Source organism: Prunus persica, chromosome G1 (genome assembly GCF_000346465.2).
Source record: "Prunus persica cultivar Lovell chromosome G1, Prunus_persica_NCBIv2, whole genome shotgun sequence".
Classification (NCBI taxonomy): Eukaryota; Viridiplantae; Streptophyta; class Magnoliopsida; order Rosales; family Rosaceae; genus Prunus; species Prunus persica.
The window spans coordinates 44601205-44672538 of record NC_034009.1 but is presented as its reverse complement, the minus strand read 5'-3'; the positions used below and the strand labels follow the sequence as shown (position 1 = coordinate 44672538).

Sequence of the window (71334 nt, the reverse complement as noted above, 5' to 3'; positions counted from 1 at the left end):
GGTCATTGTCCCTTTGATTTGTTACCAAACACAGTTTTTCTCAGAACTAAACTCTGTTGGGTTTAAATATAAAAATGTATGGATAAAATGGAGTCTTCTGTGTCTAGAGATCCTAAGCTGGCGGGTCTTGAATTAGTCCTGGAACCAGAGTGAGGTAGTTGGAGCTCAGCAGTGTATTCGAGAAAATAAAGGAAAAACCAGATAAGCCTTATCTGTAATTCTGTAATATAAAACAACTATAATTAATTAATCTACAAAGAAACTAACGTGTTTCCTATTTGGTACCAATTTGTCCATGATTTTTGCCTTTGAATATGATCATATTTTAAAGATTTGTTGAATTTCCAAAATTCAACTAAGACAAAGCTAATTTTTCTTTTTTAATAAGAAAAAGACAAAGCTAATGGTCTTCAACATTGAAAAAGAAAACCCTAGAAAAAAAAAAAAAATTTGTGGATTTTCTTTGTACTAGGAGTTCAGGAGCTTCCAATGTTTTAGCCACGTGTTTAGAGATAACAAGAGGATAATGTTTTAGCCACGTGTTTAGACTTATGGCTTAGATGTTGGAATATCTAGGCGATTCTGACGTTATGGGACTTGAACCAGTCATGAAATCTCTCAGCCATGCACCAGCTGCACGTAATAAAAGACGTAGATAATTTGACCTCGCAAATAATTATATTTATTATTTACACAATAAACATATAAAGACATAATCAAGTGGTGTTATACATGATTCTAACTAATATGACAAATACAACACAAGGCATTTCTTAGATTCCCTCATAACATAATAAGGAATGTTGTAACTATGAGAGGTGTACAAAGAATAATCTACCAAACAAATAGCAACTGTGGGTTAGACAATTAGTCAAGGAAGTGTGCCCGCCTCTTGCACTCGATAAACAACTGAATAACGAAATAATCTTATGTGACTAGGAACCCCGATTTGTCTCAATACCCCCTCAAGCTGATCACGGTGTACACAACTAAGCAAAAGAAACCGTTGGTTATCTAAGAAGTAGAAGGCATAAACTATACCAAAATAGTTATACTGGTGATCAGTTTTATGGTTTATTTGAGGATGGAAGACAGAGTTAGAACCCAAAATTAATGGCATTTTTATTGTCACACCATGACACTGAGTTATCATGGAGATAGAAGGGAAGATCCTTGGGAAATTTGCATACCAAAATGACTTATGTAGAAGCTTGTGCTAAGGCTATATGTTATGCCTTTGCACAGCTTCTATCTACCATTGGTTACATCTAAGTCCAACAAATCAAATTTGCACTAAAAAAAGACACAAAAACCAAAAGTTGATGTTCCGTCAAAATGACAACCACCCGAGTCGTTTCCTACATAGATATCTGCTTTCATACCATGCTTCCTTATGTAGTGGTGGACAGAGTCTCCCACATCAAGTGACAAGTAGAAAGCACACTTGCCACCGTTATATTTTATCTAGTCTCACATTAGCTCCCGTCATTTCTTGAAAAATGCTCACCGCCTCGGCATGATGGTTAGTTTGAGAGTAACCAGTGGTCATGGAAGTCCATGAGACTATGTTTCTTTCGTGCATATCCGATCAAATACTTCCAGGGCCAAATTCGCCAAACCATGTTGCCATACATATCTATCGCAGTGTCACTACTACAAAAAGTGAAAAAGACGACCAGAAAACAACGACGGTCTAAGTGAAAACTGTCGTGGTTTTTAAAAAGACGACGGTTCTAAAAACACCGTCGTGTAATACAACCTTAGACAACTAAAAAATGGAGATTCAAATGGCTATTCAAAAACAACGACGTACCTAATTAAACAACCGACGTCTATTTGAAACAGATTTTCGCAGTGTAAAATCAATGCCAACAAAGAACGGCAGAAGTTATGAATCGACCGACGTAGAAAGTAAAGACGACGATTTCAATAAAAACCGCCGTTTTTACTCATAAAATAACACGACGAGGTTTTCGTACAAGACGCCGTATAATTACAAACAAATCCACGGCTTTAAAATACAAAATATCGCCGTATTAAATTAATGTACAACGACGGAAAATATAAATATATCGACGTCATTCTCGTATAGTTCTACGACGTTATCTTTAAATCATACAATAAAATTTAACGTCGTATTTATTCATTTTATATGTCGTACCTTTAATTTAAACCGTCGTCTTAATAAGAATTTTTGTTAACAATTTTTTTCTTTGATTTTCTTATCCTACGTCGGTAGATCTACTTAATGACAAGAATTGAAATAACCACGACGGTTTATATAGAAGACCGCCGACATAATCAGATTTGTCTGAGATCCCAAGGGTTACGAAATCTTACCAGATGGAACTCTGTTCCACATCATAATCTTAACAGATGACACAGATTTGCAATCAGAGAGACAATTTTTTGGAAGTTGATGATGTGTGTGCGTTTGTGTATCTACAAATATTATACCTAACGTCGTTGTAAATTTGCAATCAGAGAGACAATTTTCAACGACGGTTATATTATACCTAACGACGTTTAAAAAACAAATCAACGTCGCTCAACAAATATATTACGTCGTCTTAGTCTTACTTAAGACGACGAAAAACGACGACAGTAATACAAAAACAGTCGTTGTTTTTATATTCTTTCTTTATTTAAATCTGTCATCCAAAAAAGAAACTTTACATATTCCAGAACATTAATTTCCTTCATTTTAAATTTCCTCCGGAAAAAAAAAACTCTATTTATAACGCACTGTAATTGAAAAATAAACTGAAAGGTCACGGGAAAAAAAATTCTATTCATAATTTAAAAATTCAAATCCACGTCGGTTATATTAAACCTAACGACGTTAAATGAAAAGATTCCACGTCGCAAAACAAATATTGCGTCGTGTTAGTTAAAAACGACGGCATAACAAAAAACTGTCGTTGTTTCAAACTGAATTAATTTAAAATTTCTTCGGGAAAGCAAAATCTATTTATAATTTCCTCGGGTTAGTAATATTGCGTCGTGTTAGTTTACAAATTCTAGAACATTAATTTCCCTCATTTTAAATTTCCTCGGGAAAGAAAAATCTATTTATCACGCTTTGTAATTGAAAACTAAAACTGAAAGAATTCGGGAAAAAAAACTCTATTTATAATTTAAAAATAAAATCCACGTCGGTTGTAGTACACTTAACGACGTTTAACAAAATAATCTACGTCGGTAATTATAAATCTACCGCCATCTTACCTTAATATAGACGACGAGAAAAGACGACGGTAGAACAGAAAACCACCGTTGTTTCAGTTTCTTTAACAGTTTGGTCCTTCATCTTTCTGCAGGACTTGTATAGTTCAAAGCATTGACAATGTCTTCATCATATCTCCCAGCAACTACTGATTCAATTGCTCATGCTTTAGAGGCCATCTGAAGCCATTTCTATTCTTTATCGCATTCTTGAAACCCATCTTCTTCTTCTGAAGCTCTACGGATAAAGGAAGAGGCTATCACAAATCTGACGGATCTTCTTAGTCAAAAAAATCAAGCAGAGGATCAGGCACATCTGATCTTCAGATTTCCCTGAGAAGCGAACTTTCCTTCGACAGCGAGTGGAGGCCAGGCTTGCATCTCTTTTGATGGAAAGCAAGGAGTATTCAGAAGCACTAAGTGTCCTATCAGGCTTGATCAAGGAAGTGAGAAGGCTAGTTGACAAGCTTCTTCTTGTCAACTAGCCTAAATGTAAGCTCAATTTCTCTTTGAGAAAGACATCCAAATTATTGTCTTTGAGATGTGAGAGACAGTGTCTCTGAGAGAGGAAGAACTTGGAACCCTAAACGTAAACCGCGAAAATGAATGAAAGCAACAAATTTATAGAATAAATTTTTAAAACCAACGGCGGTCCTTACCAAAAAACCGCCGTTTAAATTGTAAAATCAACGTCGGTATTACTGACGTATATTACAGAACTCCACGTCGGTACATTAATAATCACGACGTCTTAAATAATCTACCATGACGCGAGTTATTACTTATGTACTTTAATTTTTGAGTTTACTACGACGGTACCTACAACACTACTGTCGTATTTATTTACCACGTCCGAAGTTAAATTTACCGTCGTATTTTGTACTTTATACGTCGTAGTTATATGTAACCGCCGTATTATTTTTTTGAAATGGTTTTATATGTAAGCAACTTTTCGTCTACTTGACTTACACATTCGTTGTTTTTATATTCTTATTTTATTTAAATCTGTCATCCAAAAAAGAAACTTTACATATTGCAGAATATTAATTTCCTTCGTTTTAAATTTCCTCCGAAAAAAAAACTCTATTTATAACGCACTGTAATTGAAAAATAAACTGAAAGGTCACGGGAAAAAAAATTCTATTCATAATTTAAAAATTAAAATCCACGTCGGTTATATTAAACCTAACGACGTTAAATTAAATGATTCCACGTCGAACGAAAAATATTGCGTCATGTTAGTTAAAAACGACATAGTTAAATGTAACCGCCGTATTATTTTTTTGAAATGGTTTTATATGTAAGCAACTTTTCGACTTACACATGCACTGTTTCCAAACCCGATTAAAAATTTCAATCTCCCAGAGAAACCTTTTCGTCTTTTTTCTTTGTCAGAGCATTGTCAGAGTTTCTCATCGTCTTCCTCTCGTCTTCTTCGTCGTCTCTGAACTTAAACATCGATCATCTTCCTCTTGCTTTCATTGCACGCAAAAGGTAAGCTTTCATTTTCACTATTTTGGTTACTGTTTTGCATGCTTATACGTTTTTTGTTTGAAAAATCTTTTTACCTTTTTTCTGGCCAAAATCATTTTACTTCTTTCCAAGTTTGATAAAATATACAGACAAAGAGGGAAAGTTTCCAACTTTGAAGACAACTACCTCAACTAAATAAGACGACGGTAGACCACGACGGTTCGTCAGTTGTTCTAGCGTCGTCTGAAAATTGACAAAGTTGTTTTTAAAATAATAGTCTTTTTTTATATGCTTGTTTAATTGCAGGTTTGATTTCTCTGAACAATGGTTTTTGTTTTTCCCTTATTTGATAAAATATAAAGAAAAAGAAACTAGGGTTGGTATCTAATATAGACGACAAAATATCTTATTGTTTTACGTCGTGTGAATGTTAATACCACGACGGTGTATTACTATTGACGTCGTATGAACATAAATACCACGACGTTATATAAATAATAGTTTTACCACGACGGTGTATTACTATTGACGTCGTGTGAACATATATACCACGACGTTATATAAATAATGGTTTTAAACATTTATTACGTCTGAGATTATTTCATTGCGTCGTCTAAAATCATATCATACGTCGTATTTTTTTAATACCGTCGTTTGTGTTCTTAATGTTTTCCTGAAATATTTTCACTTGCAGTTTTGTCTGTTAAAATGGTTTCTTAACAACAAACTAAGGATTCTGGCTCCAAGAAGCTTGGAATGGTAGCTCCTCAAGACAAGTCTTTGAAGGAGATGAAGTCTTCGAAGAAGATGAAGTTTGCTTCATCATCTGCTGAGACAGAACCAACCAGCCAGACAACAATCTCTGATGATTCAAAGACTGGTCGAGGTATGAGCACAATGCCTCGTGTTGTGAAGAGAAAGCTTCAGAAACTGAGGCCAATTGTTGAGTACAATAAAAGGGGGAAAGGTGTTGGCCAAGCACATATTGAGATGCAGTCGTATATTGGTGTGTTGGCACGCTCCAGGATCCCACTTGTGGATAAGAAATGGTCCCAAATCCCCAAGGATATAAAGGAGCAGATTTGGGAAGCAGTTGACATGGCTTTTGTCGTAGGCCAAGGGGGCAAGACCTCTGTTTTAGCTTCTGCTGCCAAGAAATGGAAGGATTTCAAGTCTACACTAACGAGGCATTATATCCTTCCATACACCAATGACAGGGAGAAATTAAGCCAACCCCCTGAAACATATAAATTCATAGAGAAAGCACAATGGGATGCCTTTGTAGCTTCAAGGCTATCCAAAGATTTTGAGTCTGTGTATTCTCAACATGCACAGATTAGGGAGAAACTCGAGTACAATCATCGATTGTCTCGAAAAGGATATGCTGGATTGGAGGATCAATTGGAGGAAACCATGCCTGGGGTAGAAATTGATCGATCTACCTTATGGAAGAGAGCTAGACAGGACAAACATGGTAACATCCCTGATCCAAAGGTGGCAGAGAAAGCAAAATTAATTGTAAGCCTACTATCACTCTGTTTTAAATTTTTATTAAACTGTGAATTATTCTTATTACGTCGTATGTTATATTTTTCGTCGTGTGAATGATATTACCACGTCGAAAAGTTTTTAAAAACGTCGTTAAAGGTCTAAATAGGAATCACTACTATGTTTTCTGTAATTATAGCATAAGACGTCGGTGGTTCATTTTCGCGTCGTGTGAATGATATTACCACGTCGAAACTTTTTTAAAAACGTCGTTAACGGTCTAAATAGAAATCACTACTCTGTTTTCTTTAATTATAGCATAAGACGTCGGTTGTTTATTCATTTCGTCGTTTTAAATAAATAACCACGTCGGTATAACTACCGTCGTGATAAGTTATAATAACGTCGGTTTATACGTTATTGCGTCGTGTGAAATTATATAATACGTCGTTTGTACATAAATAACCGTCGTGTGTTTTTTTGTTTATCTTTGTTTTAGGATGAATTGCAGAAACAAGTCTCGGAAGGCAAAGTCAGAGTAGATGGCAGCAATGATGTGCTGACCATGGCTTTGGGCCCCGAGCATCCAAGCAGAGTGAGGGGAGTTGGTGCTGGTGTTTCCCCAAGGCAATATTTCAATTTGCCCCACCACAGAGGGTGAGCTTTGACGACCGTTTGAAGGACAGTTTAAGAGTTCTCCTTCAAGAAGAGACTAAAAAGATGGAGGCTAAGGCAAGGGAAGAGGCCTTAAGGATGGAGGCTAGGACAAAACAATTGGTAGAGGCTGAGAGGGAGCATTTCCTGAGTCAGCTTTCCCAATTAATTCCCAATTTTGATCCAAGCATGCTTAAACCAAGAATTAGCCAAAGCCCCAAAAATCCAATGTCTGACAAAGCTAGCTGCTCTGGAGGTGATGTGAGATCCCTACATTTGGAGGATGATACTGCCAAAATGGGGAAACATCAGCCAGATGAAGAGAAGGAAGAAGAAAAAAGAGATGAAGAGAAGGAAGAAGAAAAGGAGAAAGAAGATGAAGAAAAACATGACGACAAGGTATGTTCACATAACTTTGCCTTTTTTATTTGTTTTTCAAAATTTCAGACGTTGATATTTTTATTTAATCCGTCGTTTGTTTACAACTTAGACGGCGGAATTTTTTTAAGACGTAATAAAATATTTAAACGACGGTTTTTGCACCGTCGTTTAAATGGTTTCAGACGACGCTTTATTCATAAAACCGTCGTCTTTATTGAATTACCACGACAGTTTTTTCACCGTCGTTTAAATACTTTTAAGACGACGTTTTATTCCTTAAACCGTCGTCTTTATTGAATTACCACGTCATTTTTTTTATTTCTTTAAACAGGTTATTGAAGTTGGTGATTATTCAAATATGGAGGTGCCATCTTCTTTAAAAACCCTTTGTCGTTTTGTGGAAACGACACTCCTGCCTGAGGATAAGACACTCCAATTTACAATTGATAAGGAGGTGTTTGGTGGTGAGCGCGATACCTTCCTCCTGCCTGAAGATATTACACAATTTGCAGGCATGGAAGAAATTGGAGCTACTGTATTGGCTGTATATATGAGGTTTGTACTTCTAAAATAATACCTCGTTGGTTTATATATTGAGTCGTCTTAACTAACTAACCACGTCGTCTTAACTAACTACCGTCGTGATAAATATATTATAACGTCCTCATCTATTTCAGTACGTCGTGTGAAATATTATAATACGTCGTTTTTTTATACATAACCATCGTGTTTTTTTGTGCTGACTTGTTTATATTATTTTATGTATTTAGGTACTTACACGATGTTTTGAAACAAGCCAATATGTGCAGCATGGTTGGCTTTATCGACCCTGCTACAATTAGTGCCAACTCTGGCACAATAACTGAAAGATCACGACTGGTAGCAGCTCGACTTCAGAAGACAGACGGTGAACAGATTTTCATGATGCCTTACAATCCAGGGTTAGTCTCCTTAGGATTTTGTTTTTATGATTTTCAATAAATGACAGCTTATAAACTAACCACGTCGGTGTTTTATTTTATTTAGTCGTTTGAAACTACTAACCACGTCGGTATTTATTTATCGTCGTGATAAATATATAATGTCGTCGTTATCTACTTTATTTCGTCGTGTGAAATACTATAATACGTCGTTTTTGTAAATAACTGTCGTTTTTATATTAATTTCGTGCAGCCGTCATTGGATCTTGCTGATTGTAAGAGCAAAGAAGGAGACCGTCTATTTTCTGGATCCTCTGCCAGGTCATCGTGTGGTCGACGAAGAGGCGAAAAACATCGTGAACAGTGCTTTAAAAATATATAATACCCACATAGCCCGAGCAGGACGTAAAAATGTAATTTGAAAAACTCTCTCAGGCACACCAAAGCAACCCAGCAATGTCGAATGCGGGTATTATGTGATGCGCTTCATGAGGGACATCATCATGGATCCTTCCTTGGGGTTTGAGTATAAGGTAAGAAGAAATTACCTTCATACATTTCACGTCGGTTTTTGTATTATCAACGACGGTCATGTAAAATTAACGTCGTTGAATGGATATACTACGTCGGTTATGAAAAATATCGTCGTCTGTGATTGAATTTCTTTTTATTTATAAACCCTAATAGTCATTGTTTATGCAGTATGCCAAGGGAAACCAGGAAGCTTCATACCCCCAAGAAGCCATTGATGAAGTCCGGAATGAATGGGCAGAGTTTGTTTTCCAAATTATTAAACAGGGCAATTATTGAACACTTGATATTTATGTATAATGTACAAATTTTCTCTATAATATGTAATGTAAAAATTTGTTGAGGTTTTCTTAAATTAAAAAAAAACAAATATACAAATTGCTTAACCGACGTGTAATACTTTTCCAACGACCTAATAAAGTCAAAAACCGTCGTATTTTGTTGTTTCGTGTTTTAAACAAATACGACGTAAAAATATAGTTAGACGACGTTCTTTGAACAATTGAGTCGTTTATGGTTTACAACATCTTAAATTTCTTAAGGGTTCAGGGTATCATCGACGACGTTTATGTAACGACAGCGGTTAAGTCGTGGAATATATATTTTACGTCGTATAGTTAAATAGCCGCCATGGTTTCTCATTTTAACGACGTCATTTTAACGACTTAGTAGTCTATTACAATTTACAACGTCTACAATTTATTAACACCGACGTGGTTTGTTGTTGTGGTAAGAATATTTTATTATTTTTATATCAAAATATTCAAAATAAATTTAAAATAAATCAGAAAATTGAAAAGTCAACTCCTATGAAGTCATTGATATATTTTCTTCCACATAAACCTTGAAAAAATTCATTTTGAATAACAAAAATTTAAAATGACCATCCAAAATAAAATTGTTTTGATGAGTCATAAAATCACTTCTAGTTTTATGGTTTAGGGTTTAGAGTCTAGGGTTTAGAGATTAGGGTTGTTATTTATTGGGGTTTATTTTTAAAGTATAATTTTTGGGTAGTGTAGGGTATATGTTAGGCTTTAAAACCATAAAACCTTTTATAAACTTAATTTTTTAAATTGTATAATTTAGTTTTATGGGTTTAGGGTATTAATTTTTAACGACGGTGGTTGCGTCGTGGAATACAAATTTTACGTCGTACAGTAAAACATACGACATGGTTTACGCTTTAAACGACGTCATTTTAATATGTAAGTCGGTTTATATAATTTACAACGTCTTTAATTTCTTAACACCGACGTGGTTTTTCAGTCGTCGTTATATAAAAAATTCAAAATAAATTTAAAATTAATCCGAAAAATGAAGCTTCAAAATGAACGGCCTTACGTTCTTAATCCGAAAAATGAAGTTTCCGTCGTGGAATATTAAATTTACGTCGGTACTTGTAGAACTTTCGCCTTGGTTTTTCTTTCGACGTTTTAAAACGCGCGAGCTCTAAAAATTTTCGCGCGACCTAAATTTTTTTAGATTTGGCTCTTATTCTTATACTTGGAACCCTGAAACCTAAAATTTTCAGATTTCGCGCGACATAACATTTCGCTCTCTCACTTCTGCTCTAATTAAAAGTTGCACTCTCCAGGCTCCGTCGAATCTGTGAGCTCGTCCAACCTGTAAGTACAAACCCTATCTTCCCCTTGTAAATTCATTGAATGATATTAGGTTGTTTTGTTAAAGGGTTTTATGTGTATGCTTTGCGATCTGTTAATAATGTGCTTATAGGTATGGGTTCATGGATTTTCTGTTTAATGGGTTCATGGATTACATTATCTGTTATGTTGAATTGGGAATGGATTTAATTTTGTCGTATCTTTTAATCACCCTATGTTATGTTGAATTGGGAATGGATTTATTGTTTTCATGCTTTGTTTCATGTATATGTTGGTTTCTTGCTTGGTTTCATATATATGTTGTGTTCTTAATGGGTTTTGTGTTCTTGAAAATAAACTGAGACACGACGAATTTTAAGGCATACGACGACGATTACACGACGGTTTTTTTAAACTACCGTCGTTGTATTACTTATACACGACGGTTTTTTCATAAACCGTCGTTTGTATTACTTATAATAGACGACGTCTGTTGAAAATCCGTCGTCTATATATGCCAAATACGTCTGTTTTTGTTTAAAACCCGTCGTCTCTGTTGTGTATTACTTGCGATTAGATCATTGTATAATCTGCTATAGTGATGGTCATTGCCTGTATTTTCACTTTATTATAGATAATAGGTTATAGTGTCGGAGATGGATAAGTCATGGATGCACTCGGATAGAAGATCGAAGGCATATGAATTTGGGGTGGAAGCATTTTTGAACTTTGCTGTAGAAAATCTTCTAACTACAACACATATCCGTTGTCCATGTGTTAAATGTGTTAATTTGAAGTTGTTTGGGGTTGGAATTATAAGGGATCACTTATACTTTAATGGAATTGACCAAAGCTATAAGAATTGGACATTTCACGGAGAACCTTGGGAAGCAACTACTAATGCTAGTAGAAATGTTGAAGAAGATGATGGCCATAGTAGGTACAGTTTTGTGTCTGAAGAAATTGATATGGATGATAATGATTTTGGTGATTTTGGTTCGGATCCGTATGAGTTTGCCAATGTGATTGGGGATGGAGATCAACCAGTGTACCCTGGTTGTAGAAAGTACACGAAGTTATCGGCATTAGTGAAGTTGTATAATTTGAAGGCAAAACATGGGATGAGTGATGTTTGTTTTACAGAATTATTGATACTTCAAGGCGATTTGCTTCCAGAAGGAAATACAATACCAACCTCCATGTATGAGGCTAAAAAGACTTTGTGTGCATTGGGGCTGAGTTATGAGAAAATGCACTCATGCCCCAATGATTGCATCTTGTATAGGAAGGAGTATGAGGATTCAACTAATTGTCCTACTTGTGGTATCTCAAGGTGGAAGGAAGGCAAAGATTCAATCTTGAAAGAGGGTGTGCCAGCGAAGGTGGTGTGGTATTTTCCCCCAATTCCAAGGTTTAAAAGGATGTTTCAATCACATGAGACAGCTAAGAGTTTGACTTGGTGGCATGCTGCTAGAAAATCAATTGACGGTCAGATGTCTCATCCGGCGGATTCCCTGTCTTGGAAACTTCTTGATGATAAATGGCCTGAGTTTGGTAATGAGCCGAGAAACTTGAGATTGGCTCTTTCATCTGATGGATTCAATCCCCACAGTTCTCTAAGTAGCAGATATAGTTGTTGGCCGGTTATCTTAGTTACATATAATCTCCCTCCATGGCTGTGCATGAAACGAAAGTTCATGATGTTAACCTTATTGATTTCCGGTCCTAAACAACCCGGAAATGATATAGACGTCTACTTGGAGCCTTTGATTGATGATTTAAAATCCTTGTGGGTTGGGATTAGAGGAGTGTATGATGCACATAATGGAGAATACTTTACACTCAGAGCTGCATTAATGTGGACAATTAATGATTTCTCCGCCTATGGAAACTTATCTGGTTGTGTTGTTAAAGGATATAAAGCTTGTCCAATATGCGGCGATGATACACCTAGTCACAGGTTGAAAAATGGCCACAAAATTTGTTACATTGGGCATAGAAAATGGTTACCAATCAATCATCCATATAGGAGGCAACGTGCAGCTTTTAATGGGAAACCTGAATATGGCATACCTCCCGAGCCATTAACCGGAGAAGAAGTGCTGCATATGGTTGAAAATGGTGACAGAGTTTGTTGGAAGAAGAAATCAATATTCTTTGATCTCGAGTATTGGAAATACCTTCCTGTGAGGCATGCCCTAGATGTTATGCACATTGAGAAGAATGTTTGCGATAGTATCATTGGTACATTGCTGGAGATCCCTGGAAAAAATAAAGATGGGATTGCTGCTCGATTAGATTTATTGAACATGGGGGTCAAAACTGATTTGCAACCCGAGTATGGAGAAAGACGTACTCGTTTGCCTCCTGGGCCTTGGAATTTGTCAAGAGCAGAGAAGAGAGAGGTTTGCAATTCTTTCTATGGTATGAAGGTCCCTGAAGGTTATTCTTCAAATATTAAAAATCTTGTATCTGTACAAGATTCAAGACTTCTTGGCCTTAAATCACATGATTGTCATACCTTAATGCAACAATTGCTCCCTGTGGCAATTCGTTCTGTTTTGGAGAAGCCTGCAAGGTATGCTATAACTCGTTTGTGCTTCTTCTTCAATGCTATATGTGCAAAGACTGTTGATGTTTCCAAGCTAGATAAGTAGGAAGAAGATGTAGTAGTTACTCTGTGTTTGCTTGAGAAGTACTTTCCCCCTTCATTCTTTGATATCATGGTTCATCTAGTAGTACATCTTGTCAGAGAAGTTCGTCTATGTGGGCCAGTATATTTTAGGTGGATGTATCCGTTTGAAAGATATATGAAAGTGCTGAAGGGGTATGTTCAGAATCGTACTCGTCCCGAAGGTTGCATTGCTGAGCGGTATATAGCTGAAGAATCGGTAGAGTTTTGTACTCAGCATTTATCTGATGTTAGTACAGTTGGAGTGCCTTCAAGCCAAAAGATGGGAGTTTCAAAGCCATTATCAGGTTGCACAGTGAGCGTAGTTGATCAGGACCTGTTGAATCAAGCACATCTATATGTCTTGGAGAATACGGAGGAAGTCCTACCTTATATCGAGTACGTATGAGTTTTATTCTTTAAGTTTTCATTTTAAATTATTTCTTATGTTTATCTTATATATTTGGGACCGTAATGCTTGAATTTTTCGTGTCATGTAGGCAACATATGATCCACATTAAGACTGCTTATCCAAAATTTAGAAAGAGAACAAAGTGGCTGCAGGATAAGCACAATAGCACTTTCATTCAATGGCTACGCTTCAAGGTATATGTTGTTGAATAACATATTTCTCTTTTAATTTTCTTCTTATTTATATGTTAGGATGAATTAAGATATGATTAATTTGCAGGTTCAAAGTGAAGTTGAGGAAGACAATCATGGCGTATCAGAAAATTTAAGGTGGCTAGCAGCTGGTCCAAACATGGCAGTGCCATTATATAGGAGCTATCTTATTAAAGGTATTAAATTCAATATCAAGGCACAAGATGATGTGCGGACAACTCAAAATAGTGGAGTTTATTTACTTGCACATACCATGCAAGTTGCTAGTGCCAAGGATAAAAACCCAATTCTCTCAAATATGGGTTTCTATGGTGTCATTCAAGAAATTTGGGACCTTGACTACCAAAAGTTTACAATCCCAGTCTTTAGGTGTGATTGGATAGATAGTTCTGGTCTTGTAGTCGACGAACTTGGATTTACCCTTGTAGATTTTAGTAAAATTGGACATAGGAATGACCAATTTGTTTTGGCTTCTCAAGTCAAACAAATATTTTTTGTTGACGACCCGATGCATCGTGGTTGGTCGGTAGTGTTATCAATGCCTAATAGAGAATATAATGATGTTATTGGTGATGAAGTCTTAGGTGATGTGATAATTGAGTGTGAGCCATTTACTAGAGGGATGCCAAATGTTGACACATTTGATGAACTGGTGGGTGAGTTAGGTGCTCAAAATATTCGAGGTGGGTGTGAAGATATATGGATTGAATGATGCTTATGTAATTGGCAGTGTATGACATTCATTTTATAATATATTGTAATGTGATTTCTTCACTTTCATTATACAGGTTTTGGCCACAAAACAATCAGTGCAAAAAATACTGGATCCAGATTACATCATTATATTCTGCATAAAAAACAACGCCTGTTCAAATAAAACATGACGTTATGGTGAACCATTTATTCAGCATATTTACCGACGTCTTAAAGCAACGTAACAATGAAGAACCACGACGCTATTGTGAAGCAATTATCCAGGATATCACGTCGGGGAAGGATTAAGAACCGCCATGTAATTCAAAATAACACGACTCCAATCCCATAATAACGACGTCTAAAAAACGAGATATATAATCTGAATGTTAAAAAATACGACGTCATCATACATTTTCCACGTCGCAAGTTCTTTTATAAACGAAGAGGAACGAAATGAATTCCGACGGAAATTCATTATAACCGCCGTCTAATAACAATTAAACGACGTTATTTGTAATACGGCTCTCATCATAATCTACGCCGTCTATATGTTCTGTAATACGGCTCTCATTTATTTGGAACCGACGTTGTTTAGAAGTTCAACGTCGTCTATATTATTAAGTGCGTCGTGAGTAATGAATACATATAAATACAACGTCGACTATATAAATGTATACGTCGTAAATAATGACACTGACAACTATTTCCACGTCATCTTTTTTAGAAAAATCGAAGTCGAAAATTTATTTCACGACGGTTTTTTGTAAATAAGAGACGTAGTAGATTTCAATAACGTCGTCTTCTCATGTATTTAAAGACGTCATATTTTTTCTTGTCGGGTAAATTATATTTAATGGCGTAGTATTTTAGTTGTCGTCGTTGTATGTATATCTTGCGGCCTTGTTCTTTTAATATGTGTCATATTTTTCCTTTTTAACGACGGTGATTTTTTTGAGTTGGTCGTCTATTCTCATCCTCGACTATTTTCTAGAACTTTAGCAGACTAAACACGTCTGTTTTTATTTTTTTCCGACGTTGTTTTATTTAACAACGTCTAATATTTATCGTCGTTGTTTGTTTCTGAAAATAGGACGTATAAATTTTGTAATACGACTCTCATATATTTGTAACCGACGTTGTTTAGTTTTTCAACGTCTACTCTATTGACATATACGTCGTAAATAATGACACTGACAACTATTTCCACGTCATCTTTTATCGAAAAATCGAAGTGGAAAATTAATTTTACGACGGTTGTTTTTATATATGCGACGTAGTAGGTATCAATAACGTCGTCTTCTAATGTATTTAAAGACGTCATATTTTTTATTGTCGTGAAAATTATATTTAACGTCGTCGTATTTGTATTTTCGTCGTTGTATGTCTATCTTGCGGCCTTGTTCTGTTAATATGTGTCATATTTTTTCTTTTTAACGACGGTTTTTTTAGAGAGCTGGTCGTCTATTATCATCCTCGATTGCTTTTTTTAGATCTTTTTGCAGTACAAAGACGTCGTTTTGTATTTGTTGATGACGTTGTATATTTTAACAACGACGGTTATTTAGCGTCGTGGTTTATGAGGGAAAAGATGACGGTGGATTCCACGACCATTGAAAAACCCAATACACGACGGTGATTTACCATCGTCTTTTTGCTTTTTTGTAGTTGTGTGTTTCCCCAGTAAACATCAATGCCAACATGATTTTCTTCAACATAGTTAACCATAGAGTCTGCAATTTCCCATTCACCCAAGTAATTACATGCCAAAATAACTTTCATTGTCATCGTGCATCAGCCCTCACCTTGATTACATCTCTTTGACATCCGAACTCGCAATATTGCTTGCAATCAATCAATTTAGGCTTCAATATATCATCCAATCTGTGATCTTAGACCTCACAATTTTGATTTGAACCCAAACTTCCCCTAATTTGTTAAACCATAATAGCACAATATACCCTAAATCATTGAGTAGAAGGAAGAAGACTGCACGTGCTTCCTAAAAAAACTAAAAATGAAAACGTCAACTGAGTCCGCTTAACAGAAGTTAATGAAATCAATTGTAAATTTTGGATAATACAGTGATCAATTTGGCTACATCTTTTTCTCAGTGACCAAATTGAAATTTTGTATAAAATCCAATGATGACCAAAAAAGTATTTAGCCCTATATTAAATAAGACAAACTATTCATGTTCATACATCAATTTCATAATACCATAAAATAAAGCAAAGTTATTATGTTGATCATGATTCATTCGCCATAAAGTAGGTTGCCCTTAATTTGTCTGAAATTCCTGAAGTTTATGGATAACATTCAGAACTTTGTTTTTCGACATTACAGTAGGTGCCGAAAGGGTTTTTATGGAGACATGAACGGAGGATTTAAGGCTCATTTTGGTACCTGCACATGCCCGTTAATTGAAAAAACGACACATTTTTGAATGTAGGTCTTCCATTGCCTACTTTTAATGATGACCACTCCGAGGTCTCCATTCATTATTCACCTCATCGGGTAAAACGATAGTTTAGGCTTGATTAGGGTGCTTGCTTGGCACCTAACCATTGTGATCCTTTCGTACTACATAAAATCTTTTGGAGTCAAGATGAGGTGCTTCCTTCCATTGACTGATATAGAAAATTTTTGCTGCTTTCTAAAGCCTATCAAACTTACTAGAACCGTTACTTTTCCTTCTTCAGTATGTTTCACTCGAATTCTTGTGAAAGATTGCCTCCTTCCATTTATCATCATGCAAGGTTGGTATCGGAAGAAAAAACCATTTTAGTAATCAAGAAGCGGAATCTTGCTTTCACTTCCAAGGGTAGTGAAATCATTGGGTACTTCTCCAAATTGAGGCAAAATTAGAGCCACATGCGTCTCATGATAAAAATGGAAGCATGGCACAAGGGTTGCGCATGTCTTGCAATAGCTTGGGAGGCTTGTGGCTTAGGTTGGCAAGGAAATCACACAACTCTTTGATGTTATAAGCTTTTTTTGTTGGAGAGATGTGATCTGTGATGCCACTTCCTTAGGGCTTCACGTGAACTTCCTACTTGATTTATTGAGAAAGTCAACACGTGTTGTTTTTGGGGCACATGCTACTCGTAGGATAGAGATATGTGCTCAGTGGTTGGTGGTTTGAGACTTAAACAACAAGAACTGGAGAACGAGTTAAGCTGTGCGAACTTTTACTCGAAAAAGGAGCTACTGCCTTTGTATAATCATGCATCGTGATTTAGTCGCAGTTCGTACTTTTCTTGCCTTTGTATTGTGTATCATATCCTCTTAACTGTATGCTGATATAGTAAATAGGATTTTCCTTTCCGTCGTTGTTATCTTGGCAAGTAAGGCACCTACATTAGTGCTTGTTGAGGCAAAATAAAGCTTTTGTGGAATCCTTGAGATATGTGCTCTCATGGCAAAATAAAACTGATCGACATGTCCTCTTCAGATGGATTGGAGGTATGTGGGCAGTGAACTGTGCATAGATTCTTCATATTAATAAATTATAGGGTTCTGGGCAAGGATTAGCTATTTTTGGGTTTCAATTTGCTTCAATTGCCTTCAAAACTTCTGAATTTTTTTTGGGTTATGTTATGGGTATCGGAAAATATCGGGGATATTGCATTTATCGGGGATATATCGTCGATACAGGGGAAGATATGGCCTTACCCCCCAATATTGGTGTCGACAGTTGAAAATACCGATATATCGGTGTATCGGCCGATATTTCAATCCTTGAGCACCTGCCACAACCATTAGACCAGAAATGAAACGTTGGATGTATGATAACCTTCCAATGAAGCTCTTCAATTCTTTTGGATTCTAGCAGGATGGTCTGATTTGTTAAAGTAATATTATTGAAATCGACAAGAAAACTGGCCAAACCAATGGTGAACGGGTCTTGAAACGGTTAAAATTTTCCCAAATTGGTGACACCTAAACTGGACTACCATTAAGTTGTTGCCTATCAATTGAAAAAATTTGGTACGTGCTGGGGGACTCGAACTTGAGGCGTGTTGTTAGTATAATGCTCAAATACAGCTAGATTAATCATTTTTCTTGTGTAAAGTTGGTATAATAATAGTATTTATTACTTTTTTAAAGAATTAAAAACATTAAAAAGGTTTCTATCTCTTCCTTAGTTTCCACACAGATTTATTTTCTCCTAGCCGTTTTATTCTCTCTATCTCTCTCCATCTCTTTCTTCTTTCTTCATCCTCGGCTTCTTCTTTTCTTCTCTTCATCTTCATCTTCTTCCTCTACATACCCCTACCCGCGAAGTGGTCTTAGTGCCCTCAACTTCTCTCTCTTAGTCCTTTGTCATTGATGCTCGTCACACTGCACCGATTTATCGGTATGCCAATTATAGTCGGTCTTGCATCTCCTCGCCGCAATGACGACATCCGGTTTAGTGGTCGACATCTTTTCTAATGCACGATTATCGAACTGTGCCCAGGCTTAGTACTCTTCTGCTTACTTGCCCATCATATCATGGAACACGACCGTCATAGCTCGTTGGTAAATGGCTCTGATATAGTAGAAATTCAAATATGGTGAAGCTGTCTTTTCAGCATCCCTAGGAGACATCTTAATTTTATTGCACCCATTAAATTCATCCATGAAGGACAATAGACCTTGCCTATAAGTTGAATCGATCAAAATATCCATGTTGGGAAGTTGAAATTCATCTTTCAAACATGCCTTTTTGTGGTCTCGAAAATCAACACATATCCTTATCAAGCCAGGCTTCTTTTTCATATGAACCATATTTGCTAATGAAGCAGGATGTTTGATTTGGCTTGATGAATTGCCATGATTTCGTCTTAATCTCCGGGTGAAAATTTCTTTTTGGTTGCACCTTATGTTTAGTAACAAGTTCAACATTCAAAGTGTGACACACAAATCGTGGTCAGGCCCTCAAACCCGTCATAAGTGGTATATTATGCCTTCATCTGACAGTGTAATCTTCGAGCATTATGGCTGAGTATAACAGGACTATTAAGTTCAGCATGCCTTTTCCTCTCTCGTTTGACAATTTTCATGAGTTTTGTGTTGCTCAGTCTAAGAGTGTAGGTATGTTCCAAAGGCTTTGGATGGATTGCTTCTGGCATTTGTGCACTCGGTGTAGAATTCTGCTTCTGAATAATGGGCTTCATCTTGATTAAATGGTGCCTGATTTTCTGTTATGCGAATTGGCCCAATCCTCTTTTTTACACATTTGGCTTGGGCCCCTCTTAAGATGTTTTGGGCCTCAACAAAGGTGTTACATGAATAACACAAACTTTATAAATGAATAAAAAAAAGAGTGGGAAAATCACCAACCCTTTTAGAAAACATGTTCGAGGAAAGTCTGCTCATTGCGGAGACATGGTGAAGCAGTTGCAAATGCGCGTCAGTTTACAACTTTACCCGCCAGCGCACACGCAACTCGCCTAGATGTAACCACACTAAAATCACTAGGCTGTGAAACTGCAGTCTCTCACTGCCTCACAAACACACAATTCGATTAAAATAAAGCATATTCTCTCTGCTGCATACCGTCGTTTTCAGCTCTCCTCTGGTTTCTGATTGGTGTCTTTGTTTTGTTGGTTTTCCATTTTATATATCCGTTACCGATTTTCTCACCCTCCACTCTCTCACTCTCTTTCTCATCGTTCCCAACGTTGAGAATAACAGTAGACTCTGCAGACCCATATTTTCTTTTTCCCGGAAAACTGTTCTGCTGGTGAGGCCGCCATGGATCTGTGCTCCCTGCACGTCAAGAACATCAACAGAAGCCCTTTTATGCATAGGAACTCGTTTACTGAGAAACCCATTTCTTGGAACTTCGGAAATGTGAGGCCTTCTTGGGCTGGTGTTGAAGATGGGAGGGACTTTGAGAGTGGGGTCTTGAATTCGAAGCGCAGGGTTTCCTCTAATGGGTTTCGTTCTTTGGTTGTGAGAGCCATGGGGAAGAAGAACAATAATGGAAATTCATCTAACTCTTCCTCTTCTTCAGGTATGCTTTCTGAAGTGGAATTGAATTGCATGTGATTGGTCGCTATGAATTTTGTTTTCTTAGATTTTGATTGCGGGTGCGTTTGGTTTATCTTGCTTCGATTTGTGTTTATGGGTTTGTGATCGTGGTGATAGATGAGCATAGTGGGAAATTTCAACGTTTATAATTGTGAAGTTTGACTTTCTGCTCTGTTTGGGTTCCGGGGAGCTGGAGCATGTAGATGTCGAAATCTACCGTGTACTGAACTTGGATTCTCTGATGTTTAAGCTAAACACTAAGTTTTAGGCTTGGAACCTAAGAAAACAGAATGCCCAAATATTAGTTGGGGAGTGCATTTATAGGCCTGAGGGGCTGGCCCATCATGGGGCTGCTGGTAAAGGGTCTGCTTCAGCTATCTGCTTATAATCATCAGATACCCTTGGTGCGCATGGGATTAGGCCTCTATCACTACTGCTTTCGTAAAAAGCGAAGCTTCCTTTGTAGAACATTTTGGTAGTTTTTACCTGGATGGGTGGAACAGGTCCTTGGAGATCCGCATTTATCATACTAGGCAATCTCCTTGCAAACTTGTATCTAGCTTGGTGGGACAAGATAAATTTATGGTTTGAAAGCCGTAGTTTACCTGTTTCTTAAGGAACAACTTTGGGAGATGTTCTAGTCCGAGCCGTTAAATTGGTGGAACGAGGATAGTCATCTGTGCCGCCAGCTACTATGCATCAGAATGAATACTTGTTCCTAGTGCTGTACGGGACAGAAAAGTGCCTTTTGGAACTAGAATGGTCCATGTTAATGAATAGTGCCTTTTGCAATATGCTAATAACTATACTTTGCGGCATTAGATAATGCAACTTATCCAGCATCAACCATATCTCTCATCACAATTGTTTGCCTCTTGGAGTAACTATATAGCTTACAGATGCTTTCTTATTTCTCAGCCCGTTAAAGTTTCATTGTTAGTAGACATAGTAGATCCAAAATCTATGTTGTGCATATTGAGCTGGGCAGGGTCATGGGGTTAGTTGACACGATACGGGTACAGTGGCATAATTTGGTCTGCGCAACACCCTATTTTTCTTTTTCTTTTTTCCTTTTTTCCCTTTGGAAGAAGGGAAAAGGTGGAAGGAAGGAGGGAAACTCATATTCGAGGTAAATTTATGTAAAGCCTTATTGTATTTCTGCTCAAGTTCTCAGCATTTTCAAGACAGTATCAAGCTGTGTTGGATGTTTGAAGGAGTTAAGTATGTTAAGACTAGCTAAACTGCCAACCTCATTTCTTGTTTTCAAGACAGTGACAGTTGGTGGTATTGCTAGATTACTCCTAGAAGGAAGCCAAGCTTCTTATCATTGTCCCCTATCTATTTGTCATTTTTACAATGCTATTCTATTTTTAATTTTAGCATCCAAGGTAGAGATGTGTAATGCTTTATATTAGGCGCAGTGTCCATATTTTCTACTCTTACAGCATTATACAATTTACTTGACTGTTTGGACAACATTGACAAAAGATTCATTTGTTTCGTCGAATTAGAGTCTGGCACATAAGTGTCCCCACTTGTGATAGACAGTGATTGTTTGGTGCATTTTGTGGTTTTAAAATCAATTCTTGGTCAAAGAGCTATTAGTTTGATCTTGAAATGTCAAGAAATTGAGACCTATCATTATCAGAGCTTGCTTAAAATAACAAGGGAAACCGTGCAAGGACTGGAGTATCTGTAGATACTGCGTTCCTGCGAAGAAGAGTTAATATCTAGATTTTCTTTACAATGGATACAACTACTAACTCGTTGTTTAGAATTTACAGGATATAATCCTTGTTCTCAATTCCACACACCACTTCCTATACCTCAAAGAGCCTATGAATATGTTCTATCCAACAATAGAGAAAGGTTCCCTTGTAAACTTATATTTCTTTGCAGAAACCCATTTTGTAATCTACACCAACTTGAATGTTAGTGTTTTTTTTTTTTCCCTGGGTACTCAATTCTATTGGTTTAGCTCACCAATCACTTCTCAGCTTAAAACTTTTCCAAGCTGTAGATTTTTAGCATATATGGTTACTGCTTTAAAGGATCATGTATTTGGTGGTAGTTTACTAGATTTTGTTGATCCCAATAGTTAGGTGTAGAATGGCCAGAAGGGTAAAGTGTCTTTAATTTGAAATTTTCTGTCCAGTTTAATATATATCTTCACTGCTTTCAGGAAGCTAATGATCTTTTCTGTTTTTTTATTGGTTGTGGAGGGAGTTGAACCCTTGAGCTATCCTAATCCTAATTCATCACCCACCCTCCTTCATCACTTGGGCTAGCCCCAAGTGCTTAATGATCTATTCTATTTCCGTTTATTCTATTGAGAGAATATCCTCGGCTTGTGGCTGGGATTTTAAATAATATTACTTTCCCTTACACTTACAGCTCTACGGGTTCTACCTTTTTTCTAAGTGATTATCTACATGGTTCTTTCTTTCTTGTGTTGTTTTTACTTCATAAAATCCTAAATCAATCCAAAATACATATCCTCCGTATGTATGTATGTATGTATACCTGAAGGCAGGTCTTAGCTTTCACGTATTACTTTCATTGAGCATGGTCTAGGGTCCTGACCAACTTTGTACCTATTGCAAAAATAACTACTGTTTTTCTGTTACAACTTAATGTATGACGTCATGTATGGTGGTGATATTTCATACAGGAAATGGTGACCGCTCTATTCCAGAAGGTGATGGTGAAAAAGAAAACGATTCTTCAGAAAACTTCAGAGACACTTCTTCCCAGAAAAATTATCGTATAAACTTGGATTGGAGAGAGTTCAGAGCAAAGCTATATACTGGGTGGCAGGTGATGTTTTACTTTCCTGAAGGGCTAATGTCCTCTTAAACTAAAATGTGTAATCATTGTGTCCTATAAGATACTCATCAGATATAGGAAGTTTCACTCCTCTCCCCTTTTAGTTAATCTTTTTTAATTTCAAGGTGATAATGAGCCTTATAGAATTTCCAAACATCTTGTTATTGATTAGTTTACATGTGTTATTTGCCCTCTCAGTTAAATTTGGTTTCTCAGCCACATGACCCATTCCGATACTCCTGTTTTTTTAGATAAAGCAAAACTCACTGACACAGACCTACCATATCACAAATATCTTACTACACAAATACACAAAGAAAATCTCCAACTTATTTGAAAATCTAAGTAAAAGAAATCTGATTGAAAAATCAGGAGAGACAGAGATAGAGAAATAGAGGAGATATATGGGAGGAGGCTGAAGGGCTGAAGAGGGTATGCAAAGGTAACATGGATGGGCTTGAGTTGACCTTCTGATTTGAGTTTTTACAAATACACAGATAGAAAATCTATGTAGATCAGTTGGTTTTTTCGGGCTTCCAAAATGAGAAATCAACATTTGACCCAACCTATCCACTTTTCATTAACGTGGACCATTCACCTGATGGACTGCTTTTCCGTGTTTCCTGTGTTTTCCTTTGATAAACTTTTTTCGGTCTTGCGTTGCTCCCCCCTTATGTATTTCATTGTCTTTACTGTTCTAAGTTGATGATGATGCAGAGCCTTGTAGAAGTGTAAATACCCTAGCATAGATTTCTTTTCTCTTTTTTTTTCCTTCTTTTTTTCACAACTGGTATTGGTTTGTGGCCTTTTGGTTTTTAGTGCATCATTCCATATACATTTAGGGAGTTTCCTTCCGGGAAAGAAACAAGTGATATTCCTGGAATACCCCCTGATCTAGCATTACGTTGCCTGCATAAAATTTTCTTGCACTTTCTTAGGATCATATTTATCTTAAGTCTAGCATTTATTAAGTCTAATGGCCAGATCCAAATAATGTGCTTGTAAGTTATGTTGGTCCTCACAGGATGTTAGTAATTCTAGCATCATTACCAAATAAAATCTCTGATGATCCTCCATAAATTGTCAAGTTTACACTGGAAACTTTCAACAGGGAGAACAAGCGGAATCTGATGCTCAGAACCAAGGTGGGACTCCCTACCAATCGAAACCTCTTGGCCTGAAGTGGGCTCATCCTATTTCCGTACCTGAGACAGGCTGTGTCCTGGTTGCCACAGAAAAGCTTGATGGAGTTCGCACCTTTGAAAGAACTGTTGTTCTTCTCCTCAGATCAGGAACAAGACACCCAGAAGAGGGGCCATTTGGAGTTGTTATCAACAGGCCACTCCACAAAAGGATCAAACACATGAAGCCCACAAATCTTGATCTTGCAACCACATTTTCTGATTGTTCTTTGCATTTTGGTGGGCCTCTCGAGGCAAGCATGTTTTTGTTAAAAACAGCGGGCAAGACAAAGCTTCCTGGGTTTGAAGAAGTGATCCCTGGCCTTTGTTTTGGTGCTCGTAACAGCCTGGATGAAGCTGCTGGGCTAGTAAAGAAGGGTCTTGTTAAGCCCCAGGATTTCAGATTCTTTGTTGGTTATGCTGGGTGGCAGCTGGATCAGTTGACAGAGGAGATTGAATCGGATTATTGGTACGTGGCTGCTTGCAGCTCAAATTTGATTTACGGGGCTTCATCAGAGTCTTCGTCAGAAAGTTTGTGGGAAGAAATTTTGCAGCTAATGGGTGGCCAGTATTCTGAATTGAGTCGAAAGCCTAAGCAGCAGGATATGTAGTCTAATTTATGATATCGTTGGTGCTCACTAAACAAAAACTAGTTCTAGAGTTATATAAAGCGAGTCGTGCAGTTAATGTATATGTTAAGCCAATTGTACAGAAAGTTTGCTGGCTCTTCAAGTTAGTACATCTTGTTTTATTTCTTCCTTTTTGTTGTTTTTTTCCTTTTCTTTCTCTCGGTTTTCTATTTTCCTTCTCAATAAAGTTGCTATTTGTGTGGTTCTTGTATGCAATGTCTTCTTATCTAGCTCAAGAGATGTACTGCAGAATCTCTGCAGAATCTCTTTGACAGTACTGTAAATTGTCTTAGGAATGATACATAAATACAAACTAAAAACCAATTGGAAATTTTTTAAATAGTTTTAATTGGCTTTTTTCCTTTCAAGTCTTTGTTTCATGCATTTAGCTTTCATTTCTTCATCTCCCTCCTCCCCCTCCTTTCTTACATATACTTCCCATGCATTTTAGCTACAAATAATAATGGTAAACTACATTCTAATCACTATGTTAGAAGGCATTTGATTCGGACGTTTCAATTTTGTCAATTTGGTTTCATTGTTTTATTCCATTAACAGTCCGAGGATAATTTTTTTTTTTTGGGGTTACCCTAAGTTTAATTTATGGATTGGTCTCCTCTCTCATCAGCTCCCTAAACCCCTTCAATTCCTAACATTTCTCTCTAAAATGAACGGACTATTTATCAAAAGATACTAGCAAAATATAACGTCCTATATAGGTTAGGGTTTTTCTAGCGCCGCCAGTCTCACAACTAGGGTTTGTCAGCTTTGTTGCTTAGCGTCTTTCCCATTACATGAACGGTGGGAAATACTATAGGAGCCTCGTCCAGTTGTGGTTGTATTGCTGTTTTAGGATTGCGGAGGGAAGCTTCGAGTGGACGATGGCGGTGCCCCATTTTTGTCTCATTATTTGTGGATGTTAATAGGTTGTCTTGTAATGTGGTAAAAAATGATTTTATCCCTACAGTCTGGTGTCACATTAAAGATATATTTGAGATAACTATTTTGTTAAATTTTTTTCCCCTTTTAGATAGGAAGGAAAAAAATACATCTTCTAATGCTGCTTTCCACAGCAAGAGTAGCATCGCTGGAGTTGATCATGTTGCCTCAAAAACTGGTTATTATTGCGTACAAACTGTTGACAGATTAGCCCAGTATGCATATCAGCACGTAAAATCCAGCGTATTCGTAACTTACAAGAAACCTGAATCATGAAGAAAAGAAAATCGATATCTTACAATGTACATCAACAACATCCGTCCTCTGTACAGGGCGAAAGCCCGAAACCTATAATTGTTGAGTAACCAACAAAAAACCCACAAATCCTTATCGCTTCTCACTTCAGCGGTACAAAAGAATATATCATCCACCCCATACATTGCTTTTCATTTCTGAATATGTAACTACGTTCATCTTGGTTCAGCCTCCATGCTAACATTTCTCATTGGCTTTTATAGTTCACTAGCAAACTTGGCAGGTGCAAGTGGCTGTTTTTGGTGAGCAGACAGCATGGTTACAAGAGAGGCAGCAGAATAGCGACTGTTCAGGACCACCGATGTCTTCCATGGTTGTTATCAAAGTTCTCTATTTGGTCTGCCCCTGTCAACGCGCCCGTGCTTTACGTACAGCCTGTTGGATTTGCCTTTCATGCTCTTTGAGCATGTCTTCAATGTTTCCTCCTGGGGGCACCAATGGTCCAGAGTAATGGATTCTGTTTTTGGGTACATAGCCCTGAAACCATACAAATAAGGCGGTTCATAATTCAAGAATACCGTTATATCAGAAAACAAGAGTACAAAAAGGAAAAGGAATTTGAAAAGGGCATATGGGCAAAATTACAAAAAAGATTGCACATTCTTTAGTAATCTATGCCACATTGTGTTAAAATGGTCCTGTCTAATCCCTGATTAGTTGACAACATTAGAAGAAACAAAATCAATTCCTTACCATTCTGGAATCTCTGATATACACTCTTTCATCCTTCTTATTGGAAGAAATAAAAAAGTCTGCTCCAGCTTGAGGCTTGTGAGATTTCTGTGTGCTTAGCTCTGACTTATTTAGTGTAGAAACTGTCTTATTCAATGATGATTCTACTGTACTAGGGTGTATCATTGAACTACAATGCGAGTATCCATTCTGCCTAGCTCCTCCGGACGGTTCCATTGCAAAGCCAGAGACACTGTCTCGTTGGGGCATGTACTTGTGACCTGTGGTTTTCAGGTTTCTCTGTCCCTGCTATACTTATGTTAGCCAAAGTGAAACTCAAAATATCAAGTACAAGAATTAATTAATGGGTACATGTGTTGAGCCATTTATAATACCTGCAAAGATGCATCTCCCTGAGCATTAAACTCTGGCGTTGGCACTGCCTTGGTATCTCTTGAACTTCTTCTAACAGATTCAGTACCACGTCCTTTAAAAGCATCTACTTTTCGCCTGAAATATAATAAGAGATCGAATATATAAGACTCGAGGAACTTTGACAGCATCACCTTTTGAGAAATGTTATAAAATTTTCTTCTTACTAATCTTAAAGGAGACAGATGTTTTTAATTTAAGCTTCACTCAGAAAACTTATCTCCAAGCAAAAGCTGGGAGGGATTTGGAACCTAGTAGAGTTATATATCTATAGATGACAGCTTAGTTACTTTCTTCTGTTATAAATCATCATATCACCATCATATATTACAAAAATGGGTTGAGTAAAAATATCCAAAATTCACACCTGCGTGTCAGTAATCCTAGAAGCTATAATTCTAAGTGCCAAACACAGCCTGCCTCAAGTAAAAATAATTAACAATACTTCTAATACTTCTACTTATTCATTCTCTCCCAATATACTATCAACTTATCAGTTTAGGGAAAGGATAATAGGAGGAAAATAAACTGAGAAGTACAATATTACAACTAAAACTGTGAGAAACTAAAATGAATAAGATTGTTAATATTTTCTTATCTTCAATATCTACACGAGACTCAAAGAAATAGAGGCCTCCTGGAGATGTACCTTTTTTCCTCATCCCGAAGCTTGGCATCAAACTCCTTGCTTGGAGGATATTTTGGTAGATTTGATGGATTACAAGGTAGTGGCTGCGTAGTGAAGAACTGAAATAAACATATCCAAATTAAATTAACAATATTTACACTTGAACCACATTCATAAATGATATCAAAAGGATATTGACAGGAGCAATGAACAAAAAATCATTTTCCATGTTTGCAATTTTTTCGATTTTTTCTAAATAATTGGTTAGCTATAACAAGTAATATACTTTTCTCTTCTTGACTAGAGGTAATATCGGTTGCGTAGGTTTTAATGGAAAAATGAACAATACCAAGGCCTTCTTACAGTTCAAACAATTTCTCCAAAATGTGGTCTACATTGGCGTGTATGATAACCCAGTTAATTATACAATTCGGATATGCATAAGAGAAACAACTTAAATGTATTTCAATAATTTCCTGCCAAGATAAGTGATCCTTATGCCTTTGTCATTTCCCTCAGCTCTTGACAAAGTATAGTTTTTCTGTTACGCAAAGATTGAGAAAAAGTCAGATATGGGACGGAACTTTTTTTCTTAAGTAGCAGAAACCATATCCAATAAGCTAAAGAAAATATCTCTTCAATTCTCAGAACTTCATTTAGTCAATAAATTGCTATTCCCAGAACTAAAGACCATTGTTTTCCAATGAAAACACAGAGGACATGAAATTTCTGGAAACTATAGGAACAATTGCATGATATAATATTTTCAAGTTGGTGAAACTAACGCAAAACCAGAAGATATATAGCATTAAACAGCAGTATGAAGGCATATATGGTTTTAATATTAAAAGAAGAAACTCAAATTTACCTCACTGCTAAGTGCCGAAGCAGCTGATCCCCGCTTCTCTGGTTCTATTGAAAGGAGTCTATCAATAAGAGCCAAAGATGAAGAAGGTAACTCTTTGAAAGTGTCAGCAATACGACGCTTGTAAGGTTGTTGAGGTTTGAAACTAGTTGCATGTGGTAATTTTGTTTTCTTCCAGAAGTCCTCAGACGGTGAACCACAAAGCTTAAAAATCTTATGCATTTGTTCCACCTGAAAAATAACAAATATTAACTGCCACTTAATACAACAGATTTGATTTTACTACTATTACTAAATTTATGTAAGTTATATAAAAACTCAAGAGAAAATTCAGTTAATGTGTAAAACATTTACAGATAATTTGTATGCACAAATATATAAAACTAGAAGATATGAAACTTATTGATAACTTATTCTCGAAGAAATCCCATGCAGAATAAATTGACTGCTCTATAAGTTTTGGCAATTTTTATCATAAACGAAGCAAACAAAAGGAGAAGAGTAACTCATGAAACTAAGAATGTAAACATAACTCATCATTACAAATTGTCATTTGATTTATAGGAATAACTCCTTTACCTCTGTTCTACCAGGCATGATAGGCTTTCCAGCATACATTTCTGCAAGGATACAGCCAGTGCTCCACAGGTCTATAGCATCTCCATACGCAGTGGCACCAAGCAAAAGCTCAGGTGCCCTAAACCAGAGAGTTACAACACGACTAGTTAATGGCTCCTTTTGACCAGGCTCATAAAAGGTCGCCAGACCAAAGTCACCAATCTTAAGGACTCCGTCATTGTCAAGCAGAAGATTTGAACCCTTGATATCTCGGTGCAGGACACCTCGACTATGACAGTGTTCAAGTCCAAGAAGCAATTGTTGCATATAACATTTAATCTGCAATTCCATCACATGAATTATAGTTTAACAATATTTTGTTGCAAACAAGTATTCTTCAGTTTTAAAATAACAGTAAAAGCAGAGACAAAATGGCATTTCAACGGAAGAAAAAGGTGAGTACAGACAACATAACAAGTTCACAGAAATTCCAAACATTAGTATTGCTTGAAATAGCATTCCTTTGACGGAAAATTGGACGGAACTGACTTTGAGGATGACATTGATGTGCGACATGAGAGGATGGGGATGACATTGATCGACTTGAAAGAATAAGGACGAAAATGATATGTCTGAAATGGTACAGGGACTACTCATGATAAGAAGCCGAAGTAAATAAATAGACAGACGAGAAAGGTACAAGAGAAGAAGGGGCCCCATCTCTTGATTTCACTGAAATATTTCCCAGGAAGGAAATAGAAAATGAATTTGATTGTTTCTCTGTTTGGTTACAGAATTTGATAATTTCAATCTTTAACATTAAAAAAAGAATTCATTATACTCAATTAGTACTTAATTCATAGGTAAAACATGTCAAACCATACAACCTGATTCATTAAACAAATAATGGGCACAATGAAAATCTTTAAATGTTTGAAAGCAAAACAAAAGTGCGTACCTGAGCTTCTGTAAACTTGTTGCCGCGTGTTGCTGCAAGACCAGAAAGGTCATGCTCCATATACTCGAAGACAAGATATAAACTGCATGACACTCTTGAAGTGACTAGCCCTTCGAGTTTCATAACATTTGGATGATCAAGTCTTCGTAAAATATGGATTTCTCTAGCCATAAAGCGAACACTTTCTGGGTCCATATTTACAAATCGTACTTTCTTCAGTGCAACAATTTTACCAGTTTCCAGGTCACGAGCCTTGTATACACTGCTATAAGTTCCTTGTCCAATCTGCAAAGAAAACATTCATTGGAAATGTTAAACATAAGATGGCTGAATTAATAGTCAACTGGACAGCTATTTCACCCTGAGACAAAAATTCTGCCTACACATACAAACTAAACCTGACATAAATAATGTACATACGTCCCAAGTACATAGACGGTAATTTTATATCAAATGTAAAATACACAACTACAAATATAAACACACAAAGATGCACATGATGCTGTTCTATCTTAAACATTCAGCCCATGCTGAAATCCATTTACCAGTCATTAACATTATCTTTGAAATCACATAACATGTCATGACATAGAAACCACAACAGAATTGAAGCAGAGCAGGCATTTATAGCAATTAGAGAAGTAACAATTAGAACTAACTTTGTCTAACTTCTCAAACGAGTCTGCCCGTCGAGGCACCCACCCTTTGATAGCATCTCCTGCAACCGAAGTTAGCCATGATGGCCATCCAGCAGCAGTTTGTTCTCCTTCTGCACCATGTGGCATGCTCACTATCCTAGACATCACCGTTTGCTTTTCACTTGCTTCCATATCCATTGTTGCCCATCTTTGATGATTAGAATTCCCAGGTTTTGAGATGACTTGGGTCTTATTAGGATCTTCATCATTAGCAGCATTGCTTCTCCTATTGGCTCTTGAGGCCGTGTTTGATAACAAGCGCACTGACCCATCAGCACCACCACCACCACCACCACCAAGACCACTTACTTCGGCTACAAAGTCATCTCTCAATGATGGGGTAGGAGCAACCAATTGAACCGAATAATCCTTCAAAGGGTGTTCTACCGTGTCAGTATCCTCCACCTTTTCCTGTTCTGAGGCTCCTTTTGAACAAATGCAGCCCATATTTTTTTGCGCCTCCCAAAATCCCCTGTTTCCAATGCTTCCAAACTAATCACCCCTTTTGCAAAATATGTGAGTGAGATCATTAATCAAATATGTTGCCTGCATTACCGGGGAAACCCAAGAGTTTCCCTTCAATCCATCATTTCTCCTCAAATTCTCAATCTGGGTATCTCTTTCCACCCAATAAATAACCTGAATTCACATAGCTAAAGCCTTTTGATGATTATTGACCCTTACCCAGATACCCAAATTCCATGGAATTTCAGAATCCGGGAAATGTGAAAGGAAAGGCAGAAAGAAACCTCTATATATCAAAGAATGTGGCAGAAACCAGAAGGTGTGGAAAATCCAATCTCAAAACCCAAATGTCAAAGCTTTAATGTATAGGAGGAAATACAGATAAATTTATATATACCCAAAAGAGATAGGAGACCCAAAAACCAGACCAGAAATCCCTGCACCTGAAAATTAAGAAATGAAGTGCTCGTGGATTGCAGGAGTTCTGGCTGGGCTGCCTGGAGTTTCTGGGTTTGCAGATTTTTCTGTTTGTTTTTTCTAATTATCGATTAATGTCCTATAAAAATAATAATAATTAAACTGCCTTTGGTTTGTTGATTGTGAAACCAGGAAGTAGGAACGGGAGGGAGGAGAGGACATGAATGGAAAATCCAAAAAAAATAAAAAACAAAAGAAAAGAAAAAAAACAGAGGGAAAAAAAAAAGAGGGTAACGTAGTGTGTTGTGATTTGGAGGTTGGCAGAGAGAGATAGAGATTTGCGGGCGTACATGGCCCCGAGAAACGCGAGGGACCGAAGGTTTTGAGGACTTGACAGGAAGGAAACTCTTGACTCTGACTCTGACTCTGACTCTCTGTTTCTGTTCTGGAAGAGAGAGAGAGAGTTGCAAAGAAGAAGAAGCATCCATTCAGATAGGTTGAGCTGAGAAGAAGAGAGTGATGGAGGAGTGAGTGGAATTTGGTTTTTGCTTTGCTTGCATTGCATGCTTTATATCAAGACGTGCGTCGCAATATGTCTTTGTAGCATTGCATGTATTTAGGCTAGCATTTATGAATTTCAAAAGGTGTCATGTCTAAGGTGGAATTTCAAACCGCCAAACCGATCGAATCGGACCGAATTCTTGCACCAAATTCGAATGTTAGTGCCTAGGGAGTTTTCGAACCCCTAATTTAGTACATCCATCAAATTATGTGAATTTTTCCGTCTATTTGAAGGATAACACTGTTAATTTGGATTTATATATAATTATCTTCTAAAAATCAACAGTAAATACTATGGAGTGACTAATTTGGAACACTGCAAGAGTTGGAGGACCAAAATGACCAAAAAAAGGAGTTTAAGGTGCCACATTCTGCTCTGCCACTCCTCTTAGCACTTTGCCCCATCCTTATTGAAGCTCCACTTGAGGTACTGCTGCCATCTATCAGTTCTTCTCAACTTGAGTTCAAGGTGTGTGAATTAATGTAGCAAACCAATTCCAGAATTCCCAAAAGAGTGTAGTTCATAAATTTTTTTACTTTTGTTTTTCAAATGCAGTCAAAATTAATTATAAAGTTAATCAAACAGAAATTTTTATCTCAGACATCAGCATCTCCTTTTGTGGACAAACATATATATGTTTCGGTTGGGATCAGTTTGTAGCCGGCACAACCACTTCGTTGTCAAAGTCGCCTGCTATCCACAAGTGTAGAAAAAGGTACCTGCAAAAATTTCACATAGGAATAAACTAAATTTGCTGTTGTTGTTGATACTTGGGGACAAGGCAATTACAACCATAGTCAACGCAATTTTCTTTTGTTGTTTTTTGTTTTGTTAAGGCTAAGGATCAAAACGGCACTAACTTATTGTTACATTTGTTTTTCTGCCTAAGCCTTAGTACTTACAAATTTTCTAATTTCCTAATGAAATCTTAATTGATGTAAAACTTGTCATTGCATGTCGTACAATTAATATATTTTCTACTACCTCCCTACTTTCCTCCATGTGTACAATGGCATCCGGTAATAACGTCCAGACGTCTGCATAAGAGAATATTTGTATATATAAAAAAAACAATTATGTAAAGTAAATTGTGAACAATGTTTTTGTACCTTGCATGCTTGAATTTAGTTCTATCAAGAGTTCAGAGGCAATATATAAGTATGATACAGTGAAGAGGATATTGTATCACAAAGAAGCTTCAACTGTGGACATCCCTGAAATAACTTTAGTTATGAAGCGCTCAGAGGAGAAAACCTTTTTCCTGAGGTTGTAAGTTTCTCACTCTCTAAGACTATTTGTCTTCTTTTGAATTTATTTTGTATCAAGTATCTGACTTTACCATTTGAAAAGCCAAACATCTAGTTATTTTCTTGATGGTTGTAAGGAAAATTCTTGTTGTGTCAAGCCTTCATTAAGATGCAACATGTTTGTGATCACAATGAAAATATATGATCATAATATTGCAAATTTTGAATTTTGGGTATGTCTTCTTCAGGATTTATCCAGAAACTGCTCTGACTTTAGAAGCTGCAAATGGAAAATCTGCCATGAAAGATGGAGAACCTTGGGAAAAATGGCCAAATTTAATGAAGGAAATTCTTGATCCACAAGGGTCGTTCCTTCCAATGTGGAACAAGTTATTTATAATATCATGTGTTTGTGCAGTCTCACTGGATCCTTTGTTCTTTTACATTCCTATCATCAATGAGGATCGCAAGTGCCTTGGATTGGACCAAAATTTGAAGAAAGCTGCTCTTATTTTAAGATCAATCACCGACCTATCTTATATAGTGCACATTATTTTTCAAATTAGAACACTAGTTAAAGAAGTTGACACATCTGGGGCCTCTGAAGCATCCAAAGTAGTTTCTTCAAAAGGAAAGAAACTAGTTAAGGATGGTTTGATTATAGCTAAGAAGATTTGGCGATCCTGCATCCTGATTGACATTTTATCTGTTCTTCCCCTTCCTCAGGTAAGAGAAGCCTTAAATTGTAGTATTTGCTGCATGGAGGCAGCAGATTATGACAAGAACAAAGAAATTGTTGACCAAATGTGATAAATTTTAGATTATATGCGTACCTTAATTTACTGAACATGTATCACAACTACTCTGTTGGCTTAAACTTCTGTCACATGTGCAGGTTGTAATTTTATTTCTCTTTTTGAAAATGAGGGTCTGGAGATTTTTGAATACAAGGAAGCTCCTGAGCTCTCTTGTTTTGTTGCAATATGTGCCCCGGGTTCTTTGCATCTACCTATCGTGTAAGAAGCTTAACAAGAATCCTAGCGTGGAGACTGGAATATGGGTTAAAGGTTTATTCAATTTCTTTCTCTATATCCTTGCTAGTCATGTAAGTTTCAGTCTTGCTTCCTAAAATTTGCTTTAAAGTAATATTTATTAAGAACCCTAAATCTTTGCAGTTACATTGTTTCCCTCCTCTCCCCAATTTTCTGAACTTTCTATAGCTAAAGTTCGATGGTCAATTAGGTACTTGGAGCCTTTTGGTACTTTTTTTCTATTCAACGAGAAACAGCTTGCTGGCAGTACGCTTGTAGAAGTGGTGGATGTGAACCTAGTACTTTTCATTGTAATGGCGATACATCTAGAGACGTAACATCTAGAGTAACATTTCTGAATAAATTTTGCCCTGTAAACCCACCAAATGCAACAACATTTGATTTTGGTATATTTCTTGAGGCCATTCAGTCTAAGGTGTTGGGGTCAAAGGATTATCTAGATAAGTTCTTGAATTGTTTCTGGTGGGGTTTACGGAATCTAAGGTATGCATAAGATTTATCTGAACAGAATTTTCTTAACTGGTTTGTTGGGGCTGTATATATATATTTTTTCATTTTTGCAGTTCTCTTGGTCAAAATCTCCAGACCAGTACCTATGCATGGGAAAACCTCTTTGCGGTGTCTATTTCTATAATTGGCTTGCTACTATTCTTATATCTCATTGGAAATTTACAGGTTGGTGTTGGAATAAATCTCTATTGTAAACTTTTTCTTTGGGGTTAAAATTTTTTCTCTATTGGATGATCAGTCTCAGCATTAATAGTGTTGACATGAACTAACGAATTACCTTTCTTGTGGCGGAACAGACCTATATGCAGTTGTCAACTACAAGATCAGAGAAACTTAGACGGAAGATGAAAATGAAAGATCTCGATATAGAATTATGGTTATCTAAAAATGGCCTCCCAAAGGAAATGAAGACGGTGATCATGGAAAACTTACTACGAAAGCTTGAAGAAAACAAAGATGTTCATGTAGAGAATATGCTCTCTATTCTTCCTTTGGAACATAAAAACAATATCAAGTACCATCTCTGCTTGGCTATCCTAAAGAAAGTAAGTTATACACTCCTCTATCTATCAGAAAATTCAGTGCCTCTAACTGATAATCTAAACCAATCATGTTACTAGTTTTTTAACATTTTTGAACAACGAGTGAGACTTCGTTCAACATTGGCAAGAGAAGTATCACTTGACTAAGAGTTAGTTGGTAATCATGTCAGTAGATAAGCAGTCAAAAAGACTTTAATTCGAGTATATATAATAATCATGTTTCTAGTCATTTGATTATTACGTATACATGCATATATATAGGTGCCAATGCTTCAAACGGTGGATGAACAAGTGTTGAAAGTAATCTGTGAGAATCTTAAGCCAGTCATGTATACTGAGGACATCCATATTATTCGAGAAGGGGAACCACTTGATAAGATGCTCTTCATCACGCAAGGCATTGTATGGGACTACACATCTAATAAGAGTAGTGGTTCTCCCTCAAGCACTCGTCTTCTTGGGAAAAATGATTTCTATGGAGAAGAACTTTTAGATTGGGCATCAAAGTTTACCTCCTTTTCCGACTTACCCATCTCGACCAGAATTGTCAAGTCTCACACAAAAGTTGAAGCATTTGCTCTCATGGCCAACGACTTGAAGACTGTTGTCTCTAGGTTTTGGTGGCATTTCAACAAGGAGATGCGAAACTCTCAAGAGGAGTTATTGGCAGCAACTTCCATTCAAGCGACGTGGCGTGGTCGCCAAGCAAAGAGGGGGTCAGCTGTGAATCCTCCCCCGTTAATCCATGAAGGTGGGAAATCAGAAAGTTTTAGTACCCCGTTCTAGTTTAACTTTAGCGCCTCACACGTCCAATACTTTTTGTTCTTTGATTCAACAAGAAGTTTAGCCTCATATTGGTATTGTTGTTCTGTGAAAATAATCCCCATATTGATATTGACGTGTTGTGAAATTAATCCCTTTTGGATTTGCGGTAAGAGAAATCAGTGGTGAAGGAAGTTCGTCGTTTGTCAATTAGTAAACTATATGGTTTCTAGAGAGCCTCAGTTGCCCATAAGAATCGAAAATACCAAAAATTTTAAAACATGGTGGTACTTTTCAATCACTGTAAAGGTTAAATCTAAATCAAGTTAGTTGATTACCTAATTGATTCATTGGTGTCTAGAAATTTCTTCTACCAAAACAAGACTTAACTATTTCATTAACTTTCCCTTGAAAGACAGAACTTATTATGAGATGTTTTACTCATCATATACAGAACAACTACATTAAGAGTGGAATTCAAGATCCCATTATTAAGTTCCACAATCCAAGTAAAGAATTTTGTATCTATATTTTTTAAATCAATTGCCAAACACCCACAGATAGGCAACACTAAGGGACCTGCAGGTGTTAATGACAAACTGCCTACAGTCAAACATTTGTTCAAGAAGGATCATAGTTCATGTTCTATAGTTCTACTTACCTGAAGCCAATTTTCAACTGCTGTCGCATTTGGCATGGTTGCATTCATCCCAACAATTTGCAGACCATGAGCAGGGTCAGCGTGATACCTGAACTTTCTCCACTACTTGATTCAGAATTGCCTTCACCAGCTGCGTAACGAAGTTTTGTCAACAAAAGTTCCAGAAGATAACCCATACTTGGATCGCCAACCCGTTAATAGTTATAAGAATTAAAGGCATTCACATAAGTCCATCCAAAAAGCAATTACCAAACGAAAACTAAGCAAACTGAAAAAGAAAAAAGCCCCAAGAAGGAAAAATAATAAACTTAAAACAATGCAAAATAGGCTAGTTATACTAAGCAATTAGCTATTCCTAAGAAAATTTTATCCCAATGAAAATTAAAGTAAAAAAAATTAAAAATTAAAAACTATTTATTAAGTAATCTATATATATAAAGCAAAAGGCAGAGAATGGTGAAACATTCAAAATACCAGAAAATGCCCTTGGTTAATGCAAACATTAAGAATTCAAATTATTAAGTAAATGAGGATAATATGGTAAATTCACACTTTTTCATATTTAAAAAAATTAAAAGAAAAAGAAAAAGCAGATAATGGATCCTATTTTTATGGAACACAACTACCCATTATCTTTTTTAATTCTAAAATAAATTTACTTATTTTTTTTTAAAAACCTCTCGCAAGCGCGGAAGCGCGTGCAGAGAGGCTAGTATAATTTATGGAGTTAATTAATTACTCAATAAATAAATAATAATTAAAATATAATTACTAATGAAAATAATTAAATACTGCTAAGATATTATTTAATTACAAAAAAGAATATAAAAACTATTTATTGACTTAAAGAAACTAATTTTATATTTTTTAAAAAGAAAATGATAAACTTTTGAATTTTAAATAGTATAGCCGGGCGGCTATACTCTTTAAATATACGAATTTATTTTAAGCGTATAGCCGGGCGGCTATACCATTTGAATATTCGAATTTATTAAAAGCGTATAGCCGCCCGGCTATACTTTGTGAATATTTTACTCTATAAACAGTATAGCCGCTCGGTAAATGTATTATAAGTTGCAACAAAAGAAAATATGAAAAGCATTACAAAAGAATTATTTTTAAGCAAACATACTTGTGATACAACAGAACAATTAAGCAAACATACATAACACTCTCGTCTACTATCAGAAATGAGAAAACAGAAAAACAAACGACTACTCTGTCACATCCTTCACCCGAGCAGGAGAATTATTGAAAAACGAAGAGAACATGTTGAAAGCACTCTATTCATATCAATCTTAAGATCAGATATGCTCTTTATGGAATTTATTAAGCTGATCGAAAGAGTTTATTACATGAACTACTGAATTCAATAACTCTGTTCCTAATCTCTAAAATCCCCGTGACGGCTAAAGAACACAAGTTGAACAAACTGAATATCCAGATAGAGGCTAACAACATGGCTATTTTCCTTGAAATGTTTCATTCCATTTTAAGCTGCTGGGGACTCTGGGGGGCGAATGTGCTGGGAAGTTTCCTCGGAGGCGTGCCTTCGAACAAAGGCCTTCCATACCCTTCTGAAATAGGCCTCCCAGTGCCAACAAGGGAAGTCCTCCTTCCGCCATGTGTTGGAAGAATCAGGCGGAACGTCCAATTGAGAACCTTCGGTGCAAACACCCGGTAAAGCAGGAAGATGTCATACCAGCTCGGATACTTAACATACGCATCTCCTCGACAAGCCCCAGCTACAATCAATCTTGCAAAATCGTCCACAGGCCCACCGGTCACATGTACCTACCACAATACAAATATATCTGTCATCATACATGATACCATAGTAAAAGTACTGTTTCTTTAATTAGCAGGTCTGCTCCTGGAATTAAAACTAGCTAGTCCAATTTAATGGTGTGTACTTCATTGGGCCAACATATTGAAATATCAAAGCCATAAACTAACAGCTTACCTCCCTTTCTTCTTTCCATTGCATTTCGGCACCCTCCTCTACCATGAACTTGCCTCTTGTCAGTTCACTCCCTATCCATCCATGAGTTGCAATTGTTATCCCTACCTCATGGTCTACTTCTAATCTGAGTGTCTCATAAAAGTTTACCAGAGCTGCCTTTGCTGCCTAGTGATCATTCAAAGCACAACAAAAGGACACTAAATTAGTTTCACATAGAGCATTTGATGGGTTACTATAGTAGTACGTATCACATGCACTTTTTTATTTATTCTTATTTGACAGTGAATACGATGTTTGATATTTGTGACTCAATAATCATATCTCTAGCAATATGTGGAAAATAACTTAATTCAACTTTCCCACAACAACATGCAATGCCTGATTTATTAATGCATACTCACTGCATACAAACTCATTCTCGGCAGAGGTAACCAGCTCTCAACTGATGCATTAACAATGATCTTTCCATTGGTTTGACGTAGGTGAGGAAGAGCAACATATGTTGGATAAACATTCCCCCAGAAGTTTATATCCTGAGAGCAATAAAGACATACAAAACCGCAATAAACTAAAAAATTTGTATTAAAATTTTAGCACAAATTTTTGGAGTTCTGTGCATTCAGTTTTGCAATCCTTACCAACAAATGGGGAAAGACAGTGGTGTCTGTAACTTCCTCGAAGTAGAACGTATGTCCTAAACTTACGGTGTTTACCAGATGATCCACTGCAAAATTGGACACAAATTTAAAGGGTTGAAACAGAAAAATGATGATTTTTTTTTTTAAACGTGATTCTACCTGGATGACATTTACTTTCAGAACAGACATGCATGAATGCACTAGACCTTTCTGACAAATTTATAACTTGATCATAAAGATTGAAAGAGACAAAATTGACTGCCAAGAAGACTCTGAGTGCATTTGTTTCACAAGCTGAACTATGCAATATTATATTTGCAGTTTCCAACAATTCAATCCAATCCTATTCCTATATAACTTAACCGAGAAAACTGATCCTTGAATTAATCATGCTCAGTAGAGTAGTTAATCTTGCTAGTGATGATCAGCAGCTGTATTATTTAGTACAGCAGTTGCAGCAGCCATGGCTGCTAGAAAACCACAACTGCCATTGAAGCAACTGTGTTTACCTTGTGCTTAACACATAAAATTTGCCAATAGATAGCCAGAAGTATATCTATACAGTTGCTGTCTTTGGATATACAAATGTAATATACAATCCCTAGTGCTAAAACAAAATTAATTAAGTGTGAATTACAGGTATCCCATAAGGCTCCATAACTGATTCTATCTTAGTGGAATTCTATCTCAATTGCTTGTTGTGTGACAGCAACTTTCGTAGTTGTAGTAGGCCCATGTGATACACAAACGTACTGTACTAAATTACAGCTTAAATTTTATGCAGAAAAGTAACAGAGAGAGACAGAAAAAGAGAGAGGGAGGAAAGGCTTCTCATTGAATTTTGTGTAGATAGTATCATGTACAATTGAGAGACAAGTCGAGAAAACTCAAAGATGCAATTCTGTTACAGAAACAGCAGATGGCTAATGTGTATTGATCTCAGCCGTTAACATCATTCTCTGAGGGAATATACTAATGAGCTGTTCTGGTGTGATAAGAAGTTTGTGGGTGAGCTAATGAGATAAATGTGCTGAAATGTCGTGTAATGTTATCGAAACAATGCAGTCATTAGTTTTCATGCTTATGAATCTATACCACCTCTGTGTTTTCAATTCATCATTATTACCATACTATGGCATTGACACCATACTGTACATTATCACCCAAGAATATCTACAATAATTTGTTACTGTGATTGCAAGAATAAAACTTTTGGTAGTAAGAAATATGGCATTTTCAATTACCAAACTTGTGCCCAAAAAATTTGAGTACCTCGCCCATAGAAGTTTATGGTTTCATTGACGAATCGCCTACATTCCTCTTCCTTGACAACATCTGCAGCTACAATCATGACATGCTTTGCACCCATATGCCTTGCATTCTCACTGATCAGTCGCAGTCTGTTGTCTCTTCTCGCAACTAATACAAGCTTTGCCCCTCTCTTTGCATATTCATATGCAATTTGCTGCAATCATAGGCATCATGCACTTCAGAAGTTATAACCACTATTATCAAACTACCAAAATCTGTGATCTAGTGCGTATAATTCTTAAAACAAAACAAGTAACGTTGGGGGAGGGGAGAGCGAATCGAATGTAGAACCTCATGTGTGTGAGTGTAACTGTTTTTTTTACCACTTGAGCTATTATCAAAAAGACCTAGGACAACTAAATTGGCTAAAGGATGGGTTATATCAACTTTTTACCACGGACCAGGATGGGGCCGATCCATAGGACATTGTCCAATTGAATAACTATTTATAACTCTCTTTATTTTTTGTAAATGTGATGGTCTAAACTAGGGGTTTCTTACACTACAAAGGTGAGATGGGGTTCCAACCTTAGATCACTGGTATGCAAGTCAAATCCTTTTCCACTCGACTAGATCACTGGTATACAAGTCAAATTCTTTTCCACTCGACTGCACCCTGTTGGGGTAACTAATTATAACTTCAATCTAAACAATTCAAGTTCCTTTTTTTAGACTGAAATAATTCAAGTACTTAATTTTAAAAAATCTCTAAATGAAATGGAGCCAAGCTAGGCCGACTTTTTCTAGGCCTCACCTAGTGGCCCATGTAACTTTGGGCTAAGAATTAGGTTCCGGCTTTGAAAAATAGTGCCCAACTCTTGTTATCAATTTACAATGATCACAAGCAATAAAATTATAAAATTAAATATATATAAATAAATATCAGGTTGAAAAATGTTAGAAAATTATCCAGATTAATGGAAGAAAAAAAAAAGCACAAAAATAGGAAAGTTGGAGGGCTGAGAGAGAGAGACTTACCTCCCCAATGCCAGAAGAAGCTCCTGTAATTATAACCACTTTATCTTCCATAGGTTCACTGTTGAACGTATTGTAAAGCCACTCACAACCAGTGATGAAGGTCAATGCTGGCCAAGCAAACGCCATCATCACTAAACTTGCCGGTGGCACGACCCAATTCAGCACCGAGTTCAACAAATCCATTGTTTGGTTGGTTCCCAAAAAAAGCCTCAAAACCCACACCCAAACAGCTCTAAACTATTAACCACAACAAATGAACACAAGAGAAGGGCTTTGCTTTTGTAACTGGTGATGATGATCCAAACTAATAACATGAAGGAAGAGATAAGATCAAGAGAGAGAGAGAGAGAGCAGTGCCGCAGTGGCAGATGATGATGATGATGAACACCACAATTGATTACATGGAATGAGAGGTGTGAACACACGTGTTGGTGGCAAGCTCTTGGGGTGACGGATGGAAGAAGTTTTGGATTTTCCTGCATGAATTACTGTACCGCTACAATTGCTGTTTTATGAAATGTACCTCCATGCTGATGACACCTGTTTACTTTAGTTTTCAATTTCTTATTACTATTTAGTTTGGTCAGTTGGAGATGTTGGATATAGAAAACTTTTGTAAATGGGTTTTCTTTATCGAAATTAGTCCTTCAACTTGTGTCGGAATTTTATTTTGATCCTCAAATTCATATTAAATTTTACCGTCAATCAATTCTCTCACACTTGTTAAATTAGAGAAATTATATAGCACGTCAACGTATACATTTTCCATTCAAATTAATCTAACAATCATTTTTTTTCTTGAAAGTCAAACAGTTTTATTTTTCTTTTTGGAGTAGACTTCATTTTCATAAAAAAGAAATAAAATAGAATAAAACTTAAAAGAAAAGGAAAAGGAAGATAAAATAAAGTCATATTATTGCGGATCAAACTATAAAGCTCCAAAATTTTCAATCAATCTCTAACTCTTTCTGCTGCAAAAGATGCTTCTTGCTTTGGCTAATTTTTCCCCCTTTATGTGGATGACAATAGTCATATCTCATCTTCTTCCCTCAAACCCAAACCGACTCATATTGTAATTTTGACCAAGGTTATATGGTTCACTTTGCTTCATGTCGTCAATTCTGTTCTAAATTTCATTATAATTAATGACGTGGTATGGGTATTTTAGTCCTTTCATCCCAGGTGGGCATTTTCCCACTAATCTGATAGGGTCACTTTGTAAAGTGAAAACCACCTTTATTCATAAGCCTTTTTTTATCATAGAGTTAGGGGGGAACTCACACACACGAGTACAATGAGGACTTGAATTTAGGATTCATTTAGGAGCATACCAAAGGCCTAGACCAATCCAGCTAACACCTAGTGGTAATCAAAGACATTAACTCTCGCGAATTCAATTAAAACAAAATGGAGAGCTAAAGTGAAATTAGGGATTTTGAAATTAGGAATTTCAAAGTAGCCATCAAGTGATTCTAACTGAAAACAGAGCAAAGCAAACACAACGAATCTTGGAAGAGAGGAAAGTTGTGTGAATATTTAGAGATTGAAGATAATGAGCCAAAGACAATCAAGAGATGCTCAACCTTTGTACAGTAAGTAAACCCTCTACGATTGAATCTTTTTTAGTCCTGGGCATGTGCGTTTTGTAGCAATCAATAAAATGGAGCCCTAAAAATTGTCCAAGTACGTTAAAAATTGAGACGGATCGTTACATGTCATTCGTATTATAGTGCCAGCTGGAACCACTAGCAAAACTAGGTAGAGGGCTACCATGAGCTCTAGCCCATGTAGCCTTTTTTCAAATTACAATACATTACATGTATTTAATGTTATTCTCATGATATGAACTCTCTACGTTTTACTATTTTATCACTACGTATACTTTTATTTCTAGAAAAACTATAGAAATAGTAAGTACCCATAAAAAAATTGGTCATTAGATTTTAAGTTAATAACTTTTGCTAACCCACCCATTAAAAAATTCATGATTCCTCCCTTAATTGGCACAATGTCTTCAGCATTCGATCATCACCAATCGAATATCGTTTGACATATATGAGATGCCAATGCTAGCTGGCATGGTATCTTCATAAACTGTAGCCATGAGCTGATTTTTCTTATCCAAGGTTGCTTAGTCAGTTATGGTATAAACAGATTTCATTATTATGATTACATATATTAGTATACGCGTGAGAATGTGAATGTGAAAATGTCATATATTGGAAAGTTAGAAAACCTTGCATGGGCTTATAAGGAGTTAGGCTACTCCTCCTATTGCCAATTGGTTTTGGGGTGAAACCTCAACTTCTTTCATGGTATCAGACTGGGTTTGCCTATGTGTGAAAGTGTAACATTCCACATCGACCGACGGAGAGGGGGTGATGTGTCTTATATGTACATGCCCGCCTTCATCTAGCACGAGGCCTTTTGAGAGCTCACTGGCTTCGGAGTCATGGGAACTCCAAAGTTAAGCGAGTTAGAGCTAGAGCAATCCCAGGATGGGTGACCCACTGGGTAGTTGCTCGTGAGTTCCCAGAAATAAAACCGTGAGGGCAGAGAGAGGACCTAAAGCAGACAATATCGTGCTACGGCGGAGCCGATCCCGGGATGTGATAATTTGGCATCATAGCCACTCTGTCGTGGGTGGGAGTGTGCCGACGAGGATGTCGGGCCCCTAAGGGGGTAGATTGTAACATCCCACATCGATCGACGGAAAGGGGGTGATGTGCCTTATATATACATGTCCGTCTTCATATAACACGAGGCCTTTTGGGAGCTCATTGGCTTCAGAGTCATGGGAACTTCGAAGTTAAGCGAGTTGGGGCTAGAGCAATCCCAGGATGGGTGACCCACTGGGTAGTTGCTCGTGAGTTCCCAGAAACAAAATTGTGAGAGTAGAGAAGGGGCCCAAAGCAGACAATATCGTGCTAGGGCCAAGCCAATCCCGAGATGTGACAAAAAGCCCAACAATCACACGTCTTATAAGGAGTTGGACTACTCTCATATCATCAATTGATTCTTTTGAATGGAACCTCAACTTCCTTCAATATATACTTGAGATTGATGAAAGTCTTCCGTAATAAGGATAGATTTTATTGTTTTCATGAACGCCTCTAGGCTCGGTACACATATGGTTGCCACACGGATGGGCCTTTGGTTGCTGATCAAAGTGAAAATCCACCTTGTATTGATTATTTAAGAGTGCTGCTATTTCCACTCTCTTATTCTACTTTTCCACCCACTTTATTTTCTCACCCATTATATAAATTTGAAAAAACACAATCCTATCTTTCCACCTACCATTATCCCTAAAATACTCTTTAATTATTAATTCAAGCAAAATAAATATTATTGTGTATCTATTATGACACTTTTTTAACCATTAGATTAACATTCATTCAATTCACACTGCTGAGATTAAAAATTCACTTATAAATTTTTGTTTCTTTAATAATATCATCGTGAACATCAAAGTGCTCTGATGTTAATAATAAAGATTAGAGGAAAATAAAAAAATAAAAAAGGGGAACTAATGTCATTAAAATTCTTTCTTAAGCATGAAATTGAATGCGCCGTGATAAATGGAAAAGCCATACCACCACCAGACTTGGACTAGGATGGTTTAGAGGAGAAGAAAAATGCATACAAGGATGTCACAGGAGAGAGAAAATTATAAACATGTAAGAGAATAAATTTTTCCTAATCCAGAAGGATGTAACACAGCATGCGCCATTAAAGTTGTGTTCAATGTTTATAGGATAGCCCCAACCCAATGACATATATCGTTGGCTGCATGATCCTGCTGAAAAAAGTCTTCCTTGAATTTTTTACGGCTATTTTTTTTTCTTCAAGAAACTAAAGACTAACCATCTCAGGGTGATTTTAGTTTAGACATGCTCTGGTGGGTTAGAAAGTTCTTCTCTTTCAGCTTTTGAGTTAGAGAAGATAATGACAGAGTGGAGGAGAGAAAGTACGATTTTAGGGGAGACCAATTCATTTTCCAAAACAAAAAAAATTGAACAATAGACAAAAATAAATAACATTAATGATTATTTTATAAGTGGATAATCTGAACCTTGATAGTAGATGAATCTAATGGTGTTAAAAGTGTGTTTTATTGTGTGTGAAAATTTGTGTCCTCCTAAGTCCTTAGAAGTAATTTTACAAAGGGGTAAATTTATCTTTAAAAATTTTAAAAATAAAATAGGTAAAAAAATAGAACATGTGGGTAGAAATAGCAGCTCTCTTATTTAATTTGGTTGGAGAGATTGATTGACGAAGTCAAAGCCTTATAATCAGGTAGTCCATCTTATTAAGGTGCTTTGTTTCTTGACTTTGATATCTAAAAGGTTCACCATATTCCATTCTAATTGTCCTTCGTACTATATGATAATTCATTCTGGTTATATACTTCTTTTATGCGGCTATTCAAATACCGTGTATTTTCGATTATTTCTCTATGTTTTTTTATTATTTATAATAACATCTACATGACAATGACGTATAGACATCTAAATATATTCAATCTGCATAATTAAGATGTATTCCGGCAAAAAAAACAAAAAACAAAAACAAAGTATATCTATCAAATATCTCGCTGAATGAAAGTTGTTCCAAATCAGAATAAAGGCACGTGCCTTTGCCCATGTCATTGGTAAAAACTTCTTTTTTTGGTCAAAGCCTTGTGTTAATTTCAAAACTAGCTTTCCGTGAAATCATCATCACTCCATTTCCTGAGCATAGACTTTATATATACGGACTATACTGAGCGATATATACTGCTATATATTTATTCTACCAAATCTACTATATATACAGTGTACATGTAAAGCTTCATTATATAATTTCTTTTTTTATACGAACGATATTAGAGACGAGAAAATCGAACCTAAAACTTAAGAGGTTCATGCTAAATTAATTTCTAAAACATATGACAAAACCCGAAACCAAACTTAGAGATCATAATCTTCAATGGAGATGCTCAAATCCTCACACCCACTGCCAAATCCCATATGCCCTCCGCAGTTGGTCCTAGAACTCTCTCCCATGTCTTCCCAAACCTCACTCTCAACCCCATGACTTCCATTGTTGCTCTGCCTGCCACCTGCCTGCGGTGATCTGTTAGCCACCAACTGAGCATCAACTGCCATGCCGGCATCCGAAGCTGCCTTCTGTATAGACCTCGGCGACATATCAGCATGAACTGAAGACGGCAACACCAAGGGAAAGTTAAGCCCTTCCAAGGTCGACGGCCTACGTAGGCAATAATACGCAACGTCCCGAGCCACCGCGGCCGCCTCCGGGGACGAGAAAGATCCTAACCAGAGCCGGTCCTGCGTCCCCGGGACGCGGATTTCAGACACCCACTTGCCCCATTTTCTTTGGCGCACCCCCTTGAACTTCCGTTGTCCAGTGCCCGGGCTGCTGCTGCTTTCCTCTGAACTGTAACTCATGATGATCTTAAGCTTGTCCTGTTTGCAAAAACGATTTTGAAAACGTGGTGGTGACTGTTTTTGTGGATGAAGAAAAAAGAAGTGGGAAGAAGTGTTTAAATAGGTTGAACAGGGAGAAAGTCAGACGTACAGGTGAAGGTCAAAATTTTCAATGGTCAAAGTAAGAGGGGGTTTCACCATCCAGAATTATAGATTGGACGGTGTGCTTTCCAATCCAAGTGGGGAGAAAAAAAATATCGTAAGCAAGTTGAGTGAAAGGTGAACATGACATTTAATACATACAAAAAAGAAAATTATAACAAAAATGTATTATTCGTGTACATACGTAAGTGTTGTTTACGAATAATACCCGTTTTTCGAATATTTTGCAATAATATACATATTATTTGTGTATTTTATATGTATTTTGCACATTCTATTTGAAAAGAAAAACTATAAAAAGAAAAATTGAAAAAATTATTTTAAATTTTTATATAATAGCCTAATTATTCCCCGTATATTTTTAGAATATTTGCGGAATAATATATGTACATATTGTCTACGTATTTTACGCATGTTTCAACTCAAAACGACATGTCCAAGTTGAAGAAATTGGGAAATCTCACACACTTAACATCAAGGCTTCTTCTCAAGTCTCTATCTCGTTGCATACAGAGAAACACGTGTTTGTTTTATTTGAAGTCCCATGAAAGAGGCAATACAGAAGGCCCAAGTTTGAATTTGAGAGTGGAAAGCCACGTCAGAAAACATCAAGGGGGTTTTAGAAATTTGAAAGGCAGAGAAAAACCCACGTCATGGAAACCACCTTAGAATTGGAGCGTTTGATTTGGAGGTTGACAGTTGGGCGCGTAAGCTGGGGTTTTTTTTTTTAAGTGCTTACCTAAGCCATGACGTCATCAACCGTTTACCACGTCGGCGTTTTAGATGAAACGTACTCCAAGACGGGTAAACAGCTGTGCCCGAAGAACGGGTCATCGAGAAAGAGGCAGACACAGCAATGACCAATTACCACACAAATTCAATCATGTACTTACCTTTTTTTTTTTTCCCCCCTTTCTTTTTTTAATAATTAGGGTTTTCAACTCCTTCAACTCTCGTGAATCCCATAACATTTATAGGTCATTTTTGTGTACTATCGCTTTTAATAAGACAAAAAAAAGGTTATTTTTGTGAGAAGAAAAATGTTTTATTTTTTGGCCGGAGAAGAAGAAAAATGTTGATTAAAACATAATTATAGATTTTGTTTGATCAATTCTATGCCTCCCTTGTCACATTAAATGCCTACATTGATTGAAATACTGGGCAGTTATTAGAAAGAAGAAGACAAATACAGTTTTGAACTTTTGTCTAAGGACCCATGGAAGGGATAGTAGTTGAATTTGGCTTTTGGGGATGTCCAAGAGTTTAGTTGGTTGGCTAAACCAATGTATGTAGTGTACATTGGTGTGGAAAAAATGGATGTTACCCAATAAAAAGTACAATCTTGTTTTAGTTTTGTGAAACACAACGTTCAACTTCAAATTTTGTTTGATTTCTTGTTTCAATATTTCTCCTTTCTCATTAGGTTTGGCCATTGTAATCTTGTGGCCCATTTTTCCTTGCCACTAGTAGTACTATACTTTTGGACGAGTCTTGTTGGGATTACTATTTCAAAAACGATGTCTCAAATGCGATGTTTAGGGCCTGTTTGGTAATGTTTTACGGGTCCGTTTTCTGTTTTCTTAAAATGAAAATGGTTGAGAAGGCGTTCGGTGGCCAGCATGAGAAAACGCAGAAAACAATATTTCGAGAATGAATTATAAACCATGTACAAAAAGTGAAAACACTGAAATTGTTATAAAATAACCTAGAATATGTGCGATAATTCAGAGCTGCACGTAAAGTAGATGAGACACAGCATTTAACGAGGTTCGGCTATGCCTACGTCCTCGGAGAGCAGCAGCAGTAACTTTTTCACTATGTAAAATAATAGGGCTACAAGTTTAGTGTTTACAATATATGTGGCTCACTGAATTTTCTCTCTAGGAGAATTTCTCTCTGCTCTCTCTTCTCTCTTTCTTCCTTCTCTTCCTTTCTCTTTTTCTTCTCTTCTTCTTTCCGTTTCTCTTCTTATTTATAGGCTGAAATAATCACTATTCATCACTATTCATCACTGTTCACCCGTGACAGACAAACTCTATCAAAGCCGCCAAATGAACAGTAATGAACAGTAATGAACAGTAATGAAAACTCTATCAAGCCGCCAAATGAACAGTAATGAACAGTAAGTGGGCTCCACATGTTTATTCTTTTACAACACTCCCCCTTGGAGACCACTAATGATATGTCGGTTGTATCATTAAAGACTTGCTTGGAGAAAACCTAGTAAGGTAGAGAACTGATGGAAAGAAGAGTACAACAATCTGTATAGCATACTTCTGGATGCTCCCCCTGATTAATATCTCCCCCTGATGTCTTCATGACTATCTTTTGGATTGAGAATCTTTCGGAGTGAGTGGATGATGTAGCCACCAACAATTCATATAGTAAATATATTTCCAGTGAGCTATCTCTATGTAAATCATAGAAATTTTCAGAGTCCGCATATCTAATAACGCTTGGGCTATTTATAAGTTCACTTGAAAGAATATGCCCATACATGGTGTTATGCGGAAATAGCATCAAATATACCTCACATCATCCCAAAATGATGGTGATGGAGTTGAGCCTTATCTGGAAAATATGATGTTCGGTCCAACATACTTCCGGAAAATTCTTAAAGTGCCCAACGGATAATCCTCATAAAAATGCTTCAATACTTTCTTAGTATAAGCAAGTATCTCGTTGGCATAATGCTCGATCTTTAAGTCGAGACAAATATTTCTGGAATTCTTGAGAAGCTTTAATGTGTTGCAAACACATTATAATCAATATACTCACTGAGGCAATTTATGTACATTAACATTGAGTACAGATTTCGTGCGTCAGGCACATGTCCACAGACTTGCTTCATGCAATTTCAATCCTTTCAAGGATTTTGTTTAAAGGGATTAAACTCTATGACACATTATATAGCTTTAACCCAGCTATTTATATATCTTTAGGGAATCACTTCAGGTGATATGCTCTGTGCATTTAATAACCCTTAAAGATAACATGTTGGTCTTCGTAAATGTGCAATAAAGGGGCACAATTGAATCTATAAATATGGAGAAAACCCAACATCCCTTGTTTATGTCAAAAACATTGTGTCGTACTGTGGGTTTGTTCTTTCACGTTCATTCTCATCTATAATGGAATTGCCTCATTCCATTTTGGCCAATGATATTGTCGACATTTAATAATTGAACGTGGTTCCAATCAACACAGCCCATTGATGATTTGAGTAGCTACTCCAAAATCAAAAATTGTCATTCATCAATTCATGATCCCACCATTCTCATTTGCATGCGCATGCATCAATTATAAGCATTTCTTTGCTTTTGGGCACCCAAGCCACTTCATGGGGCTTTTATTATGTGAGAATGTGGATTATAACATCTATTGGAGCGTTATTTTACATAGGGCGTGGAAAATCTCCATTTAGGGAGTTGGAACATTTAGAACCCATATATCTGTCATGCTGCAGGCATGCCACAGATTAATACATACATGTCAATTAATTTATGGGACTTTAACCCATATTATGGGACTTTAACCCATATAATTTGCTATGCATTAGGCGTGCATAATATCAATATTGACATGTCAAAGGATTGTCATTTCGGGACTTCAATCCATATCATTTGCTACGCAACAGGCGTGCACCCATATTGATCACTGCTATACCCATATTCTGTTCTTATGAGACTTTAATCTGTGCAGTGTATTATCAATGTATCCAACTTGCAATCTGTAAAATTTGCATTAATAATTCATGGATACATACAAGTCATTCTTTTGGAACGGACTTATCTCCCCATTTGGTTACCTTTCAAGATAAAATATCAAATAGGTATATAAGCATAAAATAACACAAGTATTGCTTACATCCTTAGGTGGGAGAAACTTTTCTCAAGTATCATTCAAGCTCATATCAGCCCAGTAAATATAATGTAGCGCTTGATGATCTAGTTATATCCTGCAAGAGCAAAAATCACAACTCTTTTGCCTCTGTCAAAACAAATAACCCTCATAGTTATGATTACTTCATGGATTCATTCTTCATATGTTCATTCTAAAGAAATAAAATCTCTTATGAACAGAGAGTTATAAAAAGAGAAAAAATGCAAAAATAATGTGATATTGATTGCAAGAGAAGGTAAGCAATCAGGGAAGGAAGCTGGTGGGAGCAGACAATAAGCTCTCATATCTCCTAGTCTAGAAGGACCTCAGGAGATTAGAGCATAAGGCTGCCTTTACAATTCCCTGATCTTGCAGAAACATGATCAGGGATAGTCTTGCTTCCTGAATGGATGATCAGAGATAGTCTTGCTTCTCAGGCATATTAAGTGCTTACTGATAAGAAAAACAAGTAGATATCGCATCACTAGGTATGGAGTAAACTAGATGTCTTCTGTAAAGAAAATTTCGTTAGTAACACATTTATACACAAATACAATGAATAGGTAGAACCGGTGAATTTCAAATTAACCATAGGAAAATTGCGAGATTCTCGGGATGCTGTTGAAAAAGTGCGAGATTCTCGGGATGCTTTTGAAAAAGTAGCTCCGTGAAATCCGTAAAGCAAGATCGGCTTTGAAAATAATGCTTGAAAACGCCGAAAGTGCCGACAGGCATTATTAGAGACCACGTGAAGTTTTGGACTCTAGGAAAGAAAAAGATAATATGGGGATTCGAGAAGATATTGGGGTCCTGAAAAACAGTAGCCATATTTCCTCCTATAGATATGGCATTTGTAAAACTTGATTGGAGCAACTGCGTTTCAACTCAAATTTCTTCATTTTCTGAAACTTTAGTTTTCCTAAGACTTTCTTCGAAACCTTCTCAAAAATGGCTTCCTCTTCTTCCTGCCCAAATTATTTCAATTTAAATGATGCTCCAACAGCAAACAGTGACGCCAAAGTTTGGCGTCCATCCTTTGTATCCCAAAATCGTCATCTCACAGTTAATGATTCTGTGATGATGAATGATGCTACTGCTGTCATAGTAGCTAGGAATTTCATTACTCCAATGGATGAAATGCTGTTAACAGGGAGGTCTGAGGAAGAGGCTATTAATGACTCAATGGATTTTAGCATTCAGAGTGCTGTTTCTGTTTCTAACATGGCTGATCGTTTGCGTGTTAGAGCGAACGAGGTTGAGAAGCTGACAACTGAAAATTCGTCTCTCCAAAGAATGCTTCATGAGTCTCAACAGGAGGTTGAGAAACTTAAAGGAGAGAATAATTCCTTGTTGAAACTGGTGAGTTCGTACTCAGTTGATACACTGAGAAGGCTAGACATGCTGCAGGTCTCCAATGAAAGAATTTTGGGAGACCACGAGAAGCTCATGGCTAAGCTTAAGAGGCGCCGTCCTCTTCCTTCAGAGGCTTCCAGAACATAATGTAATTTTATAGATTTTACAGGGCCTGCACCTTCATTGCAGGTGGAAAAAATCTATCTGTTGTATGTTTCTGTAATAATAATTGCGCACATTCTTAAACTTGCACCTGTGGTTTTTACGTCTTTTCAAAATGACGGTTTGGAACCTTGTGCCTTATAGGTTCAAATAACCACATTGTCTCTCCCAAATTGCATGGTAGCCCGGAACTTTTGGCCTGGGCACAAACTCAGAATTTATTTGCCCTTTTCAAATGGACATGAAATATGAATTGAGTAAAAGCCACGATAATATCGCAATATAGTAGTGAAGAGCATTAACTACTATATACCCACAACTTCAAGTTCAGGATCTCTCATATATTTGGATCCATGGGCTTCCGGCCCAGGTATAATAAAATATGTGGGGAGCCTCAATTCATTATTTGAGGTTTATATTGATATTATCCATTTCGCGGTGTATTCTTAACAACCGGAATTCACAAAATATATTTCTTCCTTGAGGTGTCGATTATAACAGAATCGAACTTTATTAAATTCATCATCTTCTTATGCCAAAGAAATATGTGGTGTACCACAATTTGCAATAATACCTCAAGGGTTGTCCATTTAATTGTTGGAACTTCAGGTTCTCAATACTCTTAAATTTTGAACTTCAGGCCAAAGCCACATATTCTCATGGTATGGACATTTTTACAATTTTCTGTACATATTCCGGGACTTCAAGCCCTTACATAATTGTCCATATTTTGAGGAACTTCTGGCATCTCATTTAATTTCTCATCCATGAGTTTAAGGAACTGCAGGTTCCCTTTTGTATATAGTGACGGTTTACCCAAAATGGTTCATATTTATGCATACGTCACTATTCATGTGAATAGTACTATTCATCAAGTCATGAATATGTATCTATTCATCTGCCAGTACAGTTATCATCAATGTGTACGGCACCATGAAACTGCAGGTTCCCTTTTGTATATAGTGACGGTTTACCCAAAATAGTTCATATTTATGCATACGTCACTATTCATGTGAATAGTACTGTTCATCAAGTCATGAATACATATCTATTCATGTGTACAGTACATCTGCCAGTACAGTTATCATCCATGGCTCATATTTATGCATATGTCACTATAGTGACGGTTTACCCAAAATAGTTCATATTTATGCATACGTCACTATTCATGTGAATAGTACTGTTCATCAAGTCATGAATACATATCTATTCATGTGTACAGTACATCTGCCAGTACAGTTATCATCCATGGCTCATATTTATGCATATGTCACTATTCATGTGAATAGTACTGTTCATCAAGTCATGAATACATATCTATTCATGTGTACAGTACATCTGCCAGTACAGTTATCATCCATGTGTACGGCACTATGAACCAATACGGTACTATTACATCATTAAGGAACCCCAGGTCCTTATTCACATGTCAGGGATCAAGGACCTTTAAGTCCAATCACATGTTTACAAGTATAGTACCGGAGAGACTGCCAGCTCTCATATCAATATCATCATCAAGGATCTTCAAGTCCTGATGTAATTGTATGATGAGGATCAAGGAATTGCTGGTCCTGATCTGCATACTGTAAAAACTCATCATACAGCACATTTAGTCCATAAAATAAATTGCTGGTAAATAAATTACTGGTATGGACGATAAAACCCGCACCACACTTTAAATAAAAGTAAAGGCGTGGACGATAAACCCGCACCACCCTTTTAAATAAATTTAAATGTGCGGTAATTTAAATTCATAAATTAAACGTGCGTGTATGGGCACTAATTCTGCTCCATACTTTTAAATGAACGTAAAGGCGTGGACGATAAACCCGCACCACCCTTTTAAATAAATGTAAATGTGCAGTAAATTAAATTCATAAATTAATTTGTTAGTATTAGTAACGGTCTCCCACTGATAATATGTTTAGTATTACCAAGGGTCCATTTTTGTTAATGGTTAGTAATAGAAAAGCAGATAAATATAGTATATTATATTACCATCAACTTTTCATATATATATTATACTGATATATTAGTGGAAAGCTAGATGCGTTGGCTTTTCTTCTTTACATCAACATAATGGTTAGTATTATAAATAATAGTGCAGCACAAAAATTATACCTGAGAGCTTCTCGTGCTGATAACGTGTTATAAAATAACCTAGAATATGTGCGATAATTCAGAGCTGCACGTAAAGTAGATGAGACACAGCATTTAACGAGGTTCGGCTATGCCTACGTCCTCGGAGAGCAGCAGCAGTAACTTTTTCACTATGTAAAATAATAGGGCTACAAGTTTAGTGTTTACAATATATGTGGCTCACTGAATTTTCTCTCTAGGAGAATTTCTCTCTGCTCTCTCTTCTCTCTTTCTTCCTTCTCTTCCTTTCTCTTTTTCTTCTCTTCTTCTTTCCGTTTCTCTTCTTATTTATAGGCTGAAATAATCACTATTCATCACTATTCATCACTGTTCACCCGTGACAGACAAACTCTATCAAAGCCGCCAAATGAACAGTAATGAACAGTAATGAAAACTCTATCAAGCCGCCAAATGAACAGTAATGAACAGTAAGTGGGCTCCACATGTTTATTCTTTTACAACAGAAATAACATTTTCAGCATTTTCAATGGAAAAGCGGAAAACGATTTTGTGTCTCTCACTACAATAACTCTTCTATTTACTTCCAACGCCCCATTTATCTAAAGCTCTCGTCAATTTCCCACACTGAGTCTTCTAATAAATTTCTATTTTTTATTTTTTCTGTGAAATTATTGGATCTTCTCATTAGTTAGATACATATGAGTCTTCAATTTTTTTTTTCTGGTGAAATTAGTGGGTCTTCTGTTAGATTAGCTCATCAAAATCTTGTTTGGGTGCTAACTGAGTTGTGATGAAGAAGATGATTGGGAGAGGGATAGAGGTGGGTTCTGCGATGATGATGCTTGCGTGCAATGGGGTGGGGTGGGATTTGCAGAGAGTTAAAAGAGAAGATTGTGTATTTGTTTTTTCTGAGTCATTTTAATTTTTTTTTAAAGATAATTCTTTTTATACATTATTTTTTTTTTAAAGATTATTCTTTTTTTCTTTTCCAAAAAAATCACATTCTTTTTGGAGGAGGCATGAATAAAAATAACTCACTTTTTTTTCTTGGTATGAAACTCACATATTGATCACATAATTAACCAATTTTGTTTTTGTTATTTTCAAATTATACTACCAGACACATTTTCACTATTTTCATTTTCTGAAACTGTTTTTTAATTAAGCTACCAGGTGCATTCTCGAATCTTGAAAATGCAAATTCATTTTCTCATTTTCATTTTCTGAAAACATTCTTTAAAAACAATCTTCGAAAACGTTACCAGACGGACCCTTATTTTCTCTACTAATAAACATGGATATTTGTGCCCCACAAATAGAGTTTGTATTGGACTTTCCATGCCCAGTATATTAGAGGAGTGTCGTATAGTATATTGCAGACATAAATACAGGTGTCCATATTGACCTTTTTTTAGTAGTGTCTTAGAAATAAATAAAAAATTAAAGATTGTGCACGTGACAATATTTATCCTTAAACTAATTAAAGAGGAAAATTGCGAAAGCATCCATTATTTTATCATTTATCTTTGTTTTTTCTTTTTAAAAACTTGAAAAAATCATGGTCAAAGAGGAAATGACATGCTATTAATATAAAACTAAAGTGGGGTCTTAGCATGCCTCAACTTTTGAGTCAAAGGAAAATTTTTGTTTGTGAAGAGGTGATTCTGGTGTTAGTTAAAGTTGATTAGAACGGTTCGCTTCCCATTCTGTACTTAAGTTATAATTTAAATTAAATTAAAGTAAGATATCGTTTGTATAAATAAATAAATAAAAATTAACTCTTTTTTACGCAAGCATAACAGAATTTTTGACTTTAAATCTTTTCAAATTTTGACATTAAAGAAGACAAATCCTAACTGAACTTTACTGTGACCACTTCATAACATCATGTTGTGCATCATCCTTGCATAACTGCATATGCCAGTCGTAATATCCTCATACTCATATGGTGCTCTACGCACAGCGGTCCCGGTCATGTCATTTATAAATAAATAAATAAGTAAACAAATAAGTTTACGACACCACATGAAATAGTTTAATTAAAAAGGGTGTTGGGTTTTTTACATACACAATAAGGTATGAGAGTTTGAATATGAGACTATTGGTTTGCAAGTGAATGCCTTTTTTCACTAGATTAGATCCTGTTGGCAACATGACATAATTTTTTAAATATTAAAGATTAATGACATCAAGATAATTACTGTTTTATCCCTAGAACGGATGCTTGGTCTCATTTTACCTTCTAAAACTGACATTTTCTCACCTAATCCCTTGAATCTCTAAAAATTCATGAAAATTTCTCACTTTACCATTTCTGTTCACAAAATCGTTAAGTGCACTAACTTGGCATGGACATTTTAGTAATTATAGATATTAAAAAAACTTTAAAATCTAAATTTAATATATAAAAGCGACAAATTTTAAATCTTCCCTAACTTCTCCTCCAGGTCAGCTCACCACCCTTCACCTCTATCTTTCCCCCTCTTCCCTTTCCAATCACCCCATCCCCAAAGCACCCGGCCCTGCCCCGCCACCCTACTTTCTAGGGGTAAAATAATCATTAAGCCTAGTCTTAACCAAACTTATAATTTTGTCAATTTTTTATTTTCAACTCCTTTACTCTCATGAATCCCATAACATTTATTAGGTAAGGTTAAAGGAGTTAAAAATTGTTTTATTTTTTGGCCGGAGAAGAAGAAAATGTTGAATGAACATAATTAAATTCTTATATATTTTGTTTGATCAATTCTATGCCTCCCTTGTCACATTAAATGCCTACATTATCTGGTTGAACATGTGGGAAACGCCTTGATTTTAAGAACTCCCCTTGAAAAATTCGATCTCAATAATTTCTATGAGTAGACAAAAAACATCTTTTTAGAGTTTGTTGTGTCAACGTTTTCTGGCTGTTGGTAAAGAGTCCATCAATGCCACTTGTAGGAATTTGAATCTTGCATTGATTGAAATAGTTGAAGAACTACAGTTTTGACTGGGGACCCATGGAACAAGAGTTGAATTTGGCATTTGCGGACGCATAGAGTTTAGTTGGTTGGCAGAAACAACGTATGTAGTGTGTACATATTGGTGTGGAAAACTTACCCAAAAAAGTGCAGTCTTGTTTAATTTTGTGAAACACAAACGTTGAACTTGTTTGCTTCCTTGTTCCAATATTTCTCCTTTCTCATTAGGGTTGGCCATTGTAATCCCTTGACCCATTTTTCCTTCCTACTATGAAGTCGAAAAGTGTCAATGTAAACTTTATTTGTGAATACTGATTGATACTCATGTCGATTGATCTTTCTTTAATAGTGTTTTAAACACTTTTTTTTTATTACCAATTGTTTTAAGCTATCGCCCACTTAATGAGAATTGCAAACTGTTTGAAATTAGGGCAGATATTTGAATTACGTAAGACTTTAGATTATATATAATAGCATTATGGGAAGTTGATGGGAAAGTAAGTATGCTCAGTTCAGGTCAACCAATTGGTCAGTGACTAAATGCTGCATATGCTAAGTTCAATCAATGCATGCTACGCTGAGATTAGGGCTCCTCTGCGGATTTGCTTCGCAAAGCAATACACACGTGTATCTCAGAGCATGTCTAAGACTAACTTTCTGAGAAAAATGTGGCATATTGGTACCTAACCTATGTAGCATTTTGCCTCGTCAATCCGCTGTGACTTCTAAACAACGAGGAAAACTGCAACAGCATCCATTATTTTATCATTTATCTTTGGTTTTTCTGTTTAAAAACTTGAAAAAGTGATAGTCAATGCGGAAAATGACGTGCCAATAATATAAAACTAAAGTGGGGTCTTAGCATGCCTCAACTTTTTAGTCAAAGGAAAATTTTTGTCTGTGAAGAGGTGATTCTTTGCAAACATGATCTTAGTTAAGTTGATTAGAAAAAATGTGCTTTACATTCTATACTCAAGTCGTAATTTATATTAAATTAAAGTAAAATATCGTCTGTATAGTTAAATATAAAAAAAATTAACTCTTTTTTACGCAAGCATAACAGAATTTTGACTTTAAATCCTTAATTTTGACATTAAAGAAGAAAAATCCTAACAAAACTTTACTGTTATATGAGGTGACTAATTCATAACGTCATGTTCTGCATCAACCTTGCACAACAGCATATGCCAGTCGTAATATCCTCATACTCATATGGTGGTCTACACACACCGGTCATGTCATTTATAAATAAATAAATAAGTAAACAAATAAGTTTACAACACCACACAAAATAATATATATTTTTTTAACGATAGTTTAAATTAAAAAGGGTGTTGGGTTTTTCATATACACAATACGAGGAGTTCGAATATGTAATTATTGGTTTGCAAGTCAATGCCTTTTTTTACTAGACTAGATCCTATTAGCAACATGACATAATTTTTTATATATTAAAGATTAATGACATAAAGATAATTACTGTTTTATCCTTAGAATAGACGCTCAATCTCATTTTACCCCATAAAACTGACATTTTCTCACTTAATCCCTTGAATCTCTAAAAATTCATGAAAATTTCTCACTTTACCATTTTTGTCCACAAAATCGTTAAGTGCACTAACGTGGCATGTGACATTTTAGTAATTGTAGATATTAAAAAACTTTAAAATCTAAAATTTAATATATAAAATAAATAAATTTTAAATATTTTGAAATTTTTTAGGGTTAACAAACCCCCTCTTCCCTAACTTCTCTTCCAGGTCAGCTCACCAGCCTTCACCTCCATCTGACCCTCTTCCCTTTCCAATCACCCCATCCTTAAAGCACCCAGCCCTGCCCCGCCACCCTACTCGCCTTCTCCCTATCACCACCCCACTTCCCTCTTCTCTTTCCTTCAATTTCAATACAAAAACTTACTTGAATCTAGTGGATTGAGACCATCAAACAAAATTAAGGTCGGGGTTATGTAATTCAAGGAAGGGTTAGAGAGGCAAAGAAAGTGAGGGAGAGAGGGAGAAAAATGTAAATTTAACGGTTTTGAGGACATAAATGGACAGAAATGGTAAAGTGAGAAATCTTCATGAATTTTTAGAGATTCAGGGGGTTAAGTGAGAAAATTTCATTTTCATGGGAGTAAAGTGAGACCGAACATCTATTCTAGGAGTAAAACAATCATTAAGCCTAGTCTTAACCATACCTATAATTTTGTCAACTTTTTATTTTCAACTCCCTTAATTGTGAATCCCGTAACATTTATTAGGTAAGGTTAAAGGAGTTGAAACATGTTTTATTTTTTGGCAGGTGAAGAAGAAAATGTTGAATGGACATAATTAAATTCTTATATATTTTGTTTGATCAATTCTATGCCTCCCTTGTCACATTAAATGCCTACATTATCTGGTTAAACATGCGGGAAACGCCTTGATCTTAAGAACTCTCCTTGAACAAGTCGATCTCAATAATTTCTACAAGTAGACAAAAAACACCTTTTTAGAGTTGGTTGTGTCAACGTTTTCTGGCTGTCGGTAAAAAGTCCATCGATGCCACTTGTGGGAATTTGAATCTTGCATTGATTGAAATAGTTGGCACTTAGGAAGAAGAAGCAGGACAGTTTTGACTAGGGACCCATGGAACTGCTAAAATATGAAAACTATGAGAGAATATTTGTTTGTGGGAATTTTCTGTGTATTCTTCTCCTTGTAGGAGGTCATATTTATAATACAACGAAACCTGAATGGGCAAGTAAATAATAAATTCCTAAATCTATTTGCAGTAGGAAATCAGGAATTAAAGTAAATCAATTACAATTATAATAGGAATTCTTAGTGTGTAAGGAAAGTAAGTCAATATCCACAAGTCACGCCAACACTCCCCCTCACGTTGGTGCATAGATGTCGCCAATGCCCAACTGATCTAGTGAATTGTGGAATGCTTTACTGGAAATCGCCTTTGTCAAAATATCCGCCAATTGATCCTCGGATTTCACAAAAGGAAACTGAAACACTTTAGCCTCAAGCTTTTGTTTGATGAAGTGTCGATCCACCTCAACATGTTTAGTACGATCATGCTGAACCGGATTCTGTGCAATGGCTATAGCAGCCTTGTTATCACAAAAGAGATTCATTGTGGATGTAGGTTTATACCCAAGTTCAGTAAGCAACTTTCTTAACCAAAGAAGTTCACAAATCCCTTTAGTCATGCCTCTGAACTCGGCTTCTGCACTGGATAAAGCTACTACATTCTGTTTCTTGCTTCTCCATGTCACCAAATTACCTCCCACGAATGTGAAGTAACCCGATGTGAATTTTCTATCTGTTACATTACCTGCCCAATCTGCATCTGAATAACCATCAATATTTAGATGACCATGCTTTGAGAACATAAGTCCTTTTCCAGGTGCAGACTTCAAATATCTAAGTATCCGAAGAACTGCATTCATATGGTCTTCACTTGGAGAGTGCATAAATTGACTGACAAAGCTCACCGCATAAGCAATGTCTGGTCGAGTATGTGACAAATAGATCAATCTTCCCACTAACCTTTGGTATCTTTCTTTGTTAGTTGGAACTTGATCCGGATATTCTCCAAGATGATGATTCTGAATAATAGGAGTATCCGCAGGTTTACAATCTAGCATTCCTGTGTCTGTCAACAAGTCTAAGACATATTTCCTTTGAGAGAGAAATATGCCTTGCTGCGATCGAGCCACCTCAATTCCCAAGAAATACTTGAGTCCACCTAGATCCTTCATCTCAAACTCCGTAGCCAGATAGTCTTGTAGCTGTGATATTTCCTGTTTATCATTCCCAGTAATAATCATATCATCAACATAAATTATTAATGCTGTTACCTTCCCTTTTCGATGTTTCAAGAACAAAGTATGATCTGAGTTGCACTGTTTGAAACCATTATTCTTCATTGCCATGGTGAACCGTCCAAACCATGCACGTGGTGACTGTTTCAATCCATATAATGCTTTTCGTAACCTGCAAACTGTTCCAGTCTGAGTAGTATTATATCCAGGAGGAATGTCCATGTACACCTCCTCCGTGAGTTCGCCATGTAGAAAAGCATTCTTTACATCAAACTGGTGTAGTGGCCAATCTAAATTAGCTGCAAGGGACAATAAGACTCTGACGGTGTTTAACTTTGCAACGGGAGCAAAGGTTTCTTCATAGTCTATACCATAGGTCTGTGTGTACCCTTTTGCCACAAGTCTTGACTTGTATCGCTCGATAGATCCATCTGCATTGTGTTTTATAGTAAACACCCATCTACATCCGATAGTCTTTTTTTCTCGGGGTATAATCTCCAATGTCCAAGTCTGATTTTTCTCAAGGGCTTTCATCTCCTCTTTTATAGCTTGGACCCACTTAGGATCTTTCAATGCTTCAGAGACCTTGGTTGGAATATGGATAGCAGACAACTGATGCACAAAAGCCTTAAGTGGTTCAGACAGCTTCTCAGTGGATACATGATTTGCAATTGGATACTTGGATGTCTTGCCAATATCAGGTGAATAACGGTTTGGTGGCTTCCCACGATTTTGCCTGAAAGGTAATTGATATCCAATAGTTTTATCATCTAAATGCACAAGTCTAGTAGGAGTAGTTACCTCAAGGATATTCTCAAGAGATTGGTCTGTTGGTACTGTTGAGTTAGAGGGGGGGTCTTCATCTTGTTGTTCTGTATTGTCTGTAAGTGTGAGACTCGGATCAGAAATATCTTCGCGTGGATCAGGTGGGTCAGGCAATTGATCGCTATAAATGGGTGATTGGTCGCTTTTCGACAGAGAGTAATCTCGTGCTCCAGACTCGGAATGATCAATCATTTCTGTACAAAGGAGAATTTCTTGATTTTCCAAGTTGCTCCAATTCTGCTCTTCACTTCGTATCTCCCCCTGAAGTGTAGAATTGGATGATGGGTCATGGAAGAACAGCTCAGATTCCAGAAAGGTCACATCCAAAGTGACATAGGTTCGTTGGGTAGGAGGGTGATAACAACGGTAGCCTTTCTGATGAGTGGCATAACCCACAAAAACACAACGAAGCGCACATGGATCAAGTTTGCTACGTTGATTTTTGTGGAGATGAACGAAAGCCACACATCCAAAGATTCGGGGTGTGAGTACCAAAACAGAAGGCAGAGGTCTGTGTTGTGCAAGCACCTGTAAGGGAGTTTTAAAGGTCAGTACACTAGAAGGCATGCGGTTGATCAGATGAACTGCGGTGACAATAGCATCATCCCAGTGATGGCGAGGAACATGAGCGCCAATCAGAAGTGCTCGGGCAGTTTCAAGAAGATGTCGATTCTTTCGTTCAGCAACACCATTTTGTTGTGGTGTCTGAGGACAAGTCGTCTCATGGATAATTCCATGTTGTTGGAAGTAAGTCTGAAAGTCATGATTGACAAATTCTCCACCATTGTCGGAGCGAAGAATCTGGATTTGAGCATTAAACTGAGTTTTCATCTGTTTGTGGAAGGACTGAAAACAGGAAAACACTTCGTTTTTATTCTTCAGCAAATAAAGCCATGTCATCCGTGTACAATCATCGATGAATGTGACAAACCATCGAACACCAGAAGGAGCAGTGATAGGAGAAGGTCCCCAGACATCAGAGTGAATTAACGTAAATGGAGTAGTACACTTGTTCGTACTCAACGGGTAGGGCACACGGTGACTCTTGGCCAAAATACAAGTATCACATGTGAAGTCAGAGTCTTTGAAACCTGAGAATAAATCTGGTATAAGATGCTTCATATAACTAAAAGAAGGATGTCCCAATCGACGGTGCCACAACCAGATTTGCTTTTGTTTGCTATCAAAGGGATCTGTCACGCTGTTAGCCATGCCGGGACTGAAGTCATCGACATAATATAGCCCCCCTCTCTTAGTACCATGACCAAGAATCTCCTTAGTGTGAATATCCTGAAGCAAACAAAAACTCGGGTAAATGAGTACACAACAATTCAATTGTTCAGTAAGCTGACTAACTGACAATAATTTAGTGGATAAAGATGGAACAAGTAAAGTATTAGACAGTGTGAGAGAGGATGAGAGTGCAACAGTGCCAGCCCCTGTCACAGGATAAGTAACACCATTGGCATTTGCAATACAGGTTCGTCGAGGTTGTGTAGTATTCAGAAAATCATCAGGATCAAACGTCATATGATCAGTCGCACCGGAATCAATTATCCAGCTCCTGGAATTAATCTTATCGGAAGTATGGAATCCATAACCAGTACCATTACTGGTCATATTGCATTGTCCTCGATCTATAAGAGTAGCCCACCAATTGGGGTAGCCAGGCGATTTAAAACAAGTCTCACAAGTGTGTCGTGGATCACCACAATATGCGCAATCTAGTCCACGTGTCGGGGTCGTTAGTCTAGAAGTCATAATTTGTGCAGCGGAAGATGCATAGGATACAAGTTGAGTAGGAATTGGGATCGGAATCTGAGCCTGAGTCGGGGCCGGAGTCGGAGTCGAAATTGGGATCAGGGTCTGAATCAGAGACAAATTCGGGTTTGGGGTCATCATCGGAGTGGGGGTCGGGGTCGTCTTCGGAGTCGGGGTCGGGGTCGGGGTCGGGGTCGTCGTCGTCATAGTCGGGGTCGGGGTCGGGGTCGTCGTCGTCATAGTCAGGGTCGAGGTCGGGGTCGTCAAAAAAGGATCCGGATTCTGGATCGGGTTCAGGGTCAAAGTCTGCATCTGTAGGAGTGGAGCCATCTGGGCACTCAACTCAATGATGGTTGGTGGAGAATGAGAGAAGGAGTCGGTGGTGCTACCTCCATGAGGGTTGAAAAAATCATCAACCCCCATAGCAGCGGCGGTGGTTTGAAACTAGAGTCAGCAATTCCAAGATCGCCGCTCTGATACCATGCTAAAATATGAAAACTATGAGAGAATATTTGTTTGTGGGAATTTTCTGTGTATTCTTCTCCTTGTAGGAGGTCATATTTATAATACAACGAAACCTGAATGGGCAAGTAAATAATAAATTCCTAAATCTATTTGCAGTAGGAAATCAGGAATTAAAGTAAATCAATTACAATTATAATAGGAATTCTTAGTGTGTAAGGAAAGTAAGTCAATATCCACAAGTCACGCCAACAGGAACAAGAGTTGAATTTGGCATTTGGGGATGCATAGAGTTTAGTTGGTTGGCAAAAACAACGTATGTAGTGTGTACATATTGGTGTGGAAAACTTACCCAAAAAAGTGCAATCTATTGTAAAATAACTGGGATATGTGCGAATATTGAGCTGCACGTAAAGTAGATGAGACACAGTATTTAACGAGGTTCGGCTATGCCTACGTCCCCGGAGAGCAGCAGTAGTAACTTTTCCACTATGTAAAATAATAGGGCTACAACTTTAGTGTTTACAATATGTATGGCTCACTCAATTTTCTCTCTTGGAGAATTTCTCTCTTGCTCTCTTTCCTCTCAACTCACTCACCCTCTTTCTTCCTTCTCTTCCTCTTCTCTCATTTCATCTCCTCATTACAAGCAAATATAATGCCTATTTATAGGCAAAGCAAATGGCTTGGTTTGGTGGGTGTGTGATTTGGTTTGGTAGGTGTGTGGTTTGGTTTGGTAGGTGTGTGGTTTGATTTGGTGGGTGTATGGTTTGAATGTTAGAGCATGTGGGCTTCACCCATTCTTCTTTACAACACAATCTTGTTTAATTTTGTGAAACACAAACGTTGAACTTGTTTGCTTCCTTGTTTCAATATTTCTCCTTTCTCATTAGGGTTGGCCATTGTAATCCCTTGCCCATTTTTCCTTCCTACTACGAACTCGGAAAGTGTCAATGTAAACTTTATTTGTGAATACTAATTGATACTCATGTCAATTGATGTTTCTTTAATAGTGTTTTAGACACTTTTTTTTTTAAAAAAGTGTAGAGATTGTGCACATGACAATATTATTCCTTACCAATTGTTTTAAGCTATCGCCCACTTAATGAGAATTGCAAACTGTTTGAAATTAGGGCAGGTATTTGAATTACGTTAGACTTTCGATTACATATAATCGCATTATGGGAAGTTGATGGGAAAGCAAGTATGCTAAGTTCAGGTCAACCAATTGGTCAATGACTAAATGCTGCATATGCTAAGTTCAGGTCAACCAATTGGCCAACCAAAGTGGTATTTACTATTGATTCAACTATGCTTTTTGTCGATTAGTATTTTGAATGACCTATTAAACACAAAACACATGCTTTCCATCATTAAGTATCAGTTCTTATTGTATAGTCTTTCTAGTTAAAAGCTTAAAACAGATATACAGTGCCAGCTTATATTGAAAATTTGAACCAAATTGAAAGGAATAAAATATATAAGCTAGGTGTGCCATGTATACCTGACTTGTTCCCTAAACAAAACTACATTACTTGAATTACCAAAATTAAAATGACCGTAACCGGAATGACAGACCAAAAATGTAATTTGGCCTTAGAAATATGGTACGGCACACGGTCATTAGAAGTCTTGACAATAATTCCAGAATGTGCAAAACTTGTTTTGGTATAGAAACAGAAGTTTGTAAGATTTAGAAAAAAAAAAAAAAACAAACTAGTCTTCTGTAATGATTTATACTCAAGTCAAGAGTTACCGGTTTTAGATACATACTTACATTTAGCCAATCCAAAGAACTTGAAATTACATAAACCCTCCTCCCACTACTGATTGTGAACGGCGACAACAGGGGACGGAGGACCAGGTAGGAAGAAAAAGAAAAGCGGAGCGATGATATACAAGAATCAATGTGAAACAAACAGATGTATACAATCACTTAATGGAGACACAGTTTTCTTTGAACGACTAAATATGGAAACGATGTGTAGTGATCCGTCAGTAGAATGCTGCTATGTCTGAGCTGATCAAGTAAGACCATGCTAAAGCTGCCTCAAGTTTTGACTCACTGGAAAGAAGAGGAAAGAATCTTAAATAGCCCATCTGGATTATCTGCATGGACCTGAAAATGGAAGAATGAACATGAGCAGCTGTGCGAATGTGCTACAAATAATGTGTAATTAATATTATCCCTCAAGCAGAGTCTCTCAGTTCTTTAATGAACTGGAACAATTTGACATTTCAATTGATTAAGGGAGTGACTAATTTTGTTTAAGTTTCGAATAGAAATTATATCTTTTTTGTTCCGAGGCATTTAATTTATGGCTCCCTCATGCATATTTTTATTTCCATAAGCATTCAGCTATACTTTTTGTAATAAAAGCTCCCTGCCAATTCTGCTAATTGAAACTTAGTGCCCGTTTGACCAACTTAGCTGTCCCTAAGCAACTCAGTGGCATTGTGCCGATCTAATTGTCACTGTCGTTACTCCTGGATGACAGTAACACCAATGTAGCCCCGTACAAACCCTAAATTCTAAAATCCTAAACCCCATACTCGTACAAACACCAGCCTAATAAACCCAAATATCCCATAAGAAATCCCAAAAATGGATTGGCATCCAATACTGACTCTTTGGGACCCCTAAAGATTCTAATCTATCTTGCGATCAATATCTCATATATGCATGGACGGCATACAGAGACACGTGTTACAAATTTCGTTCCCTAGTAGATTAACTTCAAACAGTAAAACCAACATACCCAGTGGCCTGCATCCTCAAGGACATGCATTTCAACTCCAGCTGCCTCTTCAGCAGCAAGCTCCTCAGCAGCATGAATCCTCTGGAGATCTTCTAGAGCCCATCTGTGCAAGCTCCTTTCTGCTTTCAAAAAGTTCACATGGACACCTCGAGGCACATCTTCAACAATTTTCCTACAATGATCCAAATCAAATAAGGGCCAGTTGCAAACTTGACATTCAAAATATTGGGAAAAAGATGAAGCACATTCAATTTCAGAATGAGAATTTCCTTTATTTTTTTAAATATTTGAATATTGATTGAAAAGTATGCAGTTTGGTGTACATCTATAATTGATTTTTCAACCAAAACCCGAGTTTAACACTCATGGCAGAATATCACCAGTGCAGACTCTGCTGCACAAGCAGGTGGTATTTATGACGATTAAACAGATATTAAGCAGCTAGGTATTGCCTACTACGTGACATATGACAAGAATCCACGAAAATAAGGAAATGGACTGATTACCATAAATTTGTCTCTTCATAAGATCTATACATTTCAGAAATTCCCTTGAGATCAAACACCCATGAGAAGGTTGATTGTGATGAACCAAGAGGACCAGTTGGTCGAAGATTAGTAACCACCCACTGCACATGAAACAACATATAACAACATAGTATAAAATCTTCAAGGCAGCAAAAGCATGAAAGAAGAAAGAAAAAACAAAGAAAATAAGTAAATCAAGTGTACCGCAAGGCACAAGTGAACAATCTTGTATTAAACACTGGGAAGCAGAGACAGAGAATAGTGGAATTAGATGCAATCAGCAACATCTTTTTCCCCAAAGTCAGCAAAAATAATGAGCTAAAGACAGCGGAACACTAAAAAACACACAACTACTAAGCATGAAAATTAGATTGGCACAATGAATAAAGAAACATGAGGCAATGACAAAACAGCCAACAAATTACGATAATTCTCTGTGGGTGAAAAAACAAAATGATCAATACATACAAGTTTCAGAGCCCAAACTTCAAATTAGTACATTAAAGCATGTCTCACAGTTCGACATACCTGTGCCACATCTTTGGAGAACCCTTTTCGGACTAGAACATCCACAACATCCCGCTTTGAGGAAATCTGCTTTGAAGAAAAATTAGTAGAATTAAAATCATACACAGAAAGAAAGAAATGAGGATAGAAGCATTTTTTCAACAAATGAGGTTTGGCACGATACACATTAACAATTGTCTCTGCAACATACAGTGAGATTGAAACCCTATTTGGGTTTTGGAAAACTAGGGGAGGTGCACACCACCTTTCCCTTCCCCTCTCTTTCTACAATAAAATGTTAACAAAATATGTAGCTTTTGTTCAATAGGACCCAAAGAAAGAGCAACAGATCGATTTACAATGATCTGATAACAAGTTGACTTATATAAATTAGAGTTAGAGTTCTAAATGGAGAGAGAGGAAAGACTAGAAAAAAAGGCTGAGAAAGCATACAAAAGATCATAAATCATAAAAGAATCCTCTAAGAAATAAACAAAATAAAAGGACTGACTCTAACAGGCACCAAAAATATTAAGAAAGAAGGAAACAACGTTTGATTATGGATTCACCTCTTGTGGCAATGTGCTTAGGACAGATATCAATTCTTCTGGATGGTCTTCCCCATCCCCACCAGGACGAACTTTTCCAGGTGTAGCATCTAGAACCCAAACCTAAACAATCAACTGGTAAGAGGAAGAGAAGGATAATGTCCACAGACACAGACACACAGACACACACATTCCGCGACATATTCAATATTGCCATTACTTACCCTGACTGGTCGTGCAAGAGGCTTTGCAGCTTGCTCTGCCATGCTCAAGGCAACTGCATGACAATTAGAAAGCATATTACGAATCAGATCCATTTTAAGCAGGTGTAGATTTACTGTCGTACTAGCACTCTCAGCAAAGGTATGCAACGTGCCAAATTAACCAAAGTTACCTTTCCCTCCAAAACTGTGGCCAACTAGAACCCGAGGTGTTAATCTAAGCTGTTGAACCTAGAAAGGAAGAAGAAACAAAATTACGGAAGACATAAATAGTGTCTCAAGCATGGGAAGGTACCAGACAGGAATATACGAACATACATTGGAGGTGTTCAAATGCTGTGTATACAACACGATTCGTGCAAGCCATGTTAAAATTATAAAGTTGTGTGCAAGTATGTATGATACAGAAATACAGGCAAGTATGTATGATACAGAAATACAGGCAAGTATGTATGATACAGAAATACAGGCAAGTATGTTAATTCACAACTATAAATGAAACTTCAAAATAGAAAAATATATTCAATGTTGACCATTGGGACAAACTTGTTCTTCAAAAATAATGTAGGTACTCAGGAAACACGTACTAGTTTTAAGACATCAAGAGCAGTGGAAGAAACAGTATGGGGTCCCCTTTTCTTAATTGATGCTGAATCACCATGACACCGCAGGTCCACTAACAGAAACTTTGCCAACAAAAAAAAGAGGAACAAGTAAGATTCTCACCATGTCCAAATACCAAAATGTCATGTGCAATATAGCTAAAAACATGCTTTACAAGCAGAAATAATGAACATGACAATAGATGAAACAGCAAATACGCTTAAAGAATCACTGGTAAAAGTTGTAGGATTTTCGTTTTGTTTTTTTTAACAAAAGATAAAATTACAATATTGTTTTTAAATAATTTTTTTTAAAAGATTATTAGGAGTTATGGGGATTTGATAGTGTAGGGTTTAGAATGGTTTAGGGCTTAGCATTAGGATTGTATACTTTAAGCTGTAGAATTGCCATTTTACAGCTTCTGATTAAGGGTTTGGCTCTCGGATTTTAGGTGGACTGTAACAATCACAGGGACCAGAAAACAATTTAAATAAAAACTAAGGGTTGGAATATTTGAAAAATAAGCCAGGTGCCCTTTTTTTTTTTTTTTTTTTGGGTCGTTAGAGAATCACAATGGATTTAGGGGGCCACTAATAATACCCGTAAAATTAAATGCATAATGGTTTAATCATTAACATCACTTAGGTTAATCAATTGGTCAAAATACTGCACAGGAAACATCCCAGAGTGTTGTGAATGGAACTTTTGTAAGGAAAATAAATTTTATGACCTTTATCAAATAAAACACGTTCCATTTAATCTAAGTGAAAGTACAAACGCAAAAGGATGATACCTGCCATGTCGGAAATTCTTGTGCCAATCTCCTCGTAAAGGTTCCTGCAATATCAGAAATTACGTAATGAATCCCAAACTATTTATGTGCAGGAAACAAATAGAAAATCCCACTATCACCCCCTTGTTGCTAATAACACAGAGATCTGGCATGGAAAAGAAACATACGAGAAAACGCCAACAGGCTATGGAAGAGTACAAAAAGGAGAGCTTTAACTGGAGAACAATAGAAGAAAGCAAAGATGAATCCAAAATGAATCCAAGACACACAATTTCAAGGAGTAGAAAAATGCACTCGATTCACAATTTCAAGGCATTGACCAGTAACCAAGGTGAATCCAAAAATGTTCCTCCCATCATTCTTTTCTAA

The 71334-nt window shown here is 36.7% G+C and overlaps 7 protein-coding genes across 8 annotated transcripts in view; 2 read left to right on the top strand and 5 right to left on the bottom strand.

Moving 5' to 3' along the window:
• Window positions 1–4641, bottom strand: part of LOC18789928 (lysine histidine transporter-like 5) — a 7639-nt gene extending 2998 nt beyond the window's left edge. Inside the window, exon 1 of the mRNA XM_020555495.1 lies at window positions 4624–4641. Within this exon, the coding sequence (XP_020411084.1) occupies window positions 4624–4641 (18 nt within the window). The remainder of the gene's footprint in view (window positions 1–4623) is intronic.
• LOC18791124 (UPF0301 protein MAB_4928c) lies at window positions 19741–25132 on the top strand. Its single transcript, XM_007222030.2, has 3 exons — window positions 19741–20268; window positions 22957–23102; window positions 24223–25132. The coding sequence occupies exons 1-3, from the start codon at window positions 20007–20009 to the stop codon at window positions 24901–24903; spliced, it is 1089 nt and encodes a 362-aa protein (XP_007222092.1). The 5' UTR covers window positions 19741–20006; the 3' UTR covers window positions 24904–25132.
• LOC18788606 (probable serine/threonine-protein kinase At1g54610) lies at window positions 26023–32394 on the bottom strand. Of its 2 annotated transcripts, none has more exons than XM_007224371.2 (8): window positions 30948–32394; window positions 30289–30573; window positions 29352–29669; window positions 28776–29003; window positions 27929–28026; window positions 27243–27357; window positions 26869–27153; window positions 26023–26652 (listed from the first exon to the last, which is right to left on the bottom strand). In XM_007224371.2, exons 1-8 carry the CDS (start codon window positions 31431–31433, stop codon window positions 26524–26526), a joined length of 1944 nt encoding a protein of 647 aa, XP_007224433.1. In that variant the 5' UTR covers window positions 31434–32394; the 3' UTR covers window positions 26023–26523. The 2 variants fall into 2 exon arrangements, with proteins under 2 accessions (XP_007224433.1, XP_020422450.1); XM_020566861.1 differs by having other exon boundaries at window positions 26032–26652; window positions 26869–27156.
• Window positions 33930–36567, top strand: LOC18790842 (cyclic nucleotide-gated ion channel 1). The gene is made up of 6 exons (XM_020558302.1): window positions 33930–34403; window positions 34573–34782; window positions 34920–35212; window positions 35293–35404; window positions 35536–35784; window positions 36043–36567. Exons 1-6 carry the CDS (start codon window positions 33978–33980, stop codon window positions 36565–36567), a joined length of 1815 nt encoding a protein of 604 aa, XP_020413891.1. The 5' UTR covers window positions 33930–33977.
• LOC18793216 (11-beta-hydroxysteroid dehydrogenase-like 5) lies at window positions 38345–42490 on the bottom strand. Its single transcript, XM_007222115.2, has 6 exons — window positions 42095–42490; window positions 41078–41270; window positions 39806–39891; window positions 39569–39700; window positions 39168–39332; window positions 38345–38998 (listed from the first exon to the last, which is right to left on the bottom strand). Exons 1-6 carry the CDS (start codon window positions 42275–42277, stop codon window positions 38687–38689), a joined length of 1071 nt encoding a protein of 356 aa, XP_007222177.1. The 5' UTR covers window positions 42278–42490; the 3' UTR covers window positions 38345–38686.
• On the bottom strand, window positions 46506–47626 carry LOC18788687 (ethylene-responsive transcription factor ERF020). The gene has a single exon (XM_007226633.2). The coding sequence runs from the start codon at window positions 47545–47547 to the stop codon at window positions 47047–47049; it is 501 nt and encodes a 166-aa protein (XP_007226695.1). The 5' UTR covers window positions 47548–47626; the 3' UTR covers window positions 46506–47046.
• Window positions 66710–71334, bottom strand: part of LOC18793042 (protein ABHD11) — a 6518-nt gene continuing 1893 nt past the window's right edge. Inside the window, exons 5-13 of the mRNA XM_007227662.2 lie at window positions 70966–71009; window positions 70157–70255; window positions 69743–69800; window positions 69573–69625; window positions 69370–69471; window positions 68822–68887; window positions 68273–68394; window positions 67767–67938; window positions 66710–67126 (exon numbers count right to left, since the gene is read on the bottom strand). Coding sequence (XP_007227724.1) covers window positions 67070–67126; window positions 67767–67938; window positions 68273–68394; window positions 68822–68887; window positions 69370–69471; window positions 69573–69625; window positions 69743–69800; window positions 70157–70255; window positions 70966–71009 — 773 coding nt within the window. The 3' untranslated portion in view covers window positions 66710–67069. The remainder of the gene's footprint in view (window positions 67127–67766; window positions 67939–68272; window positions 68395–68821; window positions 68888–69369; window positions 69472–69572; window positions 69626–69742; window positions 69801–70156; window positions 70256–70965; window positions 71010–71334) is intronic.

What these genes read in the sequence shown, in the direction of transcription:
- LOC18790842 (XM_020558302.1), top strand. Translation starts at nt 33,978, where the DNA reads ATGAAAGATGGAGAACCTTGGGAAAAATGGCCAAATTTAATGAAGGAA. An exon ending in CTGTTCTTCCCCTTCCTCAG is followed by an intron (nt 34,404 to 34,572) that starts GTAAGAGAAGCC and finishes TCACATGTGCAG; the next exon opens with GTTGTAATTTTATTTCTCTT. An exon ending in TGGGGTTTACGGAATCTAAG is followed by an intron (nt 35,213 to 35,292) that starts GTATGCATAAGA and finishes TCATTTTTGCAG; the next exon opens with TTCTCTTGGTCAAAATCTCC.
- LOC18791124 (XM_007222030.2), top strand. Translation starts at nt 20,007, where the DNA reads ATGGATCTGTGCTCCCTGCACGTCAAGAACATCAACAGAAGCCCTTTT. An exon ending in TAACTCTTCCTCTTCTTCAG is followed by an intron (nt 20,269 to 22,956) that starts GTATGCTTTCTG and finishes TATTTCATACAG; the next exon opens with GAAATGGTGACCGCTCTATT. An exon ending in AGCTATATACTGGGTGGCAG is followed by an intron (nt 23,103 to 24,222) that starts GTGATGTTTTAC and finishes AACTTTCAACAG; the next exon opens with GGAGAACAAGCGGAATCTGA.
- LOC18788606 (XM_020566861.1), bottom strand. Translation starts at nt 31,433, where the DNA reads ATGGGCTGCATTTGTTCAAAAGGAGCCTCAGAACAGGAAAAGGTGGAG. An exon ending in CTTCGGGATGAGGAAAAAAG is followed by an intron (nt 27,358 to 27,928) that starts GTACATCTCCAG and finishes ATTATATTTCAG; the next exon opens with GCGAAAAGTAGATGCTTTTA. An exon ending in ATATCAGAGATTCCAGAATG is followed by an intron (nt 26,653 to 26,868) that starts GTAAGGAATTGA and finishes GTATGGTTTCAG; the next exon opens with GGCTATGTACCCAAAAACAG.
- LOC18788687 (XM_007226633.2), bottom strand. Translation starts at nt 47,547, where the DNA reads ATGAGTTACAGTTCAGAGGAAAGCAGCAGCAGCCCGGGCACTGGACAA.
- LOC18793216 (XM_007222115.2), bottom strand. Translation starts at nt 42,277, where the DNA reads ATGGATTTGTTGAACTCGGTGCTGAATTGGGTCGTGCCACCGGCAAGT. An exon ending in CTGTCTTTCCCCATTTGTTG is followed by an intron (nt 39,701 to 39,805) that starts GTAAGGATTGCA and finishes TATTGCTCTCAG; the next exon opens with GATATAAACTTCTGGGGGAA. An exon ending in AATGGAAAGAAGAAAGGGAG is followed by an intron (nt 38,999 to 39,167) that starts GTAAGCTGTTAG and finishes GTATTGTGGTAG; the next exon opens with GTACATGTGACCGGTGGGCC.